This window comes from Platichthys flesus, chromosome 19 (genome assembly GCF_949316205.1).
Source record: "Platichthys flesus chromosome 19, fPlaFle2.1, whole genome shotgun sequence".
In the NCBI taxonomy this organism is placed as follows: Eukaryota; Metazoa; Chordata; class Actinopteri; order Pleuronectiformes; family Pleuronectidae; genus Platichthys; species Platichthys flesus.
In genome coordinates this window covers 14,711,815-14,778,818 of record NC_084963.1, presented here as the reverse complement: position 1 = coordinate 14,778,818, position 67,004 = coordinate 14,711,815, and the positions used below count along the sequence as shown (strand labels likewise).

General features: G+C 42.6%; 1 protein-coding gene across 2 annotated transcripts; it reads left to right on the top strand.

The window, feature by feature from the left end:
* Nucleotides 1-23,761: 23,761 nt before the first annotated feature.
* Nucleotides 23,762-46,583, top strand: olfm1b (olfactomedin 1b). Of its 2 annotated transcripts, none has more exons than XM_062413383.1 (6): nt 23,762-24,383; nt 32,125-32,274; nt 33,003-33,158; nt 35,498-35,717; nt 39,733-39,839; nt 43,781-46,574. In XM_062413383.1, the coding sequence occupies exons 1-6, from the start codon at nt 24,318-24,320 to the stop codon at nt 44,453-44,455; spliced, it is 1,374 nt and encodes a 457-aa protein (XP_062269367.1). In that variant the 5' UTR covers nt 23,762-24,317; the 3' UTR covers nt 44,456-46,574. The 2 variants fall into 2 exon arrangements, with proteins under 2 accessions (XP_062269367.1, XP_062269366.1); XM_062413382.1 differs by lacking the exon at nt 23,762-24,383 and adding an exon at nt 30,050-30,715 and having other exon boundaries at nt 43,781-46,583.
* The last annotated feature ends 20,421 nt before the right edge of the window (nt 46,584-67,004 follow it).

Here is a 67,004-nt window from a genome sequence, read left to right as displayed (position 1 = left end):
GGATTTTCCGGAAGTCCAGTGAATCTCTTGTTAAACCTCAGGATGCGTGCTCGAACGGGCGGATTCCTGGAAAACAAATGAGTGAAGTCCTGGCCTCTTAAGTGGTGCTCCGGTGGGTCTCGTGGTTGCAACGGAGGTCAGCGCTGGGCCGAATAGAGCGAATTTCTCTGGCTCTTGGAACGGAATTAACCTTCGTCCTTCTCTGACGTAATTCTGCAGCGTCTCTTCTGCAGGGATGATCAGCTGTGGCGCAGCTGTGGATTGTGGAAAGAAAGTCTCTGAGCTCGGCCTGCGAGCGAGTTCCTGTGCGCGGCCTTTTCAAGTTAAAAACAAAAACAGTCTTTCAAAATAAGATTCAACTTAAGATAAAAGAAAAATGAAAGAAATAAAAGAAAATAACTCTGGTTGCCCCCTTTAGCAACTAAATCATCTGAAGACCCGGAGGGGTCTGTTGACGTCTTCAGAGCAGGGTAAAATGGCAGCGATTATTTGATGTCTCAGTGGTTTTATTCTACTTGAGAGGTCCTCCTCCTTGAGGAGCTGGTCATAGGATGATGCTGGCTTTAAGCCAATTGAGTGTCAGAGCTGGACCTCAGTGGGCGGGGCTTGGTCCTAAAGGCTCCCCAGGACATTTTCCAACCACCAGGGGGAGACTCCTAGGCCTGCCGAGGTGTCTGCTTCCCCACTCAGAGGAGCACTTTATGGCCCATTGGAATGTGGAAACTGGTAGAACTGGTTTCAGGCTGGCCCCCACGCCTCACTTTTACAACCCATTGTGTGCGTCCCACCACATGGTTAGTTCAGTAGGGACTCTTGCCCAACATTGGGTCGTTGGTCAGGCAGTATCTCTCGGCGTTGACTTGTGACCACAAAACTTGGTTTATGGTGTCCACTTGTGTTCCGAGTCTGAGGAGATCTGCTCCTACCAAAAATGAGGAGGGAAGTTGGGCTACTACGCTCACGAAATGCCAGATCTGTCGTTTTCCGATTCGCACAGAGATAGCGCACACTCCAGTCGCTTTGATAGGGGTCTGTGGTATCTCTGCTGAGAGAAGTTCGGTGGCAGCGTCGCACAAAAAGAGGTGGGAGTTCCAGTCTGCACAGATCAGTGTACGTTTCAATACTGATTGTGGATTTCTCGGACCAGAGTGCTACTAGGGTTTTGGAGGTCAGGATGCCATTTAGGAAAACATCTTCTTTGATGCTGGGAACGTATAATGACGGGTTCTCATTGTTTAAGGAACATAGGAATGAATTATGGGCTCTGAAAGTGTTTCCTGAATCATGTTGTGGCACGGGCCCACTTGCCGTGGTCCTGATGGGATGCGGGCTGGAGTCCGTTTCTGGAAGGGGCATGTGCATCGGGGAGATTCTGCTGGGTGTCTGGATGGCAGCGACTTGAATGGGAGGACTGGCGTTAGGCTCAAGAGGTTTTGGGTTATCGACTTGAGCCCAAATGTGTCCCTGGTGACAGTCGATGAGCGGGGCCAATCGATCCAGCAGGTCCTGACCGATGAGCAGTGGTTCTGTGTCGATGGAACAGATGTAGATGGGATGTGCCAGACTCATCTCTTGGAAGGTGATATCGATCCAGGCACGTTTTGTGATGGGTGACTGGTCCTGAGTGTAGCTGGTGATATTGATGTTGCAGGTTTCAATTTTCAGGGTTTTCCAAGGGATAACATGGTTGTTTCGACTTGGGAGAAAGTGTTAGCACACATCTGTTTTCTGAGCCTGAATCAAGTAGGGCCAGGGAGCTGAAGCAGCCTCCTATTACTACTGAAGTGTATATGCGTTGTGCGTTGCCTTTCCAGACAAGGTCGCCCAAGAAAGTTAAGAAGGGAGCAGTGTCTGTAGTGAAAATTTCAGGATGTGGTCTAGTGGTGCTTGAGTTTCCCCAGCCGACAAAGTACACTCTGGAGGTGGGGATGGCGGACACCTGTTCTAGTCACATTGATGGGGGACCACCGTCTGGATTCTTTGGGGGCCCAGGCGGTGCAGTGGGGATCTTCAGGGCATCTTGGTTCCTTACTGCCTCTGACACCCATCGGCGTATCAAACCTTCCATTTGTGGATGCATTTGTGGAGGGAGCTCCTGTTGATTCCAGCGTTTCTGTTGATTCATGGGTCCCTGTCTCCTCCCATGTTCTTGTTTCTTCCAATTATCCTGTGGATTCCATGGTTCTTGTGGCCTCCCTTGTTTGGGATATTTGTTGTCATACTTCTTCTCGTGGCGTCCTCGCTCAGCCCAATCCCTGCCTCTCTGTTGAGAGGTTGTTAGGTACTGTGACCTCTGGTTGCGGGGCTGGGTTGACCCCTCCCTTTCTTGGTTTCTTCTAGAATCCTGTTGGACGGGTCGACGTTCACGATCCTCTCTCCTGGGGTGTGTTTTGGCCAGAGGTATGTCGTTACCCTCCAGCGCCAGATCCATGTGGGGTTGAGCTTGGATCCCCAGAAACCTGGCGTCCTGTTCTTGTCCTTTGTTTGGACGTGTTTGCGTCTCCCAGGCTAGTTGAGAGTACCTTCTCATCTCTTGCATCAAGTGGTTACCAGCTCTGCAGTACATGGTAACATCATATCGCACACTATCGTGGAGATTATGCAGGAACAAGGATTTGAAAGCTGTGTCGTTTTCCAGCCCGGGGCCGTTACGCCCTTGGAAGTACGCCGTTCTCAGACGTCTGTAATATTCCCTCGGAGGTTCATTCTTCCTCTGCAGGACAGCAAAGGCACCAAGGGTTGCAGAGGCCTGGTCGGTGAAGAGTGAGTACTCTTCGCGCAGGGCCTGACATAGGTCGAAATAATTGTCTCTGACCTCAGTTGACAGAGTTTCCATGAAGGCGAGGACGTTTCTGGCAGTTGTCTTCCAGACTAGCTTCAACTTTTCTCTGGGTGAGGGGTTGGTTATGTCCAAGAGGCAGCGTTCTACCTCAAGAAGGTAATCGTCCACGTTGGACCCTCGGATGTCGGGATCGAACCGATCGATGTCTTTAGACAGGGACTCGATCTGTCAGGTGCGAATTCCCTGTACCACTGGTGCTTCTTGGCAGAGGTGTGGACTCGAGTCACATGACTTGGACTCGAGTCAGACTCGAGTCATGAATTTGATGACTTTAGACTCGACTTGACAAACTGTAAAGAGACTTGCAACTCGACATGGACTTCAACATCAATGACTCGTGACTTCACTTGGACTTGAGCCGTTTGACTTGATAAGACTTGCTCTTTTCCCCAAAACACAAAGATTCAAAAGTATGTTATTAAGGAGCGCTCTGTATCTTTCATCGTATTTGTGTGCGTCTGTGTGTGTGTGTGCAGCGCCACCGCTCCCAAAACGCCCACTACGCGCTGTGCGTTGGGCACCAAGTCCTGAGGGGGCACCAAAAAAAAAGCAACTGAAAAATCATCATAGTTATAATAATTATGTAGCCGAGCGTTTGGTTGTATCATAAGTCCGGCTTCAGCCGACAAAGGACACGAGAGCAGGTCATGCGCTCGGGACAGCACACCCGTTTATTCTCCGTTCATTTTACAACTTCACTCATCACAGCACCCACTTCCTTTAAAACCCCCTTTCAAAATAAGAGTCACTACCAACAACCCACTTAAAACCGGAAATACAAATCAACCCTCAACAATAACGTCATTAAATAAATTAGCTTACAATTATAATGCCGATATTATTCCAGTATAGAAATATTAGGTACCTTTTAGACATGTATATCACAAAAAAGGCAGAACAAGAGATATATTAAATTGCTCAAAAAAAGTTAAAGAAGATTGACTATTCTTGATTGTACTTATTGATGATTATTTAACGTAATCATAGAGGAGTTATGCTTAGGGCACCAAAATGGCTCGCAGCGGCAATTGGTGGAATCATACTACGTCCCCATCGTGCACAAATGACTGACAGACTTTTGGCCAATGTGGTCTTTTGCAAATGCAATGCAGCATAGGGCCCTGACATATAAAAAGCACAACCCTGTTCATTGTTATGTTTGAGTACTTGTTATGTTTCTCACATGTACACACACACACAGACAATATGACGTCAGATAAACACAGGACAGGACAATGTTGTTAGCACTTTTGTACAAATAATTATAGTTGCACTTGTTTTTTCAAATGTGTTCATTCTGTAGGAGTGGTTTAAAATGAAGAATATTCTTGCAAAATATGAGTTAAATGTTAAAAATGACTGGTTAATAGTGCAATAGGGAAGTGCAATGTTGGCACAATTTTTTTTCTGTAATTTCAATTGCACTTGTTTTAATAAATAAATACAGATTTTAAAAGCATACATGATCTGTGTAAATATATTATTACTCAGTGATCAAAAGGACTCGAAAAAGACTCTAAACTCAAACTGCAGGACTTGGACTTGACTTGAGACTTGTCAGTCTTGACTTTGGACTTGACTCAGGACTTGCCTGTCTTGACTTGGGACTTGACTCGGGACTTGAGGGCAAAGACTTGAGACTTACTTGGGACTTGCAAAAAAATGACTTGGTCCCACCTCTGCTTCTTGGTGCTCAGAGCCATCTGAGTCATGTTCTTCCTGGTGATGGTCATAGAAACCATCTTCTTGGCGTGCATTAGGATTGGTGGACCAGTTCAGATGTGATCAGGAACCAGATCGTTCAGCCGCCTGCGTGGTAGGCGGAGGATGGTTGTTAGACGGGTTCCTCCCTGATTGTGAATATCCTTCAGCCATCAAGGGCAGCGTTCTTCCGTCGTCCTGATATGGAGCAGGTAAGTTTCGTACAGGGGGAGCTCTTTCTAAGGTGAGTTGATTTCCAACGTCAGCTGGACGGGCGTTCGGTGTTGCCTGATGGTCAAAAGTCACTGTGCTCCTAGGGGTTTCTGCTGGCTCCGTCCTCGCGTTGACCGGGGTGGATCTCCGTTCAACGTGGTTGATAAGCCAGGGTGAATCCGTTTCGGCAACCTGACGTTGGCGTGGCCGTGCTTGCAGTTGCTCTTCTGGTGTCTCTATTTCACTGGCTTCTCCGGAAGTGATGTCAATTCTTGACCTTGTTTCCACTCCAGAGGGCCACAGACCGTTTCCTATGTATCTTGCCTCTCTTTCACTCTGACGTTTGACCTGCTCGCGCAAATTTTCGCACTCCTGCAGTGTCTGGTCCAATTCTTCGCGGGACCTATCAACTTCCTGTTGTAATCAGGAATTCCTCCCTTGCAACTGGGACTTTTCATTAAGCTCTGCCTGACGAACTGCTTTCATGGCACTGATCTCGTCAGAGTGTTGTTTGGCTTTCAACTGGGATCGGCGGTCGTACAGGATGGCCAGTTGGCCCAGAAGTTTGGTTACTGAGCGTTGGGGGCCAAAAGGGTCTTCAATGTACGTGACTATTTCCTTTATCTTGTCATCGCAGGCACTGACATCGTACCCACTGAACTCACTCACCTCATCAATCGACAGTTTCACCAGATCTGCGACCAAATGTGGCAGGTCGTCTGGCCTTGGAGAGGCCTGCGCCCCACTTTGGTCAGAGTTACTCATTGTCTAACTATTATAAGACAATCAGTGGATTACTTAAGCTCGCTGGGATACCAGCGGGTAACAATCTTAAGTTGCACTATACGATCAGAAACACAGGTGAGCTCTAACTTGTGTCTATCACGTAACTTTAGGCAGGATAGCTCGGCGGCTCAATCCTCTAGACCTAGTAAGCAACAACTAATCTCAAAATCAAAATAACATGCAGAAAGTCTCCAACCAAAGTTACTAACAACTGAAAATGCAGTCAGCAACCAACCACAGTTACGCAAAGCCCTAATATACCTGCTTGGCAAATGTTTAAGGGAATCAAAAATACAATTTTGAAAAGAACTATAAATTTCTCATATTTTTTCTTAACAATCAATTATGATCAATTTAGAAATTTCGGGAAAAGAAGAAAAAATTTATAAAATTTTAATTAAAAAAAATAGTTAAGTTTATCGAAAATGTATCTATTGAAAAATTAACTTATTGAAAAATTAATTTATTGAAAATCAATTTATTATTATGATCGCGGAGCCGCGGCGAGATGACGCTGGGCCGAATTGGAGAGAATGCTTCTCGTTCTCCTTGGCAAGGTCTTTGCCCGTCTGCAGGAAGGAACAACCGTGGCCGGATTGTCCGTGGATGGCGGGGAAAGTGTCTCTGTGCTCGGCCAGCGAGTGAGGGGGAGTTTCTGTCGCGCTCTATTCGAAATAAAAGCAACTAAAAAAGAAACTATTCAGATTAAAAGCTTTAAGGAAAAATAGGAAGGAATAAGCTTACGATGTACTAAAAAAAGATAAATTAAGCTTAAACTGGATTAGAAAAAGTAGCTTTAAACTAAAAGTTAACTACAAAAAGATAAGTTTAAAATAAACTTAAGAAAGATCACACAGCTGTTGAATTTGTTTCCTTTGTCTCCTCTGGATCACTTAGAACTAAACTGGAGGTGCTAGCTCTATTGTGAGTGGAACTGGAAAGAACTATTTTAGCTGTGTCTGAACTTAAATAGTACCTTGGAGGTGACTCACGCCTTCTAGCAGGGCTAAGGGTCTCAGGCCAATAGGAAGGTCAGAGTTCAAACTCTGAGGCGCAGCTAGAGACACAGCAGGGGTCACTGACAGTTTTGACTGTAGCTTGCCACCCCAAAGTACTTTAGGCTGGATCGGAATTTCCCACAAGGCCTCATTTTTGCAGTTCTCTGTGGCTGCAGGTCCCAACATACTCAACAGAGTTAAATACCAAAAGAGACTTGTCCCTTTAATCAGTCAGTTTCCCTAAATTTCCTATTTGGCCAGAAAATGTTTCTGGACAAAGGCTATTTACCTCAGCAGGTAGAAAGTAAAAAAGAATTTAGTCTAACAGAATTGGAATAAAAAGAAAGCCATTTAACCTTTAGCCTGTTCCTATTTTAACTCTATCACCTGAGTGAAACTAGAAGCAGTAAAACAGAATTAAAAAACAAAGAAGCACCTGTCTCATACAATTCCAGGTGAGACCAAACAGTTGAAACTATCAATCTAGTTAACCTTAGGCAGCAGATACAATAGTAATTTAGTAGAGAAGCTTGTTAAAGAATATACTTATCCAGAATCTAAGAAGTCCAGTAGTATGAAGGCCCCAGAAGTCAAAATGCGCATAGTCAATTGTGCATCTGTCAAGTTGCAGGCAAAGAGGATGCATCCAATAAAGCTGAATTGATATTTCTGTTATTATATCATCACTGTTACTCTTTTTCCCATATCCTGGCTGTCACCACATCCACCCCCTCAAAGACAAACAAACAACTCACCATTTCTTGGATATTACATTTTTTGCTGTTGGAGTCACTTTGGAAGCCAGACAGGCCCGGAGGCTGCTGATGTTAAAGCCTCTGCTGATACACAACATTACAACCTAACCAACGGGGGGGTAGCAGTTTAATAAAACATAACCATGATGAGTGAAGGACAGCGAAGCAGGAGCCTCCTGTTTATATACACAAGCCAGTATCTGTGTGAACACTTGGGGTAATGTACCTATATTAGCAGACTGAGCGCCGTATTAGCTGAGTGTGAAGCCTAATGAAGGCAGTTTAGCAATCCAGATTACTTGGCAGAAAATTGCATCATCTGTGGCAGAGCAACGCGGGTAATCTCAATCTCCCTTGAGGCAGAGAGGATCCAGTCCATTCCCACTCAAGGCAAAGCCTCATGTGTATGGAAGAGTGAGGCGGCAGGCATGAGCCAGAAGTGTTGATCGTGATATGAGCAGCTTAACATCAGCAGATTTCAGGATGTCAAAGACAAGACCCGTCAGAGCAGAATTGCGACAAATGTCGATCTAGAGTTGCGCAAATTCAAATATGACTTTTCAGACTGAAGTAGTAGTGCATCAATCCTGGACTGTATTTGATTTAGAACCTTGTATGGCAAGGGTCCAAATCAGAGGAACAGATATGTGTTGTTCACTGTTAAGATGCCTGCAGTCTGTGTTTGTAAGATGCATATTAGCAGTGAAACCTTTGTCTGCATATGCCCATAATTGACCTTTTGCTAAACCCCTCCCTCCAGCAGCGATTGTCCACTCATGGCTGAGCGCATCAGGCCTGTCAAGCTTTGGATTTCTTGACATCATGTAGTGTTGCGTGTGTCAGTGTCTCAAGAGCTCGGTGGGATGTGTGATTTCATTTGCATTTTGCAATGGATGATCAAACGGGGTGTTAATGTTGCAGCACTCCCCCTTGTGCTGTGAGATGAGTGAAGCACAAAGTGGCACTTTTGGCTCCAGTCAGAATTTTATTCTGGTGAAGACCAAATTAAATGAGGTCTCCCCCAACCAGTGTCATGGAAACAGGCTCCAAAAATTGAGTGCATGTTTCTGGCAACGAAACAATGATATGTCTACCACGGCCGACTTCATGATCCTAGAGAATAGGAAAACAAGGAAAGGGATATGTCAAATAATTAGGAGCTAATTGTAACATTCAAAGTACAGAAAATTCATTAAGATTTTTAAACAGATCTTACTAACTAGTTTTGGGACGTACTTGTTCCATCTGGTAAAGCTTAGTGTAAATAGTCTGAGTAAAGAAAAATTTTGGAAAAATCGTGTGACATCATTATCTCCCTGTATCTGCACATCTTATCTCTCCAATGTAAGCCAACCTGCGCATAACTGCCCATTATGTAAAACCAGATTTGTTATAGACACCAGTTCTCACTATTTAAGCTTGTGAGAAGACATTGTCCATTATTTTTGGCATGATGGTGGGCAGGTCTCAATACTACATTCACCTATGGGTCTCAGATGTGGGAATCTGATTTGAAACGGCTTCATTCTTATCCTTCAGAACGGAAAAGCACCGTGGTGACTGAATTTCCACAAATTACCCAGAATTTGAAGTTCAATTGATTAACCCGCCGATTGCGCATTTAGTTTCCTGAAAGCAGTAAACTTGTTGAGTGGGTACTTCTTGCCAAATTGCACCATGGGGGTCGCTGATGTCTACCTCAAAGTCTTTATGTACACAAGCTTGTACCTTTTACCTTCTGATAACTCTATTCTCAGATTTGTTGGAGTCATCCACCTTTTACCTTCTGATAACTCTATTCTCAGATGTGTTGGAGTCACTCCTTTATTGAATTTGGAGACGTTTTAGTGGAAAATTACTGAGGTGAAAAAAAACTATTTTGTATACATGTCAGACTTCTATGACCTGAATTGTTTGTGCCCTGAAACCTGCATGAATTTTCTACTACTTGACTGTCAATGGACTTAATTTCTGTTTATCTTCAAAAGGAAACGTCTGCAAATCAGTTTCCTGATTCCTGTCTCAAACTGCACCTACAGTACCAGTCTGAACTGGCTCAGACAAACAGCCTTAGTTCTCCTGTATAAGATCCTTGCAATTGACTGTTCTCCACCAACACTCTGAGATCCCGGTGACTCTCTGTGTTGATCTTTTCTGCAGAAAGCCCCTATTAAAATACACAGAGGTAAATTTGGTGTTCCAGCCTCTTGTATTTTCGCATTTACATCACAAGTTACAACCCTTGCCATATATTAGCCGATGAAACGTCACATTTTCCAAACTAATCAGAGTATGTTGCACTTTTATGAAAGTAACTTCTTTGAGACTGTACTAACAATACAAGCACCGTTAAGGCTCTGCATAAACTACGAAATAGGTGACACAGGCTAACTGGCTTAACCTTACAGGAACATGATACTGCCGAATTTCTATAAATTCTACGCATATGAGGCTGCTGTTTTTTTTTTTTACCCTGGAAGATGTAGTTTTATCCTCAGCCTTTTAGGACACATGAGATATGTAGCATTCAAAAGGATAGTAAGACCCATTTCCAGGATTTCTTTTTTTTAAATGACTGAGCGGGAGATGGATGGTTACCGGTAATGAGGAGCCAGCTTTTATCTTTATCTGTCTGAAACCATTATTTCAAAAATTAATATCAATGTTTGAGTGGTAAATCTGTCAGTGTACTGCTTTGAGAAAAGCAATCCAGCAGCGGGAGCTGAAAGGAGTTGGGTGGAGAAAAGGGTCAGTTACATGCAATGGATTCCAAAATTAGTATTTACTGTTTTCATGTAATTAGACATCAGAAGAAAAGCCATTTTGTTGGTTGGAGAAGATGTTGCATCTTCTCTTGACCCCAGTGTTTGGAAATACGCTATAAACTAAAAAATCTCACTGCCTTAAGATTCTTAAAGGCTGCTTATGATGTACAATGCAAATTGGTCATTCACAGCGGCGCCTCTAGTAGATGGGGAGGACATGTTCGGCAAGAATCGCTGCTCTCCTCTCAGGCTCGAATACATTTACAAACATAATATCGTTTCTTATTCCCCTGCCACTAAATCAAACACGGAAGGGGGATTCTGTGGAAGCCTGCAGATGCTTGTTCAAATTACATCCGAAATTCTTATCTCAAAATGAGCAGTCGACAGCGCTCAGGCCCCCTCATCATCGCGCTGACAATTTACCTCCCCTGCTGGTTTGAAGGAGCTGAAGCGTGTCAGCATATGGTGTCAGATTCATTCAGAGGAATGTTGGCGTTGGTTAATATTGCATGCTCTGGGCATTCAGGAAGGGTTGGTCTGTGTGCACATCGCAACGTGCAAATCAAAATCATTTCTGCACCACTTTGTTCACGTGAACAATCGCAAGCAAAAGAGAATAAGGAGTATTTAAAAAAAATAAAATGTAAAGCAGGGTTCATCTACTGTGTCCTGTAGAAGTGAGAGTTATTAAGCAAACATGTGGATGTCAACACAAATCTCACTCAGGAAGCGCAGATATGATGTTTGGTTAGAGATTTGCAACTCCTTCCTGCAAAAATAATGTCTTGTAGGGACACGGATCTTTAAGGATATGTGGATTTTACTCACTTTATACTTAATAGAATAATTTTAACTCTTTGATGCCTCAAGTGAGGTCAGAGTATATCTGCTGAAATGTTTGTTTGCAAATTGAAGGTCCTTTTTAACGTGAGAAATGAATAACTTATAAAAGGCTTTGGTGGGCTCTATTGAGGAGGAATGGTTTGATCTAAATATACTGTAGATTGTTTAACTATTCTTAAGGCATAAAGGCATAGTAAAGTGAAGGCATATCTACAAAATATGATTTAAATATCTGACTTGTTACTTCATGACATCAGGAGTCGAGTTTGATGTCTAGAGCACTTTTCCTAACAAAGTTACAATGTGATTTTAAAAGAGGATAAAACGAAAATAAAATTGAACAAATATTTTAATGTAAAATAAATACAGTATTAGTTCAAATCAACCCAGAGATTAAAGGGTTTTATTTATTTTAAAAGAAGGTTTTAAGTAGGATTTAACAGGGACAACAGATGTAACATTTCTGATGTCAGCTGTGTTTCAGGGCTTGCAGTGCAAACGCATGACTCACCTACTGGCTCTGGGAACTATCAGACTATCCAAGATGGGGTGTAGGCTCATAGGGAGGTAGTACATTCTTGATAAACACAGGAGCCTATTTATGTAGCTTTAAGAGTCATCAATTAAATCAATGTGAAAACATAAATGAAACCATTCCAGCGAGGCTACAGTCGGAGTTATGTGGTCAATTCTTCTTGAACCAGTGATAATCCTATATTAGTCGGTGTACATCCTTGTAAGGGACTGGAGGAGGAGCTGCACAAATGACAAATTTATTATTATGATCTAGTGTTGTAATTCTCCATTACTTCTTCCACTACTGGATATGATTTCTATATCTGTGTGCGTGTGGCAGTCTACAGTAGTGTGTGTGTGTGTGTGTGTGGGGGGGGGGGGGGTCCATCTCTCTGTCACAGTGTGATGGGGTGTAAAACACCTGTGCCCACTGGCAAGACAGATGCCGCTTGCTCCTCAGGTGTAATTGGATCATGCACCGGCCTATAGTGTGGCCATCGATTCCTCTTCTCACCCCTCCTGTCCAACATTAGAAGATTCCTATTGATTCTCCCCTCACACTGATCATGAGTCCTCGGACACATGATCGACCTTAATCTGTGGTGTTCCATTTCTCTCAAAAGGTCTTCAATCATTCCACATACAACCCAAATGAAATGTTCACTAGCGGCGAGAAGCAGCTCCACTGCTCATGTGAAATCAAAACTGTATGTTGACAATTTCTTGTTTACCAGAGCAGCGTATTGACAGTTCGTGGGCTGCAGAACAATGAGGCAACAGACTGAACAAGGTGACGTGTTTTTATGTCAGGAAAACAGTTACATCATTGGCAAAAAAAGGATTTGTAATTGTGGTGACGTATTGAGAGTCGGCCTTGACAGGGATTTATTGTAAGAACCAGCAAACCACGATTTATTTACATAAAATTCTCAATTCATAATGTCACCTACCACCATTTCACTGCTGACTCTGTGGGGACTTCTGCCATCTCACATTTAAAAAATAATACTGTGCTAGAATCAGCAAAGCATTATGTGACAGTCCCAATATATTCATAATTCACTCTCAAATATTGTACTTGTGTGCAGTAAATAGTTAATTTATGGTTTCGTACAGTGTAATGTATCATTAAATTACACAATGTATGAGCGGTTACAATGGACTGTTTGGGCCATATTTGAAAAAAATACACTCTTACGATTTTGACTGTCGTAATAATACGAGAATTAAGTCAGATTGTCACAAGAATAAATGTCATAAAATCACCATGGGAATTAAATTGTAGTTTAATGAGAAAATAAATATTTTACAAGAAAAAGAAAAACATCTCATTGTTTCTAGAGAAACTATGAAAACCCATTTGAACATCACATAGATGTGACAAGTAAGCCTCACAGTTGACCACTGATTCTACTCCTCCGTAAAATAGGCCATTTCCCTTAGGCCCTTGTGTTTCTCTTGTCAGAACTTATACTTAATAATGTGGTACTGAAGAATCAGTATTTGTCATTTGTGGAACTTGTATAACTCAAGAAGATGCTGCACATTTCATTGCGGGCGTATTCTCTAATATTCCCCATGTTGACACGTAGCCTAAATTATGATATAATCACTGAAAAGCTGCATTTTTTTATCCCCTAACACTCTGCTGTAGAAAATAAGTTCACTGCCAATGATCGAAATCTTAGTGTTGCATATCTTGACAAGTGATTCGTGATTATACTTAAATGGATTTAGTCGAGCAGTTGTTTGGAAGTTGTCTCTCAGGGTGACATTTACTTGCTTTTATAATGGCACGCAAACTCTGAGCACTTAATTGCCTTGGGTGCATCAACAATTCCAACAGTCAAACAGTGTCATTATAATCCGTGGAGCCGGGGGAACTTATTTCATTTCAAATGCATGTAGGTGCGTTTCTATTTCTGTATGGCACAAAGGTGATAAACAAATCGAATTACATTTAGATATGCAAAGCTGCTTGCTGGGTACATTGGCTTGTGAGTCCACTTATGTGTGTGATGTGTGAACATCTGTGGCAAAGTATTAAAATGCACAATGTTTAAGCGCTGCAATTTTGGCCAACACGTCAGCAACAGTAAGTACATACATTCCTGTGCATTGGTTTGTACCGAGCTGGAGTTTTGTGTCCTCCTCCACTCTGACCTGCTCTCCCTTTAACTTGTAAACACTCATCACTAGTTAGTGGAACCTAGTTTTTGAACTGTGAACTGGCACAACACTGCATACCTGTGTGAGCAGCTTTCTCTGTGATGAAGATGAACAAAAACACACAGGAGTCGTCTCACTGATGAACACCATAACTCCATCTTTAAGGGGTTTCCAAAGCACAGAACCTAACCCCAAACATTAATGACCTGGCAGCCACGAAAATATGCCACACATCTGGCACATATATATAAAATAAGGATGTAGCCTACCTCAATAGGTTTTCTTTTTGCACTTTATCCAATATCCTGTTTGATAAATGTTGGCCCTCGACGTAGTCCAAGTTTTTATTATGGCCCTCCTGTTATAGCTGGTTGTTCTGAAACATTAAATAAGGAAATTTACGTTGAAGGAACCGTAGCTATTCAATATTGGGAGTTATTTTAGTGTATGTTGATTTTAGTTGTAATGGTTGACACATCGTATATAAAAGAAAAACATACACTAGGACATGCTGTGTGTGTGTGTTTGTGTGTTTGGAGGTTGGCTACAGCTCTCCCAAACAGCCACCTCTTTTCATGTCTGTGAGCTCCACCAGATACTGCTTGATTTTCATGCTTTTCAATGACTCTCTTTGACCGGCTGCAAGACGTTGCCTTGGGCCCTCTAAGCAGAAATATAACAACCATAATGAATATAAAAAAAATGCAGTGTGAGGTTTTTAACAAGTGCTTATACATGGTGTATTATGATGATGAATTCCCCCTGCCTTGGCACCCTCCAGATACAGCACAGAAAAAAAAGATGTAAACTGTGTCACACACACACAGAGACGGAGAACAAGGGGAGACAGATTTGAAAAGAGGAGGGGGTTTCTGCACAGCTTCTGAACGTGATTTAAAGATGCACTGTCGAGAGGTGTTGACAAAAATATTTGGGGCACCTTTTAATACACTGCAATCTATTATAACAGCACAAATACCCTTGGGATAATAGAGCCATCAGCATCTCTTTGACACAGTATCAATCTTCAGAGGAGCATTGGCACATGCATGTGTTAAAAACCACCCCCTGCAGGTATAACGGGCATTGTCAAAATAAAAGCCACCAAACATTGAAACAAAGATATGCAGATAAAAGTGAGACCTTTTGGGGGATTTTCGAAAGATTATCCTCATACCACACTGTGGACGCTCAATGCTGTCTGGGCTGTCTCTTCTTCCACACAGAGGTTCTTTTTCCTTCTTCTTCTGGTTCTTGTGGCTCCCCAGTGTTAAAGCCAGCAGAACTTGCAGTGCCACTTTGAAGTTGAAACATTCAAGCTGCGATGTCTCAGGCTCGCAAATACATCACTATAATCCGATTGCTCCCTTTTGATGGTCTTTGAAATGGTGCTTAACCGAACGTCAAGTGTATAACGTGTGTAGGAATCCTGAGGTGCATTCAAATCGCCATTAAAAAAAAAAGGGAGACGGCAGAAGAATAAATCGCACATGATCACCCCTTCTGCTATAAATCACTAGCAGTAGCCTTGGCAAAGTTTCCCACTACCAACTTTGAATACTAAGTCAATTTTCTTGTCTACTCATCTCTGCATTCATTTTTATATTAATTTTGTGTGCGTTGTTCAAACAATTTCTCGTGATGTATAATTTAACAATTTATGTATGAAACGGTTACAGTGTCGGGCTCCCAAATCATTTCCAGACAGAAACGAGTGAGATTGCTATAATTTGCTGGGAGGGATCAACCAAATCTTGTGTCGGCTACTGATAGAAAGTCCAGCGAAGAGCAACATCTTTTTAATTCTGCTGTGGCAATATACACTGCTCAAAAAAATTAAAGGAACACTTTTTTATCAGGGTATGGCATGAATTCAATTGCACTTTTTTGATAATTATCTGGTCAGTTAAGTAGCAGAGGGGGTTGTTAATCAGTTTCAGCTGCATTGGTGTTGATGGAATTAACAACAGGTGCACTAGAGGGGCAACAATGAGACGACCCAGTGTAATAACTGTCATGATTTGATTCACAGTTAACGAGTTATCACAATTAAAACTGTATAGATTTATTTTTCTTTTGGCCTCTTATGACAGATAATACAAGCTGTAAACACAGAACTGACCTTTTTTTACCTTGTATTAGCTGCTTGGATAAATATACAGCATATACACACAAAGATGAATTTAGGGTTGTGTTTCTGGACACCAAATGTTCACCAGCAGGTGCCTAATGTTGAGTGTCTGCAGCTTGGTCCTGGTCAGGAAGCCTGCTGTTGGTTTTAACACAGGAAGGTAGTAAATGCTGCTCGACTCTTTGCCTGGCGCCCCTCCGACGGTGCCTGCTTTGTTAGCTACTTGGTCAATGGACCAACAAGCAGGGATGGTTTTCCCTTTTCCCAGGACATTTGCAGGTGGGTGAGCTGTGAACAGAAACGTCTTCCTGAATCCCCCCCGGCTCCCAATATCTTCTTAGCTTCTTCAAAGAGCTCCTTGATTGCTTTGTGTCGCCCCTTGTCTTTCAGTAGACATGATGTTGAATTAAACCTCTTATGACGACCTCCACTGGGCAGAGCCTCGTGCTCCATCCGCTTTCCCTGAACACCACAGTCAAGTCCAAGTACCTCTTGGGCTCTAGACAGTCTGGTAATAACGGGAGCAGCGAGCAAGAACCTAAAGCCGGGGCGAAGCGATGACTACATTTCACAAGAGTAGCCCACATTCAAGGTTAGCAGGTGAACAAGCAGGAGAGACCGATTCCATTTAGATGCTCGTTTTCCACCTTTCTATTGAAGCTCGGCTCTGGATCGCATCAGAACTTCCACTAGAGGTAACGCACGATAAAAGCATTCATGGCACAGGATAATGAACAAGACGAATATTTCTTTTTTGTAAGTTAGAAAAGCTGACTCCCTTTTATAATAAAGATAGTAGGCCAAGTATTTTTTGGTTGCGAGATACAGTGGACTCGGTAAGAATAATGCATCTTATTATAATTTAATTTATTTATTATTTAATCTGGGTTTGTGGCAGTTGACCATGCCACGGGGCTCTCACCACAGCAGCCAGAGACGAACCTTCAGGTTTTGGCAGCTTTTATTTAACGACCACACACACGTGAACAAACATAAAGAAACAAACTTAAACTTCTTAGGCTTTTTTTAGCTCAGTCTCTCGTGTGTGTCTCTCCTCAGTGGCCGTCCTCTGAGCGTTCTGCTCAGGCAGCTCAGACTCCAGTGTTTAAGATTTATCTTCACACTTTCCACATAGTTTGGTGGTTACAACTTCCATGGTAGCTCATGCTTTGTTCAGCACATTGTGCGTTCACCTGGAATCAATTGTGCTTAATAAATCAAGCTTTACTTGTTTTATTTTCAGATTAAAAAAAATCATTAGAAAATGTATGCACAGTGCAAACGGGATTACGGGTGTTGACACTGGCAACCAACAGTTAAAGTAGTTAAGGTGCTGTCTTTTACTTGATCGTAAACACTTAAGCTGAAAGGCCTCATGAGGAACTGCCGAGGAGGAAGAGACACCTTTCACAAATGTGAGGTAATCTGTACCACATTAAAAGTACAAATATTTATTATGGCTGCTTTAATCACTACATAACTCCTGATGACATTTGCAGCTATTAAAGCGAAGCGAGACAAGACACAGCTGTGTTCCACATAGCCACATTGAAAAGCTAAAATATACTGTTCTGATCTTCCAAGTAATCACAGTGAAGATGTCTGCCGCCTGGCGACACTATAATTTGAGGACGTGCAGAAGGTGAGGCGTTGCTGCGAGCTTCGGCGGCGTAATTAAGACTCTTACAAATCTGGCAACCCAGTAGGGTGGAAAGCACATTGCTAAGACGCAGGTCCATCCTCTAACCACTGATCTGGCACTGGCGGCATCCTCCTGTTATTAGCTCTGACATGAAAACAAGAACCAGACAGAGAAGCTATGTGGGATGAGCAAACAAAGGATGGTACCGTCTGACAGAAAGACTAACATCAAGCATGACGTTCAGCTCTCCCTTTCCTTCTCCTCGTCTCTCCACTGTCTTGTTTAGCTCGTCCAGCAATCTGTCTCCTGCTGGAGTATTCCTTTGGCCTTTTGTTTACCCATGATGGCCTCAGTCTGTGTAGCCGCTCCCTGTCTTCCATTGTGCGTCAAAGTCCCTCCGTGTTTGTCTGCTGCATCATTCTGGCCTGACCCACATTACCTCTGGTCATCAATTTTGTATATAGCTGATGCATTATGATGCATGGACCTCTAAGCCAGAGAGGTTTCCCCCCCGGCGACGAGAACCGTGCCACGCCACACACATGCATGCACACACACTCGAGCATAAATCAGGACTGTAGCAGTCACTGGCTAACATAAGCCCCCCAGCAACAACACACACTAACAGCACTGCAGCCCATTTAGAGGCAGAGAAACGGGGGGGGAGACTGTGCTGTCTGACTGAGGATGATGATATCTCAGCAGAGACACTGGATGTGGTAAATAAAGAAATAAATGGAACGGATAATTAAGAGATGTAGGGATAAATACACAACCCGTGGGTTTTAATAGAGATTTGAAGCAGCTAACTGATGGAAAACAAACAGACCAAAACACAATCACATTGAGACCATCTAAAGCTATAGAGCTTCAGCTGTTAAGAAGTTTGCCTGTGTGAACACCAGGCTGGAAGTGCCAAATAAAAACATCCACACAAAGTGTGTGGTACAATGAATGTGTCTGGCTCTTTTTGGAATGGCTGTGGTTATGGCACAAGGTGTATGCAGGGTATGCATTTTTATTTGTCAATTTAGGACTTTCTTTCTTTCGGTTGCAGTAAATGTCTGCATTAGTTAAACCAGTGCTTAGTCACTGAATCAAAGGAAGGGCCTGAGGGCTGGCCTGCAGGCTTCACCACCCTGGGGCAGGGAGGTCGTTGTGTTTACCGTAGAAAACTTTCAGTTCAGCAACGCTCAGGGGCACCTACACCACCTGCAGAACAATCAGCTCACATAAATGACTCAATCATCTGCCTAAATACCTGTAGAAAATTGACCTTCCATGACGCCTCTGCCCCTCTTTACTTGCAAACCACATACACGGTTTATAATTCTAAATGTGAGTTTCCCCTTGAAGATCGTATTCATTTTTTGTGGATCCCAGATTTCACGCAGGGGAAGACAAAAGCAGTTTTTTTGTTTCAGACCAGTTGAAGAATGGTGTAAGCATATTTTACTGTAGTATCAGGGGATTGAGTCGTTTGAATTTGATTGAGTCTGTGTCTGAATTCAAGGGCTTCAATTGATGTGCTGCTGTGACGCCAATCAAGGAAATTGTTATATATAGAGTGTATATAAAGGTTGTAAATATGCTATTGAGGAATACATATATGATAAAATACTATCTTTGGATGGTTTTCCCCTTATCCCAGGACATTTGCAGGTGGGTGAGCTGTGAACAGAAACGTCTTCCTGAATCCCCCAGGCTCCCAACATCTTCTTACCTTCTTCAAAGAGCTCCTCAATGGCTTTGTGTCGCCCCTGGTCTTTCAGTAGACGTGATGTTGAATTAAACCTCTTATGACGACCTCCCTATCTAAAGATATGTCCCTCGCGAACAGACTGCATGTAGAGAAGTCTGAGGTGTGACAGACGTACTGTACCTGACCTCTTTCTGAGCTATTACTGGACAGTCTGTGGGAGGGCTTTGGAATATGGTAATTTGCTGAATTTATCTCAGTTCTCTATACAAGTCCACTACCAGTCCATCCATCCGACTTCATCATGCGCAAGGTTTGTCCATGGAGGTTAAATGTTAACAGCCCCATTCATATGCTGTGATTCTGTACTTCCCATAAAGCTTTAATGATTTTTGGATGCTGTGATTGGAGAGGGCCATATAATGCATTTGACTTGGTCTCATCATTGATGAAACTGCTCTTGAATTGCTCCAGCGGCGTGTGTAGAGACATTACCATCCTGCTGTATGTGGGAACTCCATGAGGGAAACACATTTGCTGTGCACCTGTTGCAGTAAACACGGCGTGATATCCCTCAGCTGGTATAATCATGCAGAGCAATCATTGGATCTAATATTTCATGGCGGATCAAGCTGTAGCTGTTTGCGTTACTGTGTTTCCTGAACCGTGTTTAACATCTGGTTACTGGCACTGAGCGTCGGAGGCCTTTTTTAAAACATGAATCAACCCACTCAGTCGAGGTTTCTCATAAGATGAGAGTGTGAATGATTTACTGAAGTGTTGTTACTTTCATACTATGCATGTCGGCTGTTTCCGATGTCTGTTAAGCATTCGGGGAGAGCGTGGCCTAGGGGATAGAGCGGGTGCTCTGCAACAAGAAGGTCGCCGGTTCGAATCCCACTCTATCCCATCTGCATGCCTAAGTGTCGTTGGTATGATACTGAACCCCTAGATGGCCCCTCATAAAATGATGAGTGTTCTAAAAATGTAAGTCGCTTTGGATAAAAGCGTCAGCTAAATGACATGTAATAATGTAATGTAATTTGACACAATCTGCAAACCCAAGTTCACACAATTTCAAAATAGAAGTCGGCAGTGCACAGTAAACATGTTTATTGTCTTGCCTCACTTCTCTTACACTATCTTGCCTCTTTTCCCCATGTCCACTCCTCCTCCCTTCATTTCTCTCATTCTTCGTACAACACCGAGGCACTTTCTCCTTCCTCCTCCCTAGGTCTTGAAGGCTGAGTGGGTGATTATCCAATGCATTAATACTGACTGCAGATCAACACACATGACGGATATTACATTATACTTTTAAGATCTTTCTGCGAGCGCTGAACCTATTAAGGTCCTGGACCCATTCAGGCCACATGTCTGCATGAAGCACACTAAATGAATGGAGAGTTACTGAGAAATAACAGAGGTGTTAAATGTATCTTTAGCAGCTATCTGTAGCATCGAGTCAGCACAGAGTACGTGGGGAGGGAAAGTGATGAAAGGGGGGAGTAATGGCTCTGTGCCTGAGAGGAAAGACACAAATTCTATTAGGACCTAAATTTAAACTGCGGCTCTTTTACTTGGTTTCTCTGCATCTCTCCTTCTCTCACTCTTTGTCTCACACACACACACACACTCACACACCCACCCTGAATGTGAACAGAAAACAACTGAACTGATCAGAGATAGCTGGGCCCTTTATCAAATGAGGAAACATTCTGGAAGGTTAATGAATTTTTTCGTCAGAATAATCAAACCAACTCCTGACTTTTCTGCTTAATTCTGCATAAACATATTGCAAGAAGCAAAAACAGTGAGAGGAGGTGGTGTTAGGTCCCGTATACGATCCATCTCAATCATCTCACACCGTCATTGCAACCCGGGGCGTAAACGCATCACGTGTATTTACTCAGACTTGTCCTCCAATGCACCTGCGATGAGGACGTTACATCCATCTGCATACAAACAGGACAACGCAGTGATTTGCATTTTGAGCTCAGGGGGCAGGAAGTAATATTTTGAGGAGAAATCTCCACAAGAAAACAGCCGCATCTGATCAGCAGCCCCGCTCATGCAGCTCTGCTCCGTTTGAGCATCGTTTTCATCAATTTGTCCAAAACACAGTGGTGCTCCATCATCTCCGGTTTCCTGCGTTGACATTCAGTATCTGTGGTAGTTTATCCGTTCATAACTTGTACACCACATCAAGCGTGAGTCGATTACACTGTTGAAGAGACGTGTTTTTGCAAAAATCTCAAAGTAAAAAATATGCCAAGGAATTTAATGGTCTGCTGTGCATACCCTTATCTGCTGCGGCTTTGTGCTTTCAAGACAAACTTTAATACCGGCCAAAGAGCCTGTGAGATGTGTCTCCTGCTGTCCAGTGTGTGGGCTGTGTTCCACCACGCAGGGACGGACTCCTGCAGACAAACAAATGTTCCTCTTTTGTGTCTGCAGCATTCCACTTTCATTACTCGCATCTCTCCTTCCCCTGCCCTGTAATCAAATCCTCATTGAAAGTGTTACTAACACTGCAAATGGCACACTAAAACACGTGCATTTATGTGTGTGTGTGTGTGTGTGTGTGCGTGTGTGTGTACGTGCCGTCTACCCGACCCGCTCACATTCAGCTTGTAAAGAGGATGGAAAGCATAATGGAGGCTGCAGGGAGCAGGTGTCTTGTGCACTTTAACTCATTATCTTGTAAATCATCATCCTGCTGTCAGCATGTGAATCTGATGAGGATTCTCGCTTGAACTTCCTCTCGGCCTGACATGGCATTGCTTCTCTGAGTTGCAGGAACAAACAGACGGAATATGCCAACAGACAAATGAGAGTCCGCATCGGAGAAGACAGATACAAAGTTGCCCTGGTTCCATTACAGAGGTTTATGCATTTATGCATCTTTTGGCCTCCGAAACAGAATTCATTTCAGCGGAGACTCTATCTGGAGGCCGCTCAGCTATTAGTGCATAATTTGGTTCAGACAGGAAAAGGCAGGCGGAAGCAGAGCAGCTTCTCAACCGACTCATCACCCAATTAAAATCCTATTGTTGAGTGCTCAAGATCCTATTGTTGAGTGCTCAAGTATCAAAGTGTCTTACATCGCTCTAGGCATAATATACTGCACTAACACACACACACACACACATGTTGCAGTTCTTCCAAGAATTTACATGAAATAATTCCCAGGACCTGCACAGCCATTCAGGTGGCCTCGCTTCATCTGCCTGATGAGATCTCCGCTCATGTTGAAGTTGAGCTACAACATGAGTTAGCTGAGGTCACTGAAGTCCCAAAAAAAGGATAAAGATGTTATTTGTCCCGCCCTCACAGGTGAAACAAAGTCAAAAGGAGGGTCACGGAGCTGTCAATCAAGCTCTGTCTACAGAGGAGGTGGTCTCATAAGGCAATACAATTAAGAAGAATTACCAATATGGATCTTCTTAAATCCAATAGGACAACAGCATCAACATGAACATTCAAAAGTTTGGATTTAATCAAACTGGAGGTTTACTTTAAGTAGGTATTTGTATGTGAATGAGGGGGGGTTGGTGCGATGAACCTTGTGTAAAACCTTGGTCCAGACTTTCAGGTGGGAAAAAGACCAAAGTAGACAAAGGAACAAGATCAAGATGAAACTAATGAAGCCGGGGCAGGTAACCAACCCTACTGTCACGATATGGATCTAATGAGCTGTGTCTGAAATTTCCCTCTCATTCACTAACTCCTACTGTACTATAGTTACGTGTGTGTAGAGGACGTGTGAGCTCGTCTGAAAGGAGAGAAGAAAAAATTCTGGACAGCTCATTTTCTCTGCACCGGTGATAAAACAAAAACGCGAGAGTTCATGTTAGATGTTTATTTAACACTTTGTCTGAGAACTTGAAGTAAAAAAATATGATTAATGAAAGTAACTTATTTGCGCGGTGATGCTCTGCTTGAAATAACATGTGTACAATAGACCGGGCTGTTCCTGCTGTCCTCTGTCCTCTTTTGTCTCTTCGCCTTGAGAGAAATGCATGATGGTATATTGCTCGGTTAGTGACCATCAGTCGTACACTACCTTTAATGATGCATTGTGGGAAACAAAGTCCACTATGTAGGGTACCTCACTATATATCATGTAAATTAGTCATTAAGATTCTTATTTGGATCTGCACTAAATTACACTCACATAAAAATATCAGTCCCCTCAACATGCTAGATTTCTTTCACGACATACATTACTTATTCTCAGAGAAATCAATGAAAACCTCTTGATTTTTCGGTATAAAGAAGTTTTTTATAAGAATTACCATTTTACATTAACTGACAAGCCACTGTGCTGACTGCTGCTCAGAAACGTATATAAGTTAAAGACTAGAATAGGAGTCTGGCATGTTTACATTAAAGGTTGAGTGTGTGAGAATTAGCAGAAACTGAATATAAAACAATCCCAGTAGTGTTTCTTCTAAATTGTACAAATTGTTTGTTTCCTTAACCCTAGAAAGGGCCCTTTACGTTTGTTATACTTTTTTGTTCTGCAGCCAAGAATTGACTGATTTGTTTCTATTAATAAAGATTATTTGCTGACTGGGTAACAGCGTTGTTTTCCTATATGATCAAAACAGAAAATGGTTGGACAGCTGCTCTCCTGTGTCCTCGCCAGTTTGAATCTCCCTCTCCCCGCTATGTAACTTCCGTTCCAGCACCGCCAGCTCCGTCACTCGTGTCTTTTCTCATCCACAGCTTCTCCGGCAGCTTCAGGCGGGGAGCTTCAACTTTAGCGCGGCATCCCGAGTGCAGGTCCCCCCCGCCGCGTACACCACAGTGTCCCGCGTCCTGAGCCCCGGAGAGCCCCATGTTCATGCCCACATCCACGGTCCGGTCGCAGCGACAGAGCAGCAGCATCACCGAGCTCGGCATCGGAGGAGACGGCACAGAGGAGGAGGAGGAGGAGGAGGTGGTGGTGGAAGAGGAGGAGGAGGGGAGAGGCAGCACTGAAGGACGGGCTCCCGATGTGCAATGAATGTGCTCCGAGACGATTCCGTGAAGCAGATCTGTCGCTCTCTGCTGCAGGGATAAAATAATCACCGTCTGATAAATAAAGAAAGAAGAAGAAGAAGAGACTTCCAGCGCAAACACAGAGAGCGAGAGAGCGAGAGAGAGCCGGGGAGGACGAGGGACCGCTGCGCCGAGCGGGGGGACGCGAAGGGGGGACTCGATCTGCATGTGAGACCGCTGCGTGGTCCACACACACCGGAGGCAAGAGATGCAGCCTGCCAACAAGCTCCTGACTCTCACCCTCCTCATCTTCATGGGCACAGAACTCACCCAAGTAGGTCTCACTGTTATTATCACTACTAGTATCACTCATTCTATCCGTCAAACGCCATTTTCCACCCTCACAATCCGCTGTTAATTGGCTCCAGATCCGTTTAGAGATGTGACCAGTTTACCTCGGTGTAAAGAGCCCCGGTGAATTAGCCCTCCACCACGCTTAACCGGATTAACGGGTGGGATTACATGACGGGGGATGCATTGTGCTTGACGGGCGAGGAGAGATCCAGATGATCCCTCCTCCTCCTCCCTACGCCTCAACCCAGGCTCTCCGCGGCTGTCACATTGGTGGAGATATCACACAACGAGTCAATCAGTGTCACTCCGATCGCTGAGGAGCAGGTCACTCCCGTGCACTGGGGTCTGCAGAGGCCAGCGTTGCTGCAGATGATGGGGGGCTGCTGCGCTGCTCTCCACAACCCAAACGCAGTGTCTGACTGAGGGCTGATGCTGTGCAGAGCATGCTCAGTGACCACAGTCTGACTCGGAGAACATTTAGTGCAGTAATGTGAAAAGGCAGCACAGCTCAGTGGTAAACAGTATCATTGGGCTGATAAAACGTCCTCCTTTTAATGGGACCATTTGCTGTAATTGTTAATGCTGCATTAAACTTTTTTTTGGGCTTCATGGTTCCTCACAAAACAGGAGAGGATGTAGAGGAAGGGTTTATTTATCTCAAGGCCCCTGCTACCAGTGGGTTGCAGCATCTGATGTTTAATTACCTTTTGCAAGAACAGTCATATTTCACAGGCTTTGCGCTTGTGTGAATCCAATTGCCGTTGTTAATTGAAGGCTAAAACTAGTTAAAATAAAAAAAAAATCAAATTGGGCCTCTCAGGTACTATCAATAAAGTATTCCCTGTTCCCCCCCCCCCCCCAGCGTGGCCGTGATATACTCTCTACTCCAAGTGACACACTCAATAAATTTGTGTTGGTGGAAGTAGGTTGCAGCAGCAAAACCCTGCCCGGCCCTGATAACCAAAGCGTGTTAGAACAATATTGATGTAATATTGCCTTGACAGAAATATGCCAAGCCATTGATTTTTCCGCAAATTTATGAGGGATGTCAGCGTGCGGGGGCCGAGCGGGCATTTTTTATTCATGGCGCAACAGCTTGGCTTTGACGCTTGTGGTGGAATTTGATTTGTAAAGTGATCAAAGCTGTAACCTTACACGCGGTTATGCCAGTGTTATTTTACCCCCCCCTCACAACGATGACACTGACTGCAGCGGCCTATAATGTGAACTGGATGTGCACAGCAACACAAAAAAATGCTGGCACAATGGGGCTATTTGCACTGATTGATGGGAGCCATCAGTCAGGGGATATTGGGAAGAGAGGTGTTACATTTTGGGTGTCGGGGTCCTGCACAGTGCAGGTCAGGGCCTGTGTTACAGTGCGAAGTTTTCATCTGATGGCCTCAGTGTGTCTGTCGTCTGCTTGAAGGTAAGTCGATATTAGTCCACAGCTCGCCTGTCTGCTCATTTCCAGAGCAGAAACACAGGACAACGCTGACAGGCTCTATTTATACTGCCCCCGCCACACAATCTCACAATCCATTTTCACTGTGGGAAGACCAGGCCTCTGCACATCCCGCCGCTGCTTGAATAAAAAAAATAAAAAGTGAGAGGTGTTATCTGGACACAGAATTGTAGAGAGCCATTTATTGCCAGATTACTCATCAGGAAGGGAAAAAAAAGAGCCACCCAGGCAGAATAGCTCCAACCTTTTTTTACGCTGAACAATAACGTCCTCCTAATGACCACATTAAGCACCGTGCCACTGAAGGCTCGCTTTCAGATGCTGCCGGGCAGCTGTGGCTCTCTCCCTCCAACATCTGGGCTGCGGGAGGAGGGAGACGCCTGATTAGCGGCTCGGTCTCTCCTCTTCGATTCTGCCCACATTCGCTCACCTCTGTCCAGGCTTCTTGAGGGATTTGCCTGGCGTTCACACAGAGAGAGAATAGTAAGCAGCCAGAGTGGCATCTGTTCCTCACCTAGCGGCTCCCCCCGAAAGCATCTCGCCGACACCTCGCCAAACAGATGGCGCCGGTACACAGCCGCCCCTTTGACACCATGCAACCTACATATCATAGCAAATCCTGCAAACACCAGCCTTGCACAGGCATCTTGCAAAACATCTGCTTAGGGTTGAGCTTTAAATTTGCATGCATGCACAATTCAATACATGTGGATTTTTACACTAACAAAATATGCCAAGCCTCCTTATTTACACAAGACAACTTTGCCAACGTGTCTTTGTTACGCAAGCATGCATAACAAGGGGTTCAGAAAAGGGAGTGATTTGAAACGGATAAGGTTTTTAATGTAAAAGACGAGGGGGGGGAAGAGGATTCAATCTGGTTTTATGTTAGAACCTGAGATGGAGTTGAGCTGAATTGCAATGTGCATGGTGTGAGTGGCAGCTGGGGTTGAAGCTATTTATTATTCAGTATGGCTGGTTGAGCGATGGAGCAGGAGGGAGAGAGGGAGAGCAGAAGTGGAGTAGGTGGAGACACAGTGCATTTTGTTGTGCACTGGCAGGCTGGAAAAGGGATTTTTCACTGAGCTTTTACCACATTGTATACTGAGCGTTTCTGTTTGGTTATCACAGTGTGTGCACACAGACACCTGTTCTCTATAATGCAAAACAGCATAACAGCCAGAAACGCTACGTCTGTGAAGCCTTAATGTTGCATTCGTTGGATGTTTACTCCTCATTTGTATTACACTGGCTCCTGTTATAAGATGTGCCTGCTTATCCCTCCACATCTGCACCAGTTAAACTGTAATTTGCGCCTCTTATTGCAAAGTGAAAAAAAAAACATCATTTCAACCCTTATGCAGCACAGCTTCTCAGGCAACGTTCTTAATGGCCTACGAGAATGGCACTAAGCCGAGCGCTTGCCTCCCATCCCAAGGCCAAACAATCCCACACAGGATTGTTGAAACTTCCTGGATCTATTCCTTAATCAGCATTTACACCAAAAATAATCAGTTCTTTCCTGACCCAGGCCACATCACTCCACCAAGTGTGGTTGAAATCAGTTTCGTTGTTTCTGTGTGATCATGCTAACACATATAGCCACTAGAACAGCATATACGTCAACCAAGGACCAACAATCTTCTTGTGAAACCATAATTCAATACACAGGACCATGAATATGCACCAAATTGCACACACTAATAAATATCAGTCCCTTAAACATGTCTGATTTCTTTCCTCAAGAGTAATACTGGAAAATATTGACAATCTCGCAGATTATCTCACAATGCAAAGGGGAGTGAATGAAAAGTCGGAATCCACTTCACAGATTCTTCCCTGACCCAGACCTACATATACAGTCATCCTTCCACCGAGTGTTTGGGCTAATGCATCTAGTTTTTCCGTATTCTTGTTAACCAACAAACAGACGGTGAAAAGTAAAGGTGGAGGTAAAAAATTAACAGATCTGACAAAATCTTATTTACACACAGCATCCCTGATCATTGCACAGGTGTCGAGTCTACAAACTCGAGATCTCTTAGACAGACTGTTTACATTACTTTGAATCAGACATTATCTTGATTATGGTGTTTACATGAGATGGTAATATAATATTCCATTCATAATCCAGTGTACGTGTCACAGACCACACTCTGACTCACATCAATATTAGATTACTGTCGATGGCGCAGAATGCTGTGAAATCTCCAATGCGTAGTGATTAAGGTCAGAATAATCAAAATGTCTAAATTTGATTGTTGCTTATAACGAGTATGACCTTATTGAGAGTAAGGTAATCAGAAAAAGGTGATACATTAATTCAGACTATTCACTTAATCTGGTTAATATCTGACTATAAATGTGTCTAATGATAAATCCCCACTTCTTTAATCCTTCCACCAGTTGAGTGCAGCTCTAATAAAACACGTTTTAATGTATAATCTCTGTACAAATCACTCTTGATAAATCCAGTAGGGGGCAGGCTGATAACTGGATGAGTCATGGATTAATCCTCTTTTATCGCTTCACCTGTGGCGTCCCTCCTGATGCTGCCAATGTAAACACCCCGGGCACTTGATATTGGAGGCAGGGACCCAAAACCTCAGATGATTTCCATCACCGTCGTTAAAACTGAACGGGGGTCTGCAGCTGCGGGGCTCGTGGAAGACTTGAGTCGTATCTGTGTCATTAGAGAGCGCTGCGCCGAGCCGTGCACAGCAGTGAGCTGACCCCACCGGAGCCTCACTCTAATCTGTGCGAGGCGTCAACACAGTGAGCTCTGCACCTCAAAAGGTCACGAAGAAGTGGTAGAGACAAGAGCTTGGGAGGTGGAGAGAGCTCGAACCTTGCCTCCATCTTTTGAGTTTACAAGAAAAATCCATTATGGTGCTGACAGGAATAACTGTGGAGGCAAGAGCCACTCTCGCTATTCTGGGGAGCTCATGTATCATGCAGTGGTGCAATTTAGCCCCTGGCCTGGAATGTTTGTCTACAGGCCGGTTGTTGGAGAACTTTATAAAACTATCTTGTAAAACTAATAATCAGACTTTATTAGTTTTACAAGATTAAGGTCTTATATATGATAATTTTTAAGGTCCAATATATCCAGGAGTGTAAACCACAGGTGAATTGAAACGGAAATATTTTTGTTTTTTACTTTCGTTTTTAAAAGGCGAACATGCAGATCTGCTTATTACTATAATAATTTAGGCTAATTCTATTGTGTCCACCACTGGTCTGGAGTCAGTAGTAAATAAATACCGCAGTAGAACTTGTTTGACAAGATAAAAGATATAAGCTAACTTTTTATCAGTTACACATCTGGGAAATTGGCTCTGTTGCAGCAGCAAATTGAGGGAAAGTCGAAAAAACAGATATCAGTAAAAGTAATAAATAATTTAACATGCAGCATGAACACAAGGGAATGTAAACAATATAATATAAATACTAGTACTTTAGCCTTTGGATTGCACAGAATCAATTGTCCTTTCAATTTGTCCTGTCAAAATAAACTCTACTTGGTCTTATTCTAAATATGCACCAAATCACCTGAACCTAATGCGACTGGACTGTTTTGAGCTGAAGTGGCTGTAAGTTACCTGCATGGCCCTTTAAAATATATACGCCTCTGAAAAGTGAATCAACATTAACGATCACTTTTTTAATTGGGTATTTAAAATAAATCTCCTCCTCCTACTCCTCCTCCCATTATAAACCCTCCCTCCCCCTCTGGTTTCTGCAATGCCGTTTGTGGCTACACGATGGCGCCAGAGTCCCACGAATGGAAAACTCCATCCTCGTTTGGAGCTGATGGTCCCCAGGATTCTGCTCCATCAATGAAACATGAAATCATTTCTGCGCCCTGACACCGCACCGTGCGCCACTGCGCAAGACTTATTTTGCGCCAGTGTATTGAGTTTATTTTCACATTTATTTTTATCTTTGGTTGTGGTAAGTGGGGGCAGTTCCACCGTGCAGTTGCACACAGAGAGACCCCTCATCTTCTGGGGGGACACAAGCTATATAAATGTCACTGTCTGGGATAAATAATTCCTCAGCCTCAGTGTCATCGTTATCCCCTCTGGGCACGGCCAGTGTCGTGGCCTGCACCTACGGGTGCAATTCGTCATATTTCCATGACCGGACCCCAACCTGGCTGACATCATTGCGTCTGGAGATATACATAGATCCGTAGTACCTCCTCCTTCCTGCTCTCATCCATTTGGAGCAGCCCGTGCGTGTAGTCGGTGGCACTTAATCACAGCGCGCACCAAGGCAGGAGGCGGGCCGTCGGGCGTGAACGAAATAGTAACGGTGAGGCGAAGAGGCAGCAGTGTGTGTGTGAGACCACGCAGGCAGAGGAGCTATCCGGACGACGCCTCCAGCTTTGGTTTTATCCCTTGGTCTTTTTTTTCATCCTCCACTGCGCTGGATCCGGTGCCGCCGCCGCAGCTCCCTCTCCGTCCCGACCTTCCCAGTTTCGGTCGTATACACCGCGCGTCCGACTCGTTCGCCGCCAGGGCTTCGTTGGGAGATGTCCAAAAAAAGACCAGCCGAGCCGGAGTCCCGGGTGAAACAGCCAGCCGCTCTGGGCAACATGACCCGCCGCCTCCCCTGTTCCTTGCTGGAGTCTGTAGAATGAAGACGTCTTTAAAAAAAATAAAATAAAAGTCTAAGGGAAGCAGCGCGCAAAGATGTCGGTGCCTTTGCTGAAGATCGGCGTCGTGCTCAGCACCATGGCGATGATCACCAACTGGATGTCGCAGACCCTCCCCTCTCTGGTGGGGCTCAACACCACCAAGCTCACGGCGGCGCAGGGTGGATATCCAGACCGGAGCACAGGAGTAAGTGCGCAAATTACGCATTATTTCCTGCGGATTTGGCTCTTTGTGACACATTTTTTCCTGAATGAATGTCGACTGTTACAGCCTAATAAGATGCAGTTCAAGTATAGGCAGCATAAGAGCGATTTTGAGTGCGTTTGATTCACACTTCACAGGAGAAATCCTGTCAGCGTGATGCGTAAAAGCGCCTTGGAGGCGCATCATAGAAATCTCACTCCTGCGTTCTGATGTTGCTCCAGCTGCCACAGTCTCTGTCGCTACCCTGCACTAAGTGGAAACTTATCTGTTGTTTAATTTTCTTTCCTGGCATTGATATGAAAAATATCAAGTTGTAGGATATTAGGGGGGAGGGTTGACGTGACATATTTCAAAGCAGGGTTATTTTTAACCCTACGGAACAGCAGGGAGTCTTCGTTCCTTCCTTTTCTTCACTGGTGAATGCGAGAAGATCAAAGCTGATGTACCGTGGCCGGGATTTCTTTTGCATCAGATTATGTGGAGCTTTAGGTCTGTGCCAGGATAATATTAGGAGCGCTCTGTCTGTCAAGAGGTTATAGCCGTGGAATCTGGAACAATGGATGCTGAGGGCAAGTCCTTAAATAGAATGTAAAAGGAAAGGATTTAGAAAAGTGATCTATCCTGGACGAATAAGGTTTATTCTAGGATTCATTTTAGAGACAATTCTAGTTTTTTTTTCTTACATCAGTAGGTTCTGAAGGATTTTACTTGATCAGTTTCTGTGTGACAGCACCGACCAGGTATTTCAGAGACAGGTGCCTGACAGGGAGTTTCTTCATCTCGTCAGCATATCCTCTGGAAGGAATCTGTGCCGCTGACTAACAGACACTGATTGCTCCTTTTTGGGTTTCTGTGAAGTCAATTCCTTCTCGCTAATTGAATCAATCTGCAGGTCTGGTCTATACAATACTGTTATCGCTGATGCAGGGATGATCTTTGTCAAAGTCACCTACATATAGTCGTATCTAATCAGTAACTGGAGTTGTCTCGAGGGGAAGAAAAAATCTCAAACACTTCACGCTCTGAGCTTTCACAAGCACACACACACACACACACGCACACAAACCCCACTGAATAATGGAGTAGCTTCAGCCGTCTTGATTGGCTGCATCTTCCCTTTGTGTGGCTTTAAAATATACAGTAGGCTGGTGCAGAACGGGTGGAGCCTGGTGGTTTGTGGCATCCAGATGGTGATAAATATATCACAATAGAGCTTTAGCAATAAACTGGCCCAACACACTCAAAACATCTTGGGCTTAAAAGTGTCAGGGACAAACACAGGGAGGTGCCAACCTTGTGTCTTTTTTCTTTCATTCTATGCTTGTTCCACTGTCCTCCAGCTTCTCTGTTCATCCGCCCGTGTTTTAATCTCTTCTCTCCTTCGTCCTCAGGTGTTGCCAGCAAACCCGGAGGAATCGTGGCAGGTGTACAGTTCAGCCCAGGATAGCGAGGGGAGGTGTGTCTGCACGGTGGTGGCGCCACAGCAGTCCATGTGCTCACGGGATGCCCGCACCAAACAACTGAGGCAGCTGTTAGAGAAGGTAAAACACAGCTTAACCTTTCAGCAATGCATGACCCCTAACCCTAACCCGATCAAAGTCATACAAAGCACAGAGACACAACCTTTACTCCTTTTTATCTTCTCGACACACAAAGACAGAGACACACGTTTAGGTTAAGTCATGTTGGGGTTTCAAGCACCTCTGCCCGTTGGACAAGAATAGAAATAAAGCTCTAATGAGCTCCCTGGAAACCCAACAGGCGTCATGGGAGGCAGCTGCACACCGACTCTCTGAGTTTCTATTGTGCTGCACTTATCCAGAGGAACACTTCTAATGATGCAACCCAGCTCAACACCCAGAGACAGAAAGCTAACACCATCTCATTTACAAAGGAGGAACATTTTGAGCATATTTATGACAAATTGCTTTCCATTCAAAGGTGAGCTTGTCCCAACACAATGTGGACTAGCTCACTGATTCGCATAAGCCAACAAAAAACAGACATGAACAGATTTCTTTTGAATAAATGGCTGATGAGCCAAGATCATGGAGTCTTGGAGAAAGTACATGTCTAAACAGTGTCGCCCTCTACATTGGCACCATTTGTCGGAGTCTGCTATCTAATTGGCCTAATGTCAGAGTTTGTGAATCTCTAAGAAGATAATGTTGAGACAAAATAATACAATGGAATTTTTTTTAATCCATTGCTGATTTGCATCATGACTTCTTGAAATACATCTAACTAATGTTTCCATATTGAACCCCAGGTCCAGAACATGACCCAGTCCATCCAAGTGCTGGACCAGCGGACCCAGAGGGACCTGCAGTACGTGGAGAAGATGGAGGTCCAGCTCCGAGGTCTGGAGACCAAGTTCAGGCAGGTGGAGGAGAACCACAAGCAGAACATCGCCAAGCAATATAAGGTACGCAGCCATATCTCCAGCCATCGACCCAACCGCCATTCAGTCCAAGATATTCACAGCTGCTCTGTCGCCCGTCACACGCAGCCTTATCCATTTTGTGCTCATGTGCTCCCAATGTAGAGATTGAACAGATTTATTTAAAGCTCCATACCACACATCAGGAAACCCATTATGAATACATAATTAAAGACAGTAAATGATTAGATGGATCAACTCGACTGCAAGAGTTCACATTATAATTCCTCACTGACTCATTTAAAAAACATGTGACAGAATCCTAAATGAACTGTCAAATAAGATTTAATAAAACTAGTTTATATGTTCATGTTTCATCACATGCTGGTTGTACAGTGGCCCTCAAATCTCTGCACATGGGAAACACATGCATGTTAGTATAACAAGGCATTTTTCTTAGAGGGTTAACTGTTCAGTTGAAACAAGTCCTATGCAAGCAGGCCAGGGTATTGAGTGAAATTTACCTTTTACAACCTTTCAATGTCCTTTGTAAGTAGGGCTGCAGATAACTAATCTGTATCTTTTATTGTTCATTGAGATACAGATTTTTGTCTCAGATACCTCCACGTAAAATGCAGATTACTTTCTATAGCTCAGGATGATGTCATCAAATCTAAGATCTGAGATTTTGAGGATATCATTAGGTTACGAGAATAAAGTCTTCTTTAAGAAGAAAGTTGTGCCTTTACTAGAAAGAAAGTCATGTCATGGAAATAAGGAACTTTTTTCATGCTTATGTGAGTTCCACTCCGTCCTACTAATCTCATAGTTTCTTGAGAAACTACGAAACCTCTTTGAATAGCATTCAGGTTTCAGTTAGCCACTACCGAACATTTCCACCTCCACAAGACTCAATATCCTCCAAGTCTGTAAACTGCCATCAGTTTCCAACACAGTCCATATACCTATTTTAATGTGGTGCAGATGAGCAAAAAGATTCAGCATTTTCTTTTGTTGTTGACATTTAAACCAAAGTAAAACTAACGAGATGCTCCTCATTCCTCATATATAGAAATGTGAGACCTATCTGATATTCCTCAAGTAAAAATATACTTAAACTAAACTTATGACTTTATTCTCATAAATTTAGGACTTTTTTTCCTTGTAATATTATCCTTCAAATCTCAGATCATTTTAGATGACATAATCAGTGACTATTTATTTCAAACAAGGTTGACAAAATAACGACAATTAAAAATCCTGTGACTATGCTACAAAAATAGTTTGGACAACTTGATACCCAGCCCTGTTTGCAGCCACTTACACAAATGCATTTCATTGTACCTATATTCTTACTTTTACCACTCAATCAAAAGCATCTCAATGTTTGTATCGTTTATTTCTGCACCAATACATTTGTGTGGTCCCATCATCACGTGCATGCTCAAAAACCTCTTGCACCCACCTCTAGTGCATGTGTGCAGTATTCTGTTTTCTGCCATATACGAAGTATGTGTGCGTTTGATTGTCTGTTTGTGTGTTAGATAGGTTAGCAAGCTCAAGTCCCTGTCAACAGTTGTGTCGTTTTCTTGCTTGCAGGGCTAACTTTAAGACATGTAAAGAGAGCCACAGGGAAGAAGAGGCAGGTCAATTCCAGATTCCCCCTGAGCTGGGCCACAGTACTGAGAGCATTTGGGCAACAAACAGTTAATTTAGCACCATTAAGACTAAGAAACCCCACCCCTCTCCCAAATCAACCCACCACTGATCTCTTCCTGCATGTTACTGCTGTTAAAGTTTTCCATCTAAAAGCTTTTTTTTTCAAAAGTCAAGACATTTATTATTATTATTATTACAATTATTATTATCAATTGCTGTTATGCATTTTATTTTCTTTGGCTTTTGTCTATGCATATTTGGTTACTCAACAAATCTCTACGTAAAACTATAGACGTAAAATTTCGAGACACTTTGTTGTGTGTGACATGTAAAAGCATGTAACCCTTAATACGATGTTGCATTTTAAACGATGATGACCAATAAAGAGCTTTCCCAATTGTTGTCGGTGTACCGAGGGCTTGCTTTTTAAAAAACGGCTGGTCACTGCCGGGACGGAGCCGCTCCGCTCGTCCTCCAGGCGGGTGGAGGTTTGTTTGCTCAGACACACACTTGCACAGACAAAACACAGTTTTTCTTTCTCTTTCTATCCCACACACACAAACACCGAACATGGACACAAGCAGGGGGTCTTCATGTCAGTGGAGAGGCAGGGGAGAGTCAGAGTAGTCAGGTCAGACAGGTGTTTTTTTTTTTTTCTTTTACGGACAGCAGGACTCTTTTATGTCGGGCATGACACTCAACCGAGCTTATTCTAATCCTTTCAGGCCATAAAAGCGAAAATGGAGGAGCTTAGACCGTTGATACCAGTGTTGGAGGAGTACAAGGCCGATGCCAAATTGGTATTGCAGTTTAAGGAGGAGGTCCAGAATCTGACGTCAGTTCTAAACGAACTTCAGGAGGAGATGGGGGCCTATGACTACGAGGAGCTCCACAACAGAGTGTCAAATCTTGAGGAGAGACTCCGAGCATGCATGCAAAAATTAGGTAGGCAAAGAAAGCTGTTGGCACACACCCTGCTTCAGACACATGCATGCACGACAACACTCCCACTGACACGCAGTATGTTGTGACTGGCCAGAGAAGAGAGCCTCAGGCATACTCACATGACACAAACATAATGTGCGTCTGTAATGATCCAACACTGAAATACAGAATACACAGGCTAATACTGATTATTTACACTGTTTCATATGTGGTTACACACTGTGGGCCTTTGCTGTTTGTTTCCTCTTACACTGTCAAGGAAAACACATGCATGCACTCATAGAATTGGAGTTACGCCCTGTTAACTTCCTTATTAACTGTGCATTCTTCCTGCAAAGCAAAAAGAAAGTCGGGCTGAAACCAGAAAACCAGTCAGCACTAATTTTCATAATGGATTAAGTTGTTAAGCCATTTATCCATCAAACAGCCAAGCAGTCATTCTGGGTTCTAGCACCTCAGATGTGACAAATCGCTGCCTTTCTTGGTTTCTGTTTTGCATCATTGCAAATTAAAAACCATGTGCACTATTGATCAGACAAAATAAGCTTTTAGAAAACCCTGCCTCAGGCTCTGGAAATGTTAGATTTGAATTAACAAATTTTTAACAAGTTGTTGAATGTGTCATGAATTGCAAGATGAATCGATAATGAATTATATTATTAGTGGGGGTTCTCCAATGCCCGTTTGTTCATTTTGTATTTGCGCGGCATGAATCTACATTTAAAACTCGCCTCCTGTTATGCTACTAGTGGAATATTAAATAAATGATTAGGCATTAAAGGAAGGGTGGGTAAATAGTTTTCAAAATAAGACAATCTTATTTTTTGAAATCCTCTCCACGTCCTGCTAGCATCAATAATTTAAGTCTGCTGAAAACAAAAGGAAACAACGCAGGTATCTGTGGCCCCTTGCAGGCCTGTAATAAATATCACCAATCGGTCGAACAAAATGATTGGCTAGCTTACCTGTCTGTCACTAACCGACTGGCCTGGTTAGTGAATCCCTCCAGGATTACCAACCCCAGCTTTAAGCATTTAACGCATTTCCACAAACTGACTCAGAAGAAGAGAGCGTCCTAGACTTGCAAGTTCCCGTCGCAGTCCTATCTTTGCTTTTAGCCCCTGTCTCAGCGCCTTCACACCTCTGTCACAGCCCACAGTGCTAATAGATGCGCACCCACACGACAGTGACTAAGATATATTGCTGACACTTACAAGCCGCACATCGCGGGTATGTTGTGTCCCTGTTTCAAATTACTCACAGCGTGTGATGACAGCAAGAAATTGGGAAAGAGCTTTTTGCATACTGTTCTTTTTGGGAGCTCCAGTCGAGTGGCAGTGATTGCATTTAAATTGAATACGCTGGAGTAAAACAAAAAAAGCAGACACCTAATCTCAGCTCCGCTTGTTATTACTTCAGTCTTGCACGATACCTGCAGGAGACCTGTCAGTGCATTCAGCCACAGTTCAATGCCACTCTGCACAACTGTGGTCAGACTGGCTGAGATAGCGGGGAAGTGCGACGTGTGTGTGCGAGATCAGACGAGATAAAGGCGAGGTCACCCAGTGAGGGACGAGCTCGGGCAGAACAGAGAGGGACCTTTCCCTTTCATCTCCACAGGACTGCGGAGGCACTCATGCATAGTGACCACAAACACTCCGGTACACTACCGTTATTGAGATTAAACTCGCGAAGGTCGCCCGCCGCATTACCATCGGCGGAACAACAGCAGAAAAAAAATTGGGGAAAATACAGAGGGCTGGGGAAAATTGTTACACTAAATTATACATCGAGCGATGTGGAGAAAGTGATAGAGGGTGGTACAAGGGGAGGGAGGAGAGAGAGTGATAAAGTGAAGGAGAGCGGGCAAAGTGAAAGAGAGTAACTAGGGTCCCTGCAGAGCTGTCCTTCAAGCTGTTTTCTGCCAGAGAGACAAACAGCCCGGCGGCTGCTGGGACACAATGGCCATCGATCAAGAGGACATGCCAGCTTGCTGGGCAATAATCAAATAAATAAATCACTCTGACTCATGCCCGGGCAACGTGCAGCCACAGACAGCTTTAGGCAAATCCAGGGCCCTTCAAAACAAAATACTGATGCATGGAACCAGGAAGTCAGAGCTGCACACAAAGCTCTCTGCCTCCTGCTGATACAACTTCTTCTCACCTTCTACTTCCTTTGCAGAACATAATGTTGCAGGTATAATAATAAAGGTTAAAAGGCTGTTTAAGTAAATAATAAGTGATACTGAACAGAAAGAGAGTAGGTATGACGCCCCTGAATACTTGCTTTCACAACCATGTACTGTATATAAGGAAATGATCGAGATGGTATGGCTTCACTTTTTCGGATTAGTCATGTTGTCTATCTTTAGTACAGTATAATGCCATAACTGATTAAGGCAATTGTGAGTTTAAAAATATTTTCATTTTCATTTTTCATCTATTCATAGAAATGTTCTAGTTTTTTGATCAGATTTCATCATCAGTGAACAATGAACAACCCACCAACCGTCACTACAGAGTCTGATTTGAATATTGCCGAATCCTGAATGGTAGAAAGGATTATGTGACACCACCACTATAAAATGGGTTAGATAATACTTCTCTCATGGCTCACGTTTATTCCTAAAATCTAACTTAGGCGAACACAGTGTTTTACAGCCAGAACTCTGACAGAAAACCCAATTTCAATAAATCCAAATTATCCTTTAAAAACAGCTATTCATCATCCTCAGCAGTTGAACATTTATTCTATAGCTAAATCTAAAGCTGATGGCAAAATTCCATCAGCTCCAGTTCCCATTAGGTTTTCCATTTGCTCTGCCCTCTGCGTCGTACCAGGCAAATTCAGGCCAGAGGGGGATTAGACTCTGTGCATCTCCAGACTGTGGATCCATCAGCAGGCTCCCCCGGCCGCCCACTGTAGTAGCTGTCATCTAAAGATAGAGGCATGATTATAGAGAAAATAAATAAATAAATCAATGGGCAGTGTATTACTGCACTCCCTAATCCCACTGAGGGTTATGTAAGGGACTTAACCCCCCTACTAGAAATAGTAGATGCTGCTCATGTGGGCATGTGTTTGTCTCTCACCCGCTGCTGAGGTGTGATGCCCACTTGCGCTTACAGGCACGACATATGGTGCACACCGAGGCGCACACACGCTCAGGCATATAGGCAAAAAATGTTTTAAAAAAGCCCAAGTTTAATTTTAAATGATCTTTGAGGAGAGGAAGATGAAGGCAGATAATTGAATGAGACTCACAGAGGGAAACAAGGCAATTCTGGGTTTATGATTCTAAAGTACAATTACATTTTGCAGCGATGAAGAGCGATGATCGTGGCTATAAAGGAAGAGGAGAGGGGAATGCATTAGTGAGCGGTTAATGAATGCAGCGCTTCACAGGAAAGATGCTAATGAAACTCTTAAAATGAGCCATCGTCACAGTGTCACTCCTTAAATTAGCATATCAGAACGATTCATAACATTCATTGGGAAAAATTAACTCATCAAAATCTTCTCATTGACCTTTGTCCTGCTGAAAAACCGCCTATGGATGTGCTGCAGCCGTGAGGAGAGGTATTTTTATTTGGTAAAATAGTGCCAGCCTGCGCTCATTAGACAGGGAACATTAGTCCGACCAGCGCTCAGTCATGAGGGACTCGGCGCCCGGCGTTAGTTTTGTCAAATTCACATTAACACCTCAGTCAACACTAATTAACACGAAAGCAGCTTACAAGCAGCACACTAAAGTAGAAAACACAGCGGCTCCACGCTTTCCTATTCCCTCTTTCTCACACCGAGAGTGAAACCGACACGAGCATGTGTGAAAGGAATAATAAGCAACCGATGCACGGTACATGCAAAGAGAGAGAAAGAGGCACACGCAGAGCACCGAGATGGACATCGTGTCCCTCAGGCCAACACATTTTGATTTGAAGTCAAATGAAAGTAAAAGCCCACACAAACGGGTGTCGCACTAGATGTTCCCATTTCACTTCTCTCTCTGCAGCATGCGGCAAACTTACGGGCATCAGTGATCCCATCACCATCAAGACGTCTGGATCCAGGTTCGGATCCTGGATGACCGACCCTCTGGCACCTGAAGGAGACACTCGGGTACGTACCGCTGCACACAGTATGGATGGCAACTCCTCGTGTGAGTTTGAATTCATTTCTATTGGTACCAGGAGCTGACAATGTTTTATTCTGATATTTGTGAGTCTTAGATTTATTTACTTTTGTGTGTTTCTTAGTTTTATTTTTATTCAGGCAAAGTTGATGTGTGGCAGTTAAGAGATGGCATTACACATCGCAGGTTTGGTTATTTGTCGGAGAACATGCTCATTTTCCTATAGGTGTTGTATGGCTTTCCATTGCAACCAGGATAACAATTGAGCTCTGGGAAATTTCAAACAAATCAAAACCCTGTTGCTCTATAGCAACATCAAATTTTGGGAACACGCCTAAGGACAAATAGATGAGAAATATAAGAAGCTACTTGGTTTGCTCGGATGAGATGTAACCCGCAACCTCATGGTGAAGACAACGAAAGAACTGGTACCAGCCAATAAAAAGTATAGCTGAAAGTTAAGTTTTCTGATGAGTAAGGTTATTCTGCGGTTCCACATCATGAAGTTTGCGACTCTCCGGCCATAAATCATACAGACATATATGCAGTGACTGTATCTAGACAGTGGACAGGTACACAGACATAGCATAGGTGACCAGGACTTAATTGGGTTGTTCTGATAGTTCTAAGATATTTAGCTTGGTTACATCAACATTGTCGAACATAATGTTTTGCTCAAGTATTTTATTATATATATATATATATAGTAAAAGCCCACACATTATATATATATATATATATATATATATATACAGTATATACAAAATTATTTGAACACCTTTAGGATCTGACAAAATTGACCTTTTTTGACTCCAAAACATGATTTAATTTCATAATGTTCATGAAACATGCAGATGGTTGCTCTGAGCACAAACAAATAACAGATAAAGTGCGTCCTACTGTTTTCATCCACTTTTAACTTTAATATTTGGTATGTCCACCTTTTGCAGCAATTACAGCAGCACATCTTTCTGGCATAGTGTCAATATATTTCCTGAGAACTTACAATAGAGTTGTCCAGTTTATTTTCCAACTCGCCCCGAATTTGCTCTATGGGGTTCAGGTCCGGACTTTGAGGGGCCCGTCCATCATTTTCAATGTTCCAGCAGATTCCTTCTGTCGCAGAAGTTCCAGCAATAGTTAAAAGAATGTTTAGGGTCATTGTCCTCTTGGAAGATAAATCCAGGCCGGATAAGATGACTCCCAGATGGTACTCTGTGCCTCACCAGAGTGTTGTGGTATACTTTCTTATGCATTGCGCCATAAATTTTCACTAAGTCATCTGTTCCTGAGGCTGAAATTGCACCCCACACCATAGTTCTACCCCCTCCGTGTTTAACTGATGGCAAGAGACACTCATTTTTATATTTCCCCCCCACACCCTCCGTCGAACATACCCTCTTCGCTTGTTGCCAAACTGTTCAAACTTTGACTCATCAGTCCACAACACTTTATACCAATCGTCCTTTGTCCATTTCTTGTGTTCTTTTGCAAATTTCAGGCGTTTCACTCCATTTTTCTCTCTCAGTAATGGTTTCTTTGCTGCTATTCTGCCAACAAGTCCTTCTTCTCCCAGTTTCTGTCGGACAGTTCTTGAAGACACTGTTGCAACATCAGTCATTGTGGTGGTGACCTCATCACACAGTTCTCGTGAGGTCTTTCTTTGGTCCTTAGGACTGAGCATTTTGAGATGCTTCACTTGTCTGTCAGAGTTTCTTTTTTCTACCTCTCCCCTTTCAGTTCTGGTGTGAATTGGTGGCATCAGGCTATGCGGCTGTAACTCCAGCCAGCATCAAAAAGTGCCTTAATTCAAGCCCGTTGCTCAATCGTTAGCTCCTTCTTCACCTTAGCCATGTTCAAAGAGCAACATGTGCTTCAAGACTACTTCTAGAGGCTTTGAATTTATACAAATTGGTGGTGTGCCCTCTGTGACCAAGTGTTCTAATAATTTTGGCCACCACTGTTTATATACAAACCCGCAAGAAATGCAGAACATTCATCTCAAGGTTTCAACTTGCCTAAGATGCCTTAAGTGCACACACAAACCACACTATTGATTATTTTTTTTATTTTTATTAAATCAAGCAAATATGTTTATCTTGTATTGCCATTAATAGCTTCAATGGTTCCTATTGTAGTTGTGCTCTACCCTGAATTGTAATACCTCATCATTATGTTTATATGATCGATGGTTATTAGAAAGTTTTCGTGCCCACTCAAGCACCTGGTGCCCTACACACAGCACGTGATGTGTGTTTTACAGTAGCAGTGGTGGATATAGCAATGTCGTGATCAGAAATGTTAGAATTTAAAATAGTAACACTAAAACTGGAAAGATACAGCGACTCTGGAATAGAGAGCTGAGGTCAATAACCTTTATTGTCATTGCATAGTACAACAAGCTTTTTTTCAGAAGGTTAGATAGTTCATTCACAATATAGCAAAGATCAAAAAGGGAAATCACTGGAGAAAAGAGAAATTCCTATAAGTATAGAGATATTCCCCCCAAAAAACTGCATCAAATACAAATAAATGATTGCACCTCAGGGTGTTGGGGAGAAGGTATTAAAAAGTGTGGAAAAAATAAAATAATCCTCTTATCCTCTGTTGGTCCACATAAAAGCAGTAAATGTAATGTTTTAGCTCAGAACTCATTATTTTTCTGTACGTGTCTCAAATATTTGTAGGTGTGATGGTGTTGCAAAGGTAACTTTTAATCTTTAGAATTTTTTAAATGTTTGTGACAGCATGTAGACTACATACAGGATTATAGATCAACCAAACTTTAGAGTTGATGCTGACTTTTTCCTACGACCAAGGTCAATTATCTCTGTAAAATCAGTCCTTTTTAATTGGTTGCCGGCCTTTTATCAGCTGATTGCATCTGATTTTCTCTTTTTGGAGCTCAGCTGCCGTTGGCTCGATAAGTGGCTCTGCTTTGATTACTGAGACACATTAAAAACCAAAATGCTGGGGGGCATTAATCTATATGGATTTAGCAGGAAGCTGCCCCGCGGACGAGGACGATCGGCAGCCGGAAATAAGAAGAAGGTTTATTTGGCTGCTAAGCGTGGACATGCTGTTGGTGCACCACCTTTAAGAGACTCATTAATAAGAGACGATGTCGCAGGGGAGCAGAGAGGATGAAAACTTTAGAAGCAACGGCATGCGGTGCAGAAGTTGTGCAAACTTGCGGTTTGCGTCTTGAAGGCTAAATGTCATGACAACACAGGCTTTTTAATGCATATATATTTGAAAAATTGACCAAGATTTTATTTAGCATACACTAGTCAAGTTTTTTTGTAGAAACTAATACATTTTGAACAGAACACATGAAAAGATGTGCTGCGTTATCAAAGAACAGCAGAGAACAGAGTGAGTGTAATTGACGGGAGCAGACAGGCCCGCTCCACTTCGTTTCATCTCTCGGTTTCCTTACCTTGGCTCTTTTTTTTTTCCTCTGGGCCCGTCGAGACCCGCTTCCTTGATGTGATTTTTATTTTGTAAGTCAATCACAGGTGTGGGGTGGGGGTGTGGGGCTGCGGGGGAGCTTCAGGTTTCTCAGTCCCGCTGAGACACAGGAAGTGTTTCAGCCTCAAGCGGCTCCGGGATGAGAGCGCCCTGCCCACCACCACCACCACCACCAGGGGCCAACAGGAAGCTGGGTCGGAGCCGCAGAGACAGGCTTTTATCTGAAATGATGGGCCTTATCCCTGCGGGGCCCGGCTCGTTCCACCCTGCGTCGATCATCCTGACTGTGTTCAGGAGCTGCTGGGTCCCAGCTCCGTCTGCTCTTCGAGGAAAATCTCAGCACTAACTTAATTGGAATGCTTGTTTGTTGTGTGATTGAATTTATTCTCAGTGTGATCTGATGAATGAAGATGATGGGGTTCTGTGCTAATTTTCCTTCTCTCGTCATATTATCTAGGTCTGGTACATGGATGGTTACCACAACAACCGCTTTGTGCGGGAGTACAAGTCCATGCAGGACTTCATGATGTCGGACAACTTCACCTCCCACCGGCTGCCCCATCCGTGGTCAGGCACAGGTCAGGTGGTCTACAACGGCTCCATCTACTTCAACAAGTTCCAGAGCCACGTCATCATCAAGTTCGACTTCCGCACCTCCTCCATCAGCAAGTCCCGGCAGCTCGACTATGCCGGCTTCAATAACGCGTATCACTACGCCTGGGGGGGACACTCTGACATTGACCTCATGGTGGACGAGGGAGGGCTGTGGGCCGTCTACGCCACCAACCAGAATGCCGGCAACATCGTCCTCAGCAAGCTGAACCCCGGCACGCTGCAGATCATCAAGAGCTGGACCACCAACCACCCGAAAAGGAGCGCCGGTGAGTCTTTTATGATCTGCGGCACGCTCTACGTCACCAACGGCTACTCAGGAGGCACCAAGGTCTATTACGCCTACTCCACCAACTCCTCTACCTACGAGTACATTGACATTGCCTTCCAGAATAAGTACTCGCATATCTCCATGCTGGACTACAACCCACGTGACCGGGCCCTCTATGCTTGGAACAATGGCCACCAGGTCCTTTACAACGTCACGCTGTTCCACGTCATCCGCTCGGAGGAACTGTAACCGCGGAAAAATGGATTACAACCGTCAATACATATTGTCTGAGTAGAGATCTCCCTATATACAAAAATATATCTGCGAAAGAAAAAGACTCAATGGCGAGACCATTCTATTTATAATTAAATAACGTTTACTGAGAGACTGAATCAACAGTGAATGCAACCTGGATTGAATGTGCATATACATGACACTGAAAAAATATCTCAAATTCAAGGGTTTCATTCCGAAATGTGATATATATTAAAAAAGCTTTATTAGTTAATATCACAGAGTCATAGATGACAAAACTGTAAATAAAAGACAAAAAAACTAAAGTTACCACTAGTAGACTTTATTTTAATAGCTAGCTGCGATTATTTGGTTAGAGGTGTTTTATTTTGGAATGAAACTCTTTAATTGTATGCCACATAGAACATGATTGTAAAAGTAGACTATATATCAGACGTAAGAGAATAAGAACAGATGCCAAAAAAAAAGAATTAACATCATGCCTTTTTTTTTATATAACGGAATATCAACCGAGGCGCGCTCCTGGGCTCCGGGTCCTTCTGCAGAAACCCTCCCGGCTGAACTTGTGGGCTGAGCTGGGGGTCCGTAGACAGAGACTGATGGTAATAAAACTTTAGGATCCCCAGGGTCCCGTGCACGGGCGAGACAGAGGTGGTTCTAGTCAGGAGACTCCATAGCCTAACGGGCGCAGTCTGTCATATCGTTTTTTAATCGAGTACAGTAGCAAATTAGAAAAAGAGGAGAGAAACAACAATAACAAGATTCTCTAAAAGACCTGAAGGCACTGACTGTTGACAGCGCTGTTCTTTAAGATGATTTTCCTGTGTTAGTGACTGTGTGTGAAAAAGGCTTTCTTTGCATGAGTGTTTTCTATCACTCCGGTATGCTCTACTGAATGTCTTTTGTTGTGTGATACTATAAAAAAAAAAAAAAAAGGAGAATTGTGGGGTGGGAAACTGGGGGAGGGTACAATACCTTTGGGATTGGTTCTGGTTAAAACTTAGTTCCTGTTTATCTATTTCTTTGCAATCAACCCCTTCTCGTATCACTGTAAATGTTAGCATCGAGCTTTGCCTCTCTGTATTTGTTTATCTGGACTGCGTGGGAGGAATTGACACAACTCGCATCTCTCCGAAGAAGAGGAAAAAAAAAAAAAAAAAACACAGAATGTAATAATAAGCATTGTATCCAGGGAACCTGGTCGTCCCATCTTCAAATCACAACATGCGCCTGTAGTAGGGAGAGGTTTTATATTTAATTTTTTTATTGTACGAGGATTATCCTGTCCAATGTCATGTGCCCCCCACCCCCCACCCCACTGCTACTGAAGGATAATGCTGTTTAAATGTATACCCTCGCTGAGGACAAAAGCTTTCCACTCTTTTTGCGCTTTGATGGACATGTGTTGTATCTGAGATAAGATAGTTAATGATTCGTGTCAATAAAACAGAGAAATCTGACACAGGGATTGTTGCCTTTTAAAAAGCTTTAGGAAAAAAGTTGCCATGTGGCAGCGCACTTAATGATCTGCATATGAACAGACATGAACTGTTACATCAGAATTAATGCTCTTATTCTGACTTTTGTGCTGCATTTATTGAGATCACTCTAGTCTTTGGTTTAGTCGTCGGGATGAAACAACTGCAGATACTTATCTTCTCATCTTTAAACTTGTGCAGAGGCAAACCAGAGCCGTTTCTGTCTATAACTGAGGTCCCCCCCCCCCGAAACTCGTATGAGGTCACCATGACCTTTGACTGCTGCAAGTGGAGTCCAAGTGACAATTGGTCAAAACTTGAAATTCATATCGGCAGACTTGAGATATCATGTTAAATAGGCCAAAACCATATTTTGGCCAACTTGTGCTCGATTTTTTTACTTTGACCACCAAAATGGAATCAGTTTATCAGAGTCTAACAGAACATTTGTGCCAAAGTTGAAAGTGTCCTCGTCGTTTTTCAGGAAATGCGTTCACAACCTCAGCGTGAAGATGAAGCTTTAACAAACGATATCCAGCAGACCAGAATGAAACATTTGCTCCTCAGCAAAGATGAATAGACACAGTAACTCAGTCTTTTCAAAGTCTGGACACTTCTAATGTGGTTAAGTTAAAGGTTACACTAAAGTATAACTTAATAACATGCTTGACAGGAATTTCCTTTCCTCTTCTGATCACTTACCCCCACCACCACCACCTCCACCCTTGGTTTTCTCCCTCATCCTTCAGTCAGTCTATCTTTCCCGCTCTTTGTTTCCCCCGCTCCCTTGCTGACTCTTAGTCGTCTGATGTTTCAATCGATGAATAAATGATTGCTTCTATTCTCACTCCGAGTGCTTGGCCAACACAAGCTGCTTTTGCTCCCCAGAAAGAGTTCGGATTTGGGAGACTGACGGAGAGAAGAAAAGAAAGAAGAAAAAAAGAACAGAGAGAGAGACAGACAGCACAACATGCTCTGTGGAAGGCCTCACAGCGTATGACACGATGAGCTGTCAGTCAGCAGCGGAATATATTTGCATCTCTACGCACTGATTGGTGCGTCAAGAGACTTCGCAGCTCTCCCTCTATTCCCAGTCCCCCCCCCCCCCCCCCCCCCCCCCGACATCAATACGCACACATTTGCTTGTGAATCTGACAGTTGCATTTTATTTCATCATTTCTCACAAGGGCTCCCCTCTTTTCATGGCCGCACCCGTGTTTTGTTTACCTCGGACTTAAATGGTTGCAGTAGGCTAATTATCTTGTGGATACCTTGCCCTCTAAATGCCACAACTACTGCAGCAGCACTTCTGGGAGTAAAAAAAAGGACACAAACACACACAGTAAGAGGTTTGACCTTGCTTCAGCCAGCTGTAAGGTGCATCATCCCCCCAAGGACAAAACCACTTATCAGCGACAGAAAGCTACTGTGTACGTGCAAACAAGAGAATAATGTTGCATAGCACTGCAGTGACTTTTGTGCATCGGAGGGTTGAATTGCAGTAGGTAACCCTGAGCAGTCAGTCTGTGACTGCTGCTGACACACACTGACAATTGATATTCAACCCGCTTCTGAAGCCTTATGTAAAATAATATAACGTGGCAAGCGTTGCATCTTAAAAAAGGGCCATTCAAAATATTCTAAATTGACAGCATTACATCAAGCAGAGCATTCATTTGAGGAGATCACATGTTGTACACCTGCTATAGAGGTGCACACCCTGTTTGACCAGCTATTTAAAGCGGTATTAAAGGTGTAGACTGACTATTTATCTACCTATCTAATTCCTGAAATCTCTCATTCTGTCTATATGTGGACTGCCGAACTGTCTTCTCAGCTTCACACTTGGCATGTGTATTTTTAAGGGTCCAAGGAAGTGCATTGGGCACGTTTTTGATAACAGCCAAGACAACTGACTCTCCAGTTTGGGGTTGTGCGGACGACCACAGTTCAGCTTCACCGAAGCTGAAAAGATGTAAGCAGCTCTTCTTGCAGCAGCGGTGGTGCAGCTTTAGGGTTTCGGCGGTCTTTATTTGCTGCAGCTCCACTTCTGCAGGCCACTTTTGCAGTTTCAGGAGAGAAAGAAAGCTGCAATCAGCATCTCCACAGGTCAGGAAGAGAACCCATTCCGGACAGGCAAGTTTAGAAAGGCCACTACACTAGTGAACTACTCATGAAACTTTCTAGTATTACTCTGCAGATATGTTTACCACCGCAACCTCCTGCTATTGTGTTATTTAGTATATTAAATACAGACCATTTACCATTTAAATGTCCATATAATGAAATACGCACCTCTGAAACATCAAAAGTACTGATCAGTATGCACTCTACCAGATTGGTTGCTTCATACTGATTCTGCATAACCACACACATTCACACAGATGTTTTGGGTTATTTTTTTATTTTTTGCACGGTCAGTTCAGTTGAACCTTTTTAATTCCTGAACTCTGCAATTCCCTATATAGTTAAAGTTTCATTTATGATATAAAAGTCTGATTAATCTCCAACTGTCGGGAGAACCAGAGCAGTAATAACATTTCCATGGCCTAGGATCTACCCTGCACTCAAGCAATTACCTTGAAAACCTTTTATATTTAATGAAAGGTTACAAATACAGAAATAAAACTTCGATCTTACGTTGTCACAGTAGCTGGGAGCTATCTCTGAGCTTAAACTGTTACAACCCCAGTGTGAACGGGAATAACAGTCAATAATAAATCAATATGACTATTAAGAATAGGAAAAGAGAGGGAAAAACAACAGCGATAAAGACAATTCATTTTAATTATGGTGCAATAAAAAGTGCTCAGATGTCCCCTTTGCCATTCTCGGTGCACTAGTGTGGTTTATAAATGTGTCCTTGTCAGCGATTTAGACACCTGCTCTGTAACAAAATGCTTTTCAATTAGCATTTTTTGTTTAATGTACTGTTGTCACAAAGGGAAACATGCACATTTGCAAATGTGTTTACCACATCCACAGTAATGCTGAACTAGATCTCCACACATAAGATTAAACTGTTAGCTGCTAAATACATTGACTAATTTAACTTAAAACATATATGCTGCTTGGATTCATTCACTGGCAACATGTTGTCTTTTTCAGTCCAGGAAGTGTGGCATACATATAGTGCAGGAAAGGTCTACGTAGGAGGAAGGGGTGGTTATTAATGTAAACAATACCCAGACTTTTACATCAGTGACATAGTTTGGGATAAATATTCAACATGTCAACATGTCCCACCTTGGGCTCTTAGTCAATGTTGCTTTTTTCAAAACTAAACTACATGGCCCAGATGAAACAGTGTGTGAATTTGTTTTTACCATGTTCTCATCTTTTTAAAAGGTCAGAAGGCAAGCTTGATGCTTAAGGGTAAGATCAGAATAAAACTTACACATCCCACTAATTTCTTTTAATATGTTTGGACTAGGTTAAAAAGCAATCAAGCACTTGTATTGCTCGACCTCATGTCAAGTATCTGCATTGTTAACATTAAACAAGGGGCGGCCTCCTCCTTCCTCTTCAAGCAATGTTAATCCTGTTTTCATGAAAGAGAGCCGCGTGGCTATGGGGCAGGAACATTTTGGCACAATAATAAAAGTATCTGCTCAAGTAGCCCACAACTCCGTTCTCCTTTATTTTATTTTAGCCATTTAAACGAATCACATCGTTCTTGAACATCACTACCACCAACTCCTGAGGGAACTATCTGCCTCTAAAGATGCGAAAATGCGTAATTGAAAGCCAGTCACGAACTTTGTCTGTAGTTTGGTGCTGGCACTTTTCGCAACAGGGAGCGAGCATTTCAGGTTTTAGAGCTTTGTTGACGAAAAGACACCTGGTGTGAGAGAGATGAGCCCGAACCAAACCCACAAATTAGCAGACAATCAGCTGAAAGATGCTAAACCCCTTTACAGCCAAGGGGAACCGCAGAGAAGGTCAAAATGTAATTTATGTATTATTGCATGCAACCCCTTTCACATATTAAATAGAGAAAACTAATTCTTTATAGCAGCTTTAACCATGATCTCAATCTATCCCTTCCACAGCCCAGAGCTGTGAGTTACATATCCATAAACATGTTCATCATGCTGTAGCTGTCAGGATCTGTTTCGAGGGAAATAAGTTCAATAAAAAAACAGGGAACATTTTGAAGATAAGCTCGGTATGATTTTTTTCGTGTCAATAAAAATATAATCTATGCAGTGTTATGTCATTTTCAAAACTTACTCACTTACTGCAAATAAGCCGCTAATGAATGTATTTTCCTTCAGGAGGCAGAGATGACTGTTTCCTCCTTAAAGCACCAGCAGAAGAGTGGGTCTAACCTTTTAAAGGTACACTCCCTCAATACATGAACAGAAGCTATTACCCGATGGGCTGCGCTTTTGGATCCAATTCTTCCAGACCTTGAAACAAGTCCGCTTTGAACCTTTTAAACCCCAACTGCCTGTGGGCTCACTGAGGATTAATGAGCTGTTCATATTTCCCACCATTTGTATACCTCTGTAAAAGGCTTTGGGCGATGTGTGTCTGTGTGTGTGTATATACTTGTTTTTTGTTTTACCTCCATAAAAATGAGGCATCGCTTCATTTCTGAGGTCTTGGTTAAGGTTAAAGGAAAGATGTGCATTGTGGATAGGTTAGGATCAGGGTTAGAGGTGAATTGTTCATGGTTAAGGTTAGGGATAAGGTTTTGGTAAGGCTGTCCATGATGAATGGAAGTCAACGCAAGGTCCTAATAAGGATAGCTGTGCAAACCTGTGTGTGCGTGTGTATTATCTATTTATTGGTGCACAATTTGTTATATAAGTGATGCTGTCTTATGCTCATGTTCTCAGATGTGTAACTAACCAGAAAACTGTGCTCCACCAAGCATATGGCCCACTTGTTTCACACTCAAGTGGCCACATCTAGTGATGACAGTTGTGTTGCAAACAACATTTTACCCCGGACAATGTGGGGGCTCTTTTGCCAAGGGTCAAGCTTTGTGTGTGTGTGTGTGTGTGCGTGCCCGCGTGCTCACACATGCATGTGTGTGTGATTATGTATTACTAACAAGCTGTGGTTACAAAATGCGTGCCATCTGGGCACACAGGAGATTTCACACTCGTGTCCATGTTTGAGTTGTGCCAGTATTCTCATCGGGGACACTGGCCAATCATCACAGGGAAGCAAAGAGCAACAAGCTCCAGCCTGAACGCCAGTTAAGATTTTCAATAATATATGGTCTCCACATGGGGAAAAGGTCTTGTTTGCACCTAATACTTGTTCCCTCCACCAAGTAAGATGGGTTTCAGTATTTGTTTGTTTGTTAGTGAGCAGGATAAAAACCAAGACAACTCAACCGATTTCCATAAAAGATTGTGAAGGGTGCAATGACCTAAATAAGAACCCATTCCAATTAAGGCTGAGTCCAGATCAGGGTGCAGATTAATGAAGGACTAGTTGTTGGATCTTGATGAAAATAATCACACACTTTTCGGAGACTGATATTTACAGTGTGTGAAAAATGGTGCAGATTGATTCTGGTTAAGTGGAGGAATGGTCAATTATTTTTGAAAGACCTTTCTTTTTCCTTTTTGAAATCTCTCTCAATATATAAAGTGGTACCTCGCTGTCGTCCTGCCTGTGCTCTCACTTGCACATGACTGGAGTCTTCAGCCAGAGAAGAGCCAGAAGTCTGCGAGCGAATCAGGGGAAAGTTGGTCTCTACCAGCTGTCAGTCAGTGTGCATTCATGTGTTTTAGGGGCGTGGCTTTTACGAGAGGGTCAGTAGGAAGGGGGTTGGACGTATCGGTTACATTTTTGAAAGTGTAGCCTGCTTTACCAGCTTCTCCTAGATTACCAACCCTAGCTTTATTGTCAGATATTGTTAAAAGTCCATTTAACAAATAGATTAAAAAAAAGTCTAAATATTCTCCACTTAAACAGTTGCTATTTTTCTCATGTAAATCCTGGTTCCTCCTTTTTTGGGGGGGTATAAAAGTGAAGAGAAGTGCATCAATATCTTGTATAAATAGATGAGGTGTCCTCATCGGAAAGCAGTGACTCACATTTAAGATCAGCGACCTCACATTAGTCTTTGGTCAGGTATGATCCAGTGGAGTAACCAGTGAGTGTTGAGTCAGGAGTTCTGATTCAGTACAGGCATCTTCTAATCCACGCTTCCAGAGGATCTGCGACAGAACACTGAATTATTCAGTATCGGCTGTTCACCTGGAATGAAACCAAGGGTCCAAATCAGAACAATGTTAGAGGTTGAAAGCAAAACGTGCAAAGAACAATCTTCCTCCCTCCATTGTTTCAGAGCCCATCTCTGAGACTTTTTTTAAATCACCAGCTCACTCTGATGAGGCGTCTCCAAACAGAACCACGCAGATTCCTTCAGCTGTGGAGAGACTCATTACAGCAGTGCAGTTTTTCGGTGTCTGCCATGATTTGTGACCGTCTGGCAACCAAAAGTATGTCAATAACACAATTGCTTCAATACCGCGGGGGCCCGCTCACATGCAATCGTCAAATCTCTTCAATTTGGAAACTAATTCAGCGCTGCGTCCATCCATTGTTGCTGCAGCAGTCCTGTCAGCGCGGCCCGATTACTCGGTTTCACCTGACACCTCCAGCCTCGACAGAAGCATTGGTAACAGCATTAGATGTAACCGAATCAATAGCCCGAGGCAATTTGCCCCCTTTGCACCATCAACACACAATTATGGGCTCGGCCTCTCCACCTCAATCACATGCACAGTTTTTGACCTGCACTGGAAAAAGATTTCCATCACTTGCATCTCCAAGCTGTTCTCTCTAGGAGAATTGTAATCTTGTTACTTGTACCTGCGGCCGACTCCGCACCACATTTTGTCGTCCTCGGCCCCAGTTATCAAGAATGCAAATTGGGAGTGACAGAGCAATTGCGGATTCCATCAGAGAGAGAGAGAGAGAGAGAGAGAGAGAGCTGTGAGATCTATGAGAGAGAGTGCTCATCTGAGCCCATGAGAGAGAGTCGACAGCGTGTTGGTGATTGAACTCTTTTAAAGTCCGTGGCTGCGTATCATTTTGCGTCTGGGATTGGTGACAGGTGTCAACTATAAATCTCTATAAACTCCGCGGTTAAGCCTCAGAGAAGCCTCCACTATCAATCCTTATTCTAACATTATGATACATGATAGACATCACCCTGAAATTAGAGATGCAGAGCGGCGCAGGTTACTACTTACACATACTGATGCCCGAACACCAATCAACATTGACCGCCTAATCCTAAACCAATATCAAATTCCAGCACAAATCCCGCTGATCCCCGTACATACATCTGCGCAAATGCACGTGCATGAATTGGGACGTCCACATGTACACTTGTGTGTTGCGTTTACAGACACTGTGATGCCGTTTGAAAACCCAGCCCCATGACAAGCTGCCTAATGCAGCCATATACAACTCTCCCCACCCCCATCTCTGCCCCCAGGTGCACTGAGGCAGAGAGCAGAATGGAGCAGAGCCGTGTGCGGTGACAGTGACATTCATCGCATGCAATGAATAATCAATGAACACCATCTGGTGCATACAACAGGGGAGCACAGCTCCAATCGTTTACTCCAGGATGGCTCGCTACCTCTCTTCCTCGCCGTCCCACGCACCGTCTCACTTTTTCACCGTCTCCTTCACCTATTCTCCAACCCTTCCTGTCCCAGATTTCCCACACAAATTACCACCACACGGCCACTGTCTCATATTCCGCTCACTGCCGATCCGTCTTTTTCTCTATCTACATCGTAATGCCCTGTTCTGACCTCAACCACCACTCCCAATGCTCCTCAGTGGCCTCTATGACAGGCTATTCATGGTATCCCTCATTCTGATTCAGTAGTACAATTCCGAGGCAAGTAATAAGGTGACCCATTGCCCTTTTAAAGGACATATGCCTTCATGATTTATAATACCTGAATGGCTTATTAGAGTGGTCTGGAAGTATTATAAAAAGCACTGCAATTACATAATCTAGAGGACATCTGCTTTAGGAAAACTCAGAAGTTACAAAGGTCTGATTTGAGGTTTATTTTTATTCATTCCCCATCTCTTCCTTTAACAGCTTTTACAGCTTCAGAAATTAAGCGATAATAGTGTTATCACCAACCTTCAGCGACTCAGCAAATTTGCATTTTACATTTGCATCAGCTCCGTTCTGACCAGACTTATATGCAGCTACTGTATACTGAGTAGCTGATCTGAGCAGGTCTATAACTCCTTACTGGCTTGGCTTGACACTTCATTTAGCCCACTGCATTTCATCCAGAATTGCTTTCTTGACTTGCCATTAGCCTCCCAAAACCATCCCATGTCACCAATCCCTTTCATTACCTCTGTGTCGAAGTCTTTATAGAACGATAAATACCGGGGAAAAGGCCTAATCTGGCATGTCTGGTACATATGGACAAGTTTGTCAAGTTAGTTTGTAAAAGGCGTCATGTGTTGTGATGTGCCACGATAGACTAAAACAACAAAGATGATTTATTTTAGCTCAAACTAATTATGAAGACATTTACAAGGTATAAGCATGGGAACAAGAAAGCTAAATAGTGTTTTCAACAATTTTACAGAGCTAACTTTAGCTTGATCAGCTAGCTAGCTCTGAGCTGCAGGAGACAGCTGGTCTTCAGTTGGCAAAATAAATGGTCATGAGAAGGAAATGATTCAATGTAGTTTGTCGGTGCATTTATGTATCTTGTCTTTGTTGTATTTTACTTGCACTAAAGCAAATTGCCTATAGGATTAATAAAGTCGTATTGTATCATAAGTACAGTTTGCATATTGTTTATAATGTCTTTAATGCGTAAAAAGGAAATTGTACTTTCTTGTTTGTTGCTCTGGGTTTGTACCCTCATGGTCGAATGCACTTATTGTAAGTCGCTTTGGATAAAAGCATCAGCTTAATTTAATGTAATGTACTGTAATAAAATAATTATTTGAAGATGGGAATGATGTGGTTTGGTATCGCATATCTTGGAAACACTCCTCTGCCTGAATCTGACTGACATCATATTGGTGCTGCAAGAAGAGAGCGTTTGAAGGTAAAAGCTAAAGTAAGCAAAGTTGGACAGTTTCAAGTAAATTGTAAGGGGAATATGATTCACCATATTTCATATCATGGTTCAGATGTGTTTTTTGGGGATCATAGAGAACACAGAAAATGCACAATCCATAATTTTCTGGCATGTGAAAAGACTGCAAAGCCTGATGCTCCGGAGAAAATAAAGCCTCATATGTCATTTATGACAACTTCATCAATTTCGATAGTCTTTCTTGTAGCGCTGGAATGCAGAGGAAATCCAATCCCTCTGGAAGTATGGCAGTATATACCATTCAATCATCATTCTGTTTAGACCAAAACATGACTACCAGTAAAAAGTGTTATCAATTAGAATTTGTTGACTAACAAGTATTTTACTTACATTGATTAAATGTCCTCTTGTAATCAATTTGGTTTGTGCTGTTTTGAATAAAGCTTAAAGACGCTGTTGATTGTTTTACTTTTGTCGGATGTATCCGTAAACACTTGTCTCTCCATGATAGACTAAAGGAGATGCAGTATCTTTGTATTCAGTTGTGTTGTGGCCAATTGAAGATTTTACCTTCAATTTTATTATGTTGCACACGTTATCCCCGCAAGGAGCCATTAGGGCTGTGTTCGTTTAAGAAAAGCAAAAAAAGCAGAGGACCACTTAGTAAAGGTGTACTTGCATACAAATAAGAGACAGAAAATTAGAATTGGTCAGATATATCAAACCAGGTGGAATGATCAGCCTCCCAAATAGAAAGATGTGCAAAATGTGGGAGGGCAAGCAAAGCCTTCATTAGCACCCTGGCTGGAGGAGAGCGCTTTTCCAGCTCCAGGAAAAAGAGTGGAAAGAGGATTTTGTGAATCCTCATCAACTCAGCATGTATAGAAGAGGCTTTAACTTATTGGTGGTATACAAATATTTATACATTGGATTTACATTAAGAAAAAATATATGTTTTAGGCATGGATGCAATATGTGCAACATTATAATGATAAACTACATTTTGACTGAAAGGAAGACAGATTATTTGCTAGATTAATTTGTCTTTTTTTTTACCATTGTTCATATGTAGCCAACTTCTTGCAGGACATTTTTGTACTTGATCATGTTGAGTTTTGGAGGTGTCGAGGTGTGTTTTTTTTTTTAACTGTAGTTGCGGCACATGTGTTGTCAAATCGATAGCAATGTTCTTTTTTAGTTAGTCCTCTTGAGTTTGTTTCCTTTATTTGTTGTGAGCTCTTTTTTCCACAGAATTCCACAGAAGAAAAAAAAAGGAGGTTGTGCCTGAATCGAGCTCATGCATTCGCTCTTGCAGATGGGTCTTGCTCCCCTGCAGCTCAGATAAGTTTCCAACATAGACTGAGTATAACGATTGATGATAAAATTGAAGCCAAACCACCTTAATCACCCCCTGGTGAAACTAATGTGGAGAGGTCTGCTCAAACCGCTATTATGACTGGACCTGAACAGTTTAATTTTTCTAAAATAATATACCGCTGCAGCTTGGGTGCGGACCAGTTTTCTGTTGCTCTGCGCCACATCACATATATTATTGGTTGTTTGTCCGTCAAACTGCATCCGGAGACATTTTAGTGCACACCTTTGGTCTCCAATTAATGTGACCCCAGTCTTTGGACTGTGGGAGGAAACTGGAGTACCCAGGGGAAAGCCAAGCAGAGAGAACAAGCAACCTCCTCACAGAAAGTCGTCGACACAGCCTGAATTCAAACCAGGAATATTTTTGCAGTGAGGCAATAGTGCAAAATTTGAGTCTGTGTTACACACATTTGCCAGATTATCTTTATATGACCATTGAGGCAAGCTTTCCAATACTTCCTTGTTAATGCTTCTTCCTCTTTGCCCTTTGGTCTATTCTTTCCATTCTGTTTTTTTTTTTTGTTGCATATAACCACTGGCTTCCTGGTAAATGTTTAATTTGTAACGAGTTTGATTTGATCTTTAACCTCCTGTGTGAACCCTGCTTTTGGGTCAATACCTGAATTTTAAATGGTTTCGTGGCAGGTACTCTCCACGAGAGACAAGGCTGTAATTTAACTAATTTCCCAAATAGACAGTGTTAATAGTAATTTCTTAGTTCCCCAGTGTTGGTAACAATAAGATCTACCAAATGGAAGGTCCATTAAAATCTGCCCTGTATATAAAACGCAACTCAGCTCTGCATGTTTTTATCAACTGTACTTCAGAAAAAAGCTCAGGATCAAATGAAGCACACAGGTGGATGATTTGTTGAAACTGTAAAAATGAATATAAAAATGTAGTCAGTATCAGAAAATCCAAACGTGTGATTTCACTGCAAATGTGGCCAACTGCAAAGGAGCATCTTTATTGCCTCTGAGGAGAAATGAGCATTACCCTCTGTGACGTCTCTCTTGTCAGGCAGAACTCCCAGAAAGCACCAGGGAGGACTCGTCTTGCCCCAAAATTCACTGGGCTGAACTGAGCGGTGTCTCTGTCGGCCTGTGCAGACTGATCTGGCATCGGGCCAAGCCAGGCCTGGCACAAAACAAACCGAATGTGGCAGGAAGACAAGCGAAGAAATACAGTCCTTTGTGTGTAGTTAATCCCAAATGTCCCATTGGTCTGAAATGATTTCAGCTGGTGGTTCTTGGCTTGAGATTATGAGAGGAGGATTTACAGATCCCTCACCATCTGATTGCTTATGTTCTCGGTGGACTGAGACAAAGCCCACGTCACCAGCTATACAAACACTACCTCCCAATGGGCCATCAATTTCAAAAATGCCAAGAGACAATTTCTCTTTGCATTCTGTCGTGACCGAGATGTCTTAAGCAAACGCATTGACGGAAAACACGAATGCAAAAGCATCAAGTCAGCTGCAAAACAGCACAAATGCAAATAGCAGAACACTACTGCAAAACTAACTTTTTTGTTGGTTTTGCAAAACCAACCCAACTGTGTGCCACAACACAACTGCAAAAGCCACAAAACGAAAAAACAACCATAATGGAAGCGAGACATAACGGACGGTGACAACGAAACGAGTAGAGTTAATTACTGCGGTCAAGTGAGCCGTTGTTTCTGAAAACTTGGTCAGAACAGTTGGCTCATAGAATTTGATGCACTTCTTTTTGAGGTGTTATGGAACAGGTGAGTTCTTGGTGATTTGTGTCGTCAATTTTGAATTCATGTTTTCTGCTTGTGCGCTTTTGTGTGACGTCTTGTCGTCTAAACCATTCATCTTAAATGAAAGATATTGTGTACACCTTAATCTCTCTCTCTCTCTCTCTCTCTCTCTCTCTCTCTCTCTCTCTCTCTCTCTCTCTCTCTCTCTCTCTCTCTCTCTCTCTCTCTCTCTCTCTCTCTCTCTCTCTCTCTCTCTCTCTCTCTCTCTCTCTGTCTCTCTCTCTCTCTCTCTCTCTCTCTCTCTCATTAAGGCAAGTTAAGGGACACCCCCCCACCGCTCCCTGGACCGAGAGGACCACTGCCGCCGACCTCTCTGCATTAGGACAGGAGGGAAGGCAACAGGGCAGAAGGCTGCTTTTAATTAGCTAGTTAGCACAAGGGATACATTATTTTGTTCCTCATTTTCAAAGTCAAGGTTGAAACCCCTCTGTCCTGAGATTCTTCTGGTAAAGTTACTGAAGTGAAGCAATCAATGCCTCCCACTGCGTTACCACTCTAGCAAACATGCAGGGGAAGATCAAAGTATTCTGCAATTTAATGGACAGAAAGTTTTACAGTCATTGTATAACTGCGCCGAGGTCTAAGCACCAAAGTCTATTCTTCTGTTGAAAGCATCAACTGTTTTTCAAACAGTTGATGCTTTCTTTTTTCTTTAGTCTGGACAGTCTCTTAAGGAAGATTGGTAGTAATTAACTCTGCACAGTTGGTAAAGAATAAGTTGGTTTAGAAACTTGTCATCGATAATATAACATATATCCATAACTTTCGATTGTCATGAGGCCTCCTATTCATTACTTTAATTTGCACTTCTGTATTATTAACTTCTAATTTAAATGTACCAACACTTGGATGTTGACATGAACTCTATTTGCAGGTTTAGGTATGGAGTAACATTGAAACAACAACAACATACATCCAATTTTAAAATTATTCAGGTAAGGTAGAATTACTGTGATTATTACAGTGACTTATTAATTATGACCTACATTAACTGAGAACACAACACACATGTCAGTATGGCACTATACAGCAAGCATAATATCCTAAATAAGGTGACTTTACTTACTATTTACTATTACTACTAGAAACCTACAAAATAGCCTCTAGCCTTAGCAGGAAATTAACGATACTGAAATAAAAAACAGTAATAGTCAAAGTTATACATAGAAATGAGTATCACTCAGCAGAGCGCACATACCCACTGAGGCCCAACAGTCTCCTTATGAAACCACATTTAAATTTACTATATCCAGATTATTATTTGAATCTGCACTAAATTGTACATATATCCGTCCCCTTGATGCGTCAGAGTTGTTTCCATCAAGATCCAGGATATATCCTCTGAGAAACCTCGCAATGTTAAAGAAAGGAAAACCAAATTTCTGGGTCTGTCCCCTGATATCTAGAGCTTGTCCAGATATATTTATGTGCGAGTACATTTTGCATATTATTGCAGAGAGGTCATTTAATAGATGAATACAGAGTATTTTTTATGTTGTGTGTGCTGTTTCTTCAAATGAAACATTTACAGTTTTTTGGGGGGATGAGATTTTCGGGTGCATGTTAACAATGTGCCTGGCAGCCCTGCATGATCCTGCAGCATCAACCACCAACTCGGCTCTGCAGCAACACTGTAGAGGCAGAGAGGCATATTAGTTCTTGTGGAGAGCTGCAAAGTGATGTGTGAAAACAACCCTCGGAGGACTCACACAGAAAATGAGCTGCAATGTAATGCACCATAACCGACGTGTGGCTGCTTTTTCATTAGTTCCCACTTTCCATGTATGCTATAATGCACAAATCTACTCTGTGGAAGAACGATGGGTTTTCTTGTGCACCAGGTCGTTGGTGTTATTTGGTATAGGTGTTTAAAAGTTCTGTATTTTCATCCCGGAACCTGTAATCAGAGATCTGCGTTGCCCTTTTGGTTTTTCCCTCTGCTTGGTTTAATCTCCAAGAAAGAGGCAAGTTACTGTGCAACTATCGCTCGGAGGCTGCACCGACACCTCTGACGACCCCGGGCAGGAAATTGGCAGCACCTTTTCATGGCCTCATCCAGATCAGTCATTAAACCAAAAGGAATAAAGAATTCTGTAATAATAAAAAAAGGTGCTTCACACCCGCTGTTGCATTTAATGGAATCATGCTTCCTCCACAAGTCAGGATAATGTAGGCCACATGCAATCCAACTGCACAGAGAGAGCAAACTGGGTAGAAAACGCAGATACATGTATTATTCTTGCGTCTCATGAAGGCTAACAAGGCAGAATGAGCACAAATTAAAAATTGTTTTTCTATAATCGGACTGATGCAAAGCAGAATAATCGTAATTTCCTCTCCCTGCTTCATTTCTTCCTTTCATTCCGTCCTCTTTTATCACAAATCCTGGAATCTTCATTTCGTCTTCCCATTAATAGACAGCATATCTGCTCCGCTATGCAAATTCCTAACAAAAAGCTGTGGATAATCTAAATTGCCCGTTTATTATGCGATTTCTCACACGATTCTCTGGCAAATTATGCAAATGTTGAAACAGCGCAGTGGGATGGATGTTATTCCAAGTTTAATTTTCGGTTTCTAACAATCTCTGCCCCACTTTGCAGAGATTCCATAACAGGTAATGGCAAATCCTCAATAGGAGAGGAATCAAGCCTCATTAGTCTTGGACTCTCTGTGGGGTAATATCGTTGTCAGCTGCAGCATCAGGGTATGGATTTCCGAGTCAGGCACCAAAACAGAACAGTGACATATACAGCACACAAGGCAGCTGGAAAAAAAATCGAGTGATGACGGACCAAGGTCGTATTTTGTGTTCAGAAATACAAGGTGTCTTTACAAAGAGAGACGGAGACCTGGACACGGCTGATTGTCTCATCTGGGAGACTCTGGCTTGGGGCAGATTAGAGCCGGGGATGCTCTTTGTTTTACAAGGATATCAATCAAAGGTGGGTGAGTAATAAATGTCACGTGTTGCGGTAAAGACAGTGAGGCTCATTATAGTGTGTTGTCACAGGCCGATCAAACCGAATAGGCTGTGAAACCATTACAAGTTATCGGAACCTTGGGCTGATTCCATTCCTTCCCTGCTTCCTTAGCTTGAAGACCCTGAACAATAGGAACAAGTTTTGATAAAAATGTCCCGATATTTTATTTACTTTATTAGCAGAAAAGGCTCCAATCACTCACGGTAAAAAATAGCGTTCAAGGTCTTTAGCAGGTAATTTCAACTAAAATACAATAAAAATATAAGATGTTTAAGTGTAAACACTAATGGGTTATTAAGCCTGAGGTGAATAGTCGGAATATTGCTGTCCTTGTAAACCTTTTCTGGTCGCAGACCTATAACTGATAAAGATTTTACATAGAGATCCACAACAATATTCATGGATCATGATGAAACAAATCAGGCATATTTAGGGGACTGATATTTATCAGTGTGTGAAATTTGGTGCAGCCATGTTAAATTGAAGAGGACGGTTGGGCCTCTGTGGAGGTATGCGCTATTCTAGTTCAATATTGAGTGCACTGAATCACAACAATAGTTAGATATTTCTAGGTTCTTGACCTTTGCTTGAGGAAATTGTCTCTATCTGGACCTCTCTGAACTTTAAGTGAATGACCCCTGCTACAGATAAAACACAGACCTCACTGATAAGCTTTTCCTTTGAGATACTTTTAAAGAAATTCTTTATACAATTTGGGTGAACTGCTCCTTTTAACTACACACCTGTATCTTATTCCTAAGCTTAATGACCAATAACCCAGACAGAAAAATTCAGAAAACTGAAGGTATCTGCAGAGAAAGTTAATTCTGCCAAAAAGATTTCATGATTCAACATCCATTCAGCTGGTGGGTTATTATCACTCTTCAAATCTAACCGAGGTTTGGGTTTTTCCGGTCTGATGCAGGCTGTAACCTTATATAAAGGCTTTTGTGGCTCCGGAGGGAGCTCTGTTAAAACTGATAAAGTGCCTCAACTGATGTCACAATTGAGGCAGGGTCAGTTTGAAAAATAAAAATAATATTCTGTCCCTAAAGCTGGGCTCAGAGAACAGGAGTTGTAAAATCCATGCAGTCATAACAAGATTTGAAAATAATGGCATATCACACACGTAACACACATTCGTTTTCTGGCTCCACGTCACCTCTCTGAGACAACTGGCTCTGTTAGTAATAATGCTCTGCAATGAGTGAAGAGCAGAGGAAACACGTCAGGATGAGAAAATGGTTGAGGAGACTTGGTCAATTTGGCCCGTCTGTTCTTCAGCTCGGACTTGAGGTGTCATTTTAAATCAGTTTAATGGGTCTGAAGGCCTTTCCTCCAACTCAGCTGCCCACCACACTCGTAGCTTGTTTCGCGGTCGCCATTTCAAAAGACTGACTCGTTTCTCTTGTTACGCTCGGAAAGTATTGACATAAAAGTCCCCGCTTTAAATCCTAAATATTTCACATAGGGCAGACTCAATGATTCTACTGGCAGTTCAGGAGGCTTAAGAATGGTTTAGTCACTCCTCACACAACCTGATAATCTGGGCCGAACATCGATATCGACCAAGGTTGCACCAGATTACTCCTCCAATTCCCAAGGGGCTGAATCAGGGTTAGACCGTAGTCCTGTAATCCATCCATCTACTTCTGTAGCCTGCTCCTCATCTGTGCTTCCAGGTCACGACTTGAGGTTAAATTAGCCTCTATCGGCATAACGCAACCGAATCTCTGACAAAACTGTGAGTGGATGGGTTGGAGTAGGGGCAATGTGGGCACTAAGCTTTGAAGAAGTAACATGCATGGAATCACAAAAAGGATACCTCTGGTGCTGCTGCATTGAGATTATCCCATTTCATTTGTGTGTAATGATTTCTGTTAATCCACAACTCGGAAAAACTGAGGGAGAAAAGTGCAGAAATTCAACACTTTCACCTTGTGCACATGCAGGGATCATCCATCTTCTTTGTGATCATATACCGGCTCGTTCTCTGATTCAATCTCTTTCCCTCTGAGCTCTCATTATATCCACTAATTAATCAGGTCATACATTTAATCCCAGAGTCATGAATTATGAATTTTCTTTCTTTCCTCTCCTGAAACTAAACGCACTCTGGGAGACCGTATATTCGGCTGTGTGCACAGAGAGCGTCGACATCCCGCCTGCATCTGAAGTCAAAATTCATAGGGGGGATTACGAAGTAAGGTCACCACACCCAATCTCATTTGTTTGTTCGGTTTCATTTTCAGGGAGCCACATTTCTTCCCTACTTCAACCGAGACGTGAAGAGAGGCAGCAGGAGAGGAAGAGGAGGTGGGGGGGTGGTGGTGGTGGTGGGGGGGGGGGTTGCTGATCAAAAAGCATGGGGTCTTAAACAGCACATGAGGCGGTTTCATCATCTCCGGATCCTCCCGTGACACCTCAGATGATGGAGTGTGTGGTTATGGGGGAGGTGTGTATATACAATGACAATAATGCTGAGCCCATACAAATGTCATTTCCCCCCGCTGAACTGTAGCATCTGGAATGATTTGTTTCATAGAACTGGAATCATCCACCAGTTTTGTCTTTTTTTCCCCCGTTACACTACACGACACAATGAAAAGCATTGGACGGCCGATGCATACAGTGCATGTGCGTTGTATAAACCCAAACAAAGCAATGCTCACTCTTTTATATTATACCAATGGTATTTCATAATGACATAATCATGACGTTATTTATTCCTTATGACGAACGATCTGAATAAGCTGTATATTGTGTTTCTGATCTTATTGGCTGGAAAAGCTACTCCATTACTACACTATCTAAATTTATGAATTAATAGTGACCTGATGATGACGTCATTCCTACCATTTGATCCTCAATATTTGTTTTGATCTTTTTGAGCTATGTTCATGTCTTTATTGTCTCTAGGCAGAATTGACGAAGAGTATACTGGTCTCGTTCATCAACACATTTTGCTTGCATTTGGGTTTTGTTTATTGACTTTTACCGGTGTTTTCCTTGTGTTTGGATTTGTGTTAATTCTGTGTTTCCTGTTTTATTTGGAAGTTTCACTCCTCTTGTGTCTCCAACTTAACTTCCTGTTTTTGTCCTGTCTCCCGCCCCTGTGATCATCTGCAGACGTTCCTCGGGTCATTCACCTTTGTTCGATTATCCCTGCCTCCCCTGTGTATATAAGTCTCTGTGCTTCTTGGTCCTTGTCAGTCCGTCTTTGCTTCCCTTTCACACGTCGATGGTTGTTGTGTCTTCTCCTTGTTTCCAGTGTTGTTTCTGTTATTTGTTAGTATCTTTTATTCAAGGACACTTTTTGGTTTGGCTCCTGCATTTTTAGTTCCACCTGCACAACTCAACCCTTCTGACAGGATTGTTTTTTTATTATGTATTCAGTTTCATGGCCTCTGACGGAAAAAGCCATTTCTTAGTCAATATCAATAATCAGATAACATATTGGTAAATGTGTTTTTCAGACAGTTTTTCTGTTGACCTTGAATTGTCTTTGACTAATCAGCTAATCAGTTTATTATCTCTCAATTAAGATTCCCGGCAAGCTGGGTGACAATTTGTCAACAATGAGTCGTCACATGTCCCCACATGTCACATGTCCCCACACAAAGTAACAGGAAACAAGATGTTAAAGATAAAGATTGTTAAAGATTAAAGATATTTCTACACAACAGTGAAGTGTCTTTTTCAGCAGTTTAAAGGATCAGTTGTAGATGACAAATTTAGAGTGTAGCTTATCGTAGAGTTACCAGCTAAATTAAAACAGTCTGAACTTCCAAAATGCACGACATGTTACTGTGCCCTCCCCGTTTGGCACAAGTACTTGTGCCAAAGGGCAGAGAATGCCAGCTGCTCTTTACATGATGGGGGAAAACGCATCTTCCTTTCATTACTAAAGCAAATGTGCTTATATAGCTCCACTGGAAACTGATATTATTTCTCTTTCTTTGTATTTCTGACAGAGCAGCGACTCAGTGAGTGCTTGTAGTATTACACTTCTCTTCATGTTGCCATGGTAACCATGAGTGTTGCTAACTCAGCCAGGACTGAAATCTGTGTTTCTTGTTGTTAAGTGAGTCATTGAGTAGTGAACGACCTCATCCAGGGGTCTGACCAATGTAAATGTTGACTATAGTAAACAACGATGACTCACAGTACAATTGGTTCCGTTGTTTTACAATAACTTGTATGAACTTGCATCCGACCACATTTTATTTCTTTCAAGTTTAACTCTTTGGCTCAGATCATTCATTTTTTCCTATGAAATTGTTGTAAAAAAATATTTTAATGAGGTGCAGAGTCGAAGTAGAGCAGAAAAGAATTTAATAATTTCTTTTTATGACCTTTTCAAAGTACCTGTTAACCAGGGCATGAGAAAGCTGTTTACATGTTTACAATGTGTTGCCTGTTTCTTCCTCAGACCACAAAGCTCTTCACAACTTTTTGCAGAAGATTTTTTATTTCTAAAGGGATCAGATATCTCCCACTCTTGCTGCATTATGCCAGCTTCCTGTTGAGTCGAGAAGATGGTATCGATTTCAAGCAATAAATAAACAACCTAGTCCAGCTTATATAAAAAAGCTTACAAATGAACCTTTTTAATAATTATGTATAAAGAGAATTACAGCTATGACTACAAGCTCCATAAAAAGATTGTTTTCTACAATTCACAAAATAAACCTTACAGTTGAATATGATAAGAAAAAAAACTTATCTTAAAATTGAAATGATCAGCTTAATTATGTTTTGTGATGGAGTTATTTCCTCAAGTATTATTTGGTTAATTTGCAGAATCACTCGACTGTCATCAACATCTACATGCATCTGTGTGCTGAAAAACCCATTTCTCTGCAGGGATTTAGTTTTGTGTTTCCGTAAAGCTGGTGCTCTATTAAGAACCACTTCTTTGAAAATATGTATTATTTAGTGATGTTCCCATCTCCAGAAACCCTCTAATCCTAAATTTCCCAAGATGCAAAATACTTTTGATTCAGTCCTACCTATTGGATAAATGTAATGTTTCTCACCATGTATCAAGAGTAATTTGTAGTGCTGTCAGTTTAACGCGTTATTAACGGCGTTAACGCAAACCCATTTTGACGCCGTCAATTTTTTTATCGCGAGATTAAGGCAGAGCTGCCAACTCTCACGCTTTCGCCGTGTGACACACGCTTTTGCATGTTGGTGGTTGACTAAGTCACAATAACTTTTTAAAACATCATCGTATCAGGCCGTCATGAAGTACAAGGAGCGGGCGAGTGTGTGTGTGTGTCTGTGTGTGTGTGTGTGTGTGTGTTTCCAGATAGCGCACCGTAGCCCCGCCCCCTGCCCCGCGCACTCGCTCGGGGAGACACAGTGAGATCAGAGCTCGTTCACGTGGAGCAGCCGCTCAGTGACTCACTGCTTCTTAACTATGAAAACAGTGAAAACAGAGTTTCTCTGGTCTCAGCTGATCAGAGATCAGCGCCTCAGCTTCTCGATCAGAGCAGAAGCTGCAGTTGGTTTCTATCGAGCTTCAGTATCTGTGTTCGCCTCCAGTCTGACCTGCTCTCGCTTTTTGTTGTAATATTTCGCCAACTAAAATATATATTTTTAAGCTTCTAGGCTGCAGCTATATGTTTTTATTTATTTCAAAATAGGGTACTTCTTATTTCATACATTTTCCACAAATATGGGGAGGACTCAAATAGCCCTACACAGTTCTGTGTTTAATTTGTTTCAAAGTGGGCCCACACTTGCCTGTGTATTTTGTTTGTTTGTTATTTTGTTGCTTGTCTGTTTGAGAGGCATGACTGCTATGTTAACAGCAAACTTGAAAAAAATAAAATATTAAGCCATG

Excerpts from the sequence above, each read along its gene's own strand:
- olfm1b (XM_062413382.1), top strand. The coding sequence starts at position 30,566 with ATGTCGGTGCCTTTGCTGAAGATCGGCGTCGTGCTCAGCACCATGGCG. Across the intron at positions 32,275-33,002 it reads TGAGGCAGCTGTTAGAGAAG|GTCCAGAACATGACCCAGTC; the intron begins GTAAAACACAGC and ends ATTGAACCCCAG. Across the intron at positions 39,840-43,780 it reads CACCTGAAGGAGACACTCGG|GTCTGGTACATGGATGGTTA; the intron begins GTACGTACCGCT and ends CATATTATCTAG.